Source organism: Megalops cyprinoides, chromosome 1, assembly GCF_013368585.1.
Source record: "Megalops cyprinoides isolate fMegCyp1 chromosome 1, fMegCyp1.pri, whole genome shotgun sequence".
Classification (NCBI taxonomy): domain Eukaryota; kingdom Metazoa; phylum Chordata; class Actinopteri; order Elopiformes; family Megalopidae; genus Megalops; species Megalops cyprinoides.
The window spans coordinates 40230957-40302469 of NC_050583.1; the positions used below are offsets into that span (position 1 = coordinate 40230957).

At 41.7% G+C, this 71513-nt stretch overlaps 4 protein-coding genes across 7 annotated transcripts; 2 read left to right on the forward strand and 2 right to left on the reverse strand.

The window, feature by feature from the left end:
* Positions 1–6411: 6411 nt before the first annotated feature.
* Positions 6412–9551, reverse strand: fzd2 (frizzled class receptor 2). The gene has a single exon (XM_036544283.1). It carries the CDS (start codon positions 9291–9293, stop codon positions 7626–7628), a length of 1668 nt encoding a protein of 555 aa, XP_036400176.1. The 5' UTR covers positions 9294–9551; the 3' UTR covers positions 6412–7625.
* Positions 9552–11014: 1463 nt separating this feature from the next.
* On the forward strand, positions 11015–15135 carry pus3 (pseudouridylate synthase 3). Of its 2 annotated transcripts, none has more exons than XM_036544887.1 (7): positions 11015–11047; positions 11585–12044; positions 12379–12650; positions 12961–13144; positions 13276–13385; positions 13629–13801; positions 14715–15135. In XM_036544887.1, the coding sequence occupies exons 2-7, from the start codon at positions 11643–11645 to the stop codon at positions 15038–15040; spliced, it is 1467 nt and encodes a 488-aa protein (XP_036400780.1). In that variant the 5' UTR covers positions 11015–11047; positions 11585–11642; the 3' UTR covers positions 15041–15135. The 2 variants fall into 2 exon arrangements, with proteins under 2 accessions (XP_036400780.1, XP_036400790.1); XM_036544897.1 differs by having other exon boundaries at positions 11035–11088.
* A 5275-nt stretch (positions 15136–20410) lies between these two features.
* On the reverse strand, positions 20411–23759 carry ccdc43 (coiled-coil domain containing 43). The gene is made up of 5 exons (XM_036533937.1): positions 23577–23759; positions 23047–23140; positions 21624–21759; positions 21297–21352; positions 20411–21097 (listed from the first exon to the last, which is right to left on the reverse strand). Exons 1-5 carry the CDS (start codon positions 23748–23750, stop codon positions 20910–20912), a joined length of 648 nt encoding a protein of 215 aa, XP_036389830.1. The 5' UTR covers positions 23751–23759; the 3' UTR covers positions 20411–20909.
* Positions 23760–23790: 31 nt separating this feature from the next.
* Positions 23791–26407, forward strand: dcakd (dephospho-CoA kinase domain containing). 3 transcript variants are annotated; one of them, XM_036533948.1, is made up of 5 exons: positions 23791–23862; positions 24838–24950; positions 25058–25261; positions 25358–25445; positions 25873–26407. In XM_036533948.1, exons 2-5 carry the CDS (start codon positions 24839–24841, stop codon positions 26156–26158), a joined length of 690 nt encoding a protein of 229 aa, XP_036389841.1. In that variant the 5' UTR covers positions 23791–23862; position 24838; the 3' UTR covers positions 26159–26407. The 3 variants fall into 3 exon arrangements, with proteins under 3 accessions (XP_036389841.1, XP_036389849.1, XP_036389858.1); XM_036533956.1 differs by having other exon boundaries at positions 23832–23874; XM_036533965.1 differs by lacking the exon at positions 23791–23862 and adding an exon at positions 24040–24174.
* The last annotated feature ends 45106 nt before the right edge of the window (positions 26408–71513 follow it).

Sequence of the window (71513 nt, forward strand, 5' to 3'; positions counted from 1 at the left end):
CTGGAAGGCAACAGCACTGCCAGGGGAGGTGTGGCCAGGGCTTCTTTGGCTTTAAGCTTGCCTTATGTGAAGGCTTTTAACTAAATGAAACGCATAGGGCACAAAAAGACAAATATGCAGACATGCACACGCATATGCACAGGCATTTGGTTGCACTCACACATACACAAACACTGACACATACCCACAAAGACACATTCACGCACTGGCACCCATACAGGCACGATCACACGGTGCTATACATGCACACGCCAATCTCCTGCGTGTACCACTCACATGCATGACCCCAAAAATGATTTGAACACTAGTGCTTACACGGAAGTGTCCCAAACAGACATACCCAGCCCCAGCCCTAAACACCCTCAGCATGAACAAGGTATGCTCTGTCTAAACCCCTATTACTGTACCATGTGCTCTGCCAAGACACAGTTCCCTAAGTAAACTGCCACTGTGCTAGGTAAAGCCATGCTTTAACTTACTCCACTGGTGATGTTTTTCCAGTGAATGAGAAGCCCACTGTATGTTATGGGATGAAGATTTGCCTTGTATGTGGCAAGCCATTTTAAATTACAAAGACAAAACAGCATAAATTCACACATTCACACATTGAGGTGATGGCCAGAGTCACTTGTAGCTGCATATCCAAAAAAAGCAAACAGCTCCACACACAGACAGAGGGTCCCCTAATGAGTTTGCAATGTCACGGCTGGCGTGACCCATCATCCAGGCTGCCCGTTACACCACGTGGGTTTATTCCACCACAGAGCTGTGCCCTTGGCATGGTAGAGCCAGCTTTTGCCCTAACGGTGCTGCTATTTGCTCAGAGCATTGAGCTTATGTGTAGAGTATGGGCCCTCGCCAGCTCGCAGCCACCCCCCATCCCAAATCAAGCCCGTCATTATCCTGGACTGGGAGCTTCGGTCTCTGAAAATATTTATTCAGCAGCTGTTGGAGGCTCCAGGCAACAGCTGGAGCAGCTCAGGGGCTCTCATCTCATCATCCACCCAGCACTCAGAGATGGGCTCCACACAGGTCCTCTACAGAGGGAGAAAGAGACGCTGCCTCATTCACTGAAAATACCCCCAAACCTCGCAAAACTCCCCACAAAAACAGGGACCTAAACAGGAAAGGGCTGGTGATATCTAATCAGGAGCCAAAAATAGTGATCAGAATTTGAAAATGCCCCACTGCTCTTGGTACTTCGCTGCAGTTACAACAGACTCTCAGACTCTGGGATCACTAGCACTGCAAAAAAGGACTGAATGCTTTCAACTAATTATTTGAATCAATCAAGGCTGATTAATGATTTAAAGTGAAGGGCACCTCAGGCCCATACTAAAAAAACATTGACTGTAAAAAAATCACGTAGATGTGGAATAAATAACAACAAACATTACAGTAAGAACACGTTGAAAATTTTTGTCTTTCAGATCTTAAGATATCTAAAAAAGATGGAAAAGGTTGGGAGTATCATTGGTGGCTTCTAACGACAGACCTGAGGAGCTTAGAGTTTGAAGAGAATTGCCACTGTAGGTCATCAATGACCGCTGCAAACCCTCCACTTCCATCTGCCATGGAATGTCAACAAGGCCTATGGTGACAATGACTTAATGAGAAGATACAAATTAGACTAGGTAGGAACTCTGTTTGTGACTCATTTAAGTCAATCACACCACTGATGCAAATAGGTAATGCCCTTTCCTCAATAAAAGTCAGAATAAGCATGCATGTAGATCAGCTTCCTAATGTAGGTTCATTTTTATATTGCTCATGGCTAAATATATAGAGATTGCTTTTTGTGAGGAGTAAACAAGTATTTATAGAATCAATTTTACAGGAATGATATCTCAAGTTGTCTCACTTCTATGTTCCTCTGTGTGTGTATACGAATACAGTCCTTGAGAATAATGTGAGAATAATGTGAAAGCCTAAGCCCATTCTCAAGAGCTGTACTTACACTGGTTGTGCATGTCACATGACTTTACAGGCCCCCAGCCTTTCCCTTATGCTTTACTATATACAACATTCACAGGCATACAAAAGACAGCCCAGTAAATATCTGTATTCTTCCTGGAAGACAACCTCAGTCTTTGTCCTGGAAACAAGATGGGGCAAGGGAGCCTAGCCAACAGGCCTCTCCTAACCTCCCACTTGAGTATACACACTTTAGAAAAAAAAAAAACTACTGTTGAATTGTAACAATGAACAAATACAAAAATGACCAAATAAACTGCTGAAGAAAAAGGGGGTAGAGGGGGCAGGAGAGGTCTTATCTTTCCCACGGATCAGCGGAGCGACCAGGCCCTGTGGCCAGGAACTGACAAGTAGATGCTCAGGAAGGGAGACAGCCAAAAATTCTCAGCAACAACAAAAGGGGAAGGGGTGTCCTGTCTAAGGGTAGAAAAGAGGCCTTGAACTTTGAAACTGTTTCTCAAATCCAGCCTCCTGTTATCTTAAACTCATGGGTCTCTTTCCCTCACATTTCCACTCATTTATGGGGTTGCCTCGCAAACCAATACATATAAGTGGTACTCAGTTTTTGTAAGTTGCTCTGAAAAAGAAATATCTGCAGAATGAATAAATGTAAATGAGGTGTAAATGTACACAGAAGTTGAAAGAATACCTTTACTTACCTTGGTCTGAATAAGAAACATACTCCTGGTGATACATACTTCACAACCTTACAGATGGTAACTCTCAAAATTTTGAATACAGATCAGTATGCCATTAAGAGTTCAATCAAACCTAAGAGATTAAGAGCTAGAGAAAAGATCATAAACAATTACACAGAGGAAGAAAGAAGATTGGTGAAGAACCTCGTGGCTAGAGATGATAAGCATACCCAGTAGTAATTTTTTTTCATAGTTTCGAGGTCCTACTACAGACATCCTCCAATGGTGACCATGTGAAACATAACACCACACTGTAAAAGAATATCAGTCATGTTTCTGACACCTGCTTACAAAATTGGAGGTTGAAACAAGGGTGGGACAAAACTCACTGCTATAAACACTCAACAGACTGTAATGAGCACAAAAACACAAATCGGCATAAATACTCAAAGGAAGTGAATGTGTCTGGGACATGTGTCCCCTGAAATGTGGGCTGTCCCTGCAGGTGACTATAATGGTGCCCAATAGATGAGTCTGTTGGCAGCCCACCAGGCCCTGGCATCGCCCACGGCCTGGATCCTTGCCCGACATCCCGGCTTCCCTCAGGAAGCAATTCTTGTCGAGGACAGAAGGGGCCGGAACAGATTGGATTTCCTGTCTGATTCCCTAGCAGATGAAAGTGAGAAAGATTGGTGGTTGGTAGGGGGGGTGGGGGTGGGGCCATTGTTCTAATACACATGGAGAATTTTGCTGGTATTCACAGTGGTGTTTAAAAGTAAATAAACACACCTTTTTTATTTTGTTGTCTTTCAAGAGCAATGTCACACAATGCTGTGGTTAAATTCCATGGCGCCAAAAAGAGAGATATGTTTCTACGGCTCGAAGTATGTTCTTATGGGTGTGCTGAGAAAACTGCAAACATGCAGACCTTGTTTACTCAGATGTGATTCTCCTATGAGCATAGTAAGGGAGTGAGTAATTTTGTCTTGACAGATCCATTGTTGTCAGTGTTGTTTTATCTATTTTTTTTTTAAACCAAAGCTTGAGAACTTAAGCACTTTTGCTTCCCCTCAGTGAAGAAGACCTGCGTCTATCTGGCATGCAGTGCACTCCCGATTAGGACGAGATTATATCAGGTGCATTCTTCCTGGCCCCACTCAGCTTGTCCCATCTTGCCCCAAGGATAAAGAAAGACAGAAGCAGCACCATTTAAGATCTGTAGAAATCAGCCTGTAGGCAACTGAGCAGCTTCAAATCACCCAAGTCCAAAACCTGTAGACACTACTTGGCAGGAAAGGGCAGTACCTATAATGCTAATAATTACCATCTGTGTCTTGTAATTTGACTTTTAAATATGTGTGTCCACTTGTCTCCATCTATTCAAATAAAATGCGTAATTTAGGTACATTCATTTTGAAAACAGCCGCAGTTAGTCTTTGGACATTTTGAGTGGATAATGAGTAGCACAGGGTGCCAGAGACATTCAGGGCTCAGCTTGGCACAGATTGTTTGCAGGCTTTTTAAGGGAGACTTCTGAGCCGCCCATCACTCGTGATTCACTGTGGTTGTGCGAAGCTACTGTGTAGTCACCATACAAGGAGATAAATGAGATTGAGACCTGTAGGTTTCAAGCTCCTAATAAAACAAGCAGAGGATTTTAAAGGGCCTTTAAAGTACTTTAAGCAGGGCCTGTACTGACAAATCATACACACAGAGACACACACGCATGCCCACAAAAACTCAGGAAAACGGAATGTGAGGTCTGTTTCAGTTTAGTTTGATGACTCAAAAGCCAAGGCAAACCTTGCTTCATGTCTTTACAGATTCACAATTTGGCAACCTTTCTCTGCTCTTGTTTTACTTGGAAAAGTATGAAAATTGAACCGTGGCAAAAAAAATTCAAAATGCCTTCCATCTGCTCCCCCCCATCCCCATCCCCACCCAGCAGACCGAGACCCCTTCCTCCCCCAAACCCCCCCCCCACCCCCCCAGAATCCCCTGGCCCACACCGCCCCTCACCTCCTTTCGTCTCTCTTTGCTTCAGTGAAAAACCAAACAAGCCTGCCATTAAGTTGAGTGAAGCACAGGAAGCAGGCCTCCGGGCCAGGCGGCCATGTTTACAAGGAGCTAGTCAGGTTTCACCCGCCTTTGAAGTGTGCGCTCACAGGAGACGGTCTGTCACTGGGCCAGCCCAGCGCCAGTGACTCACTGCACGCCCGACCATTCATCTGGGTAGAGTGGGGGAGAGGAAAGAACCAGAAGTGGGGGGCTAAGGGCAAACAGACTAGATGGGATGGGAAAATGTAATTGAGTGCATTCTCCTACAATGCACCCTATCCCACCACCCAGACAAAACCTGATACATTGTAACTACCAATTCTTTTTCTTGTCCAGTTGTGACAAACCTCAAACATAACACATAAATCACATCCATCAGCCCTTCTCTTATAAGCAACATGAATTGCTCCCCCCTTCCCAAAATGTTCATTTCACTGGTGAAGAATAGGTGAGGCATGATGTCATCTTTTTTGCCCTGGGGGAGGGGCAGTGGGGCTCACTGCATGACCCAATGCAAAGTCTTGTCAGTTATAATCATAGATAGGTTCTCAAGGAAGCTGGAGAGAAATCACAATTCCCTCATCTCCAGCTTTTGAAATTTGATTGTAGGTACATATGTGCCTCAGTGCCTCTTGTAGGAGTCTTGTGAGTAGCTCTTGGGGGGATAACTGCAGGGGAGGGGAGGCGGTATGCCCTGTCAAATTAACCTGTATAAGCTTAAGAGCGGGGAGCTCCTGAGAAGACCAGGCTGCACGAGGCTTGAAATGTACCACTGACAGATCTCAGAGTGACTGAAACCACTCAGGGACCTGGAGAGCTAAAAATCCTAGATGTGGCACCAGACTTCCTGACAGATTTCACTGGTCTGTGTGCAACACCCATGGAAAACACAATTTAGTTTGTTTAAGGAGACATGAAACAGAGTAATGAAAAATAAGTAGTAAAAAATCAGAACTTAAAATCTGTCACTGAGACAGACAGGTGGAACGCACTGATACAGTCCAACCATTACCCTCCTTTTAGTGCATTTTTCATTTTTAATTCTTTCCCCCACAGGCAAACATGTTTAACTGAATAAACCTTTATGTGAGGGTGGAGGGAATCAAGTCTTTGTTCTCCAAACACATTTAGCAAAAGCATTGCATTTTGCGCAAGATGTCAGACAGAGGCACAGAGGGAGGGAGAAAGAAACATACATGCATGGAAAAAAGCACCTAAATGTTGTTAAGAAGAGAAGGGGCCATTGTATCAAGTCAAGGCGGTAAAATTACCAGCCCCAAAGAAGTATGTTAAAGAGGAAATGTGATCCACCTTGAGCACAAATGGAGGAATGCAGAAACAGTTCACAAGGACAGTTTTGCAGATGGTCGGCCTGCATCAAAAAAAAAAAAAAAAAACATCCTTGCACCTAGTGACAGAGCCCCCTTCCAGTCTTTTCACTATAAGCCTTTTCCTTTAGCCCTAAAAAAAAGAGTGGACAGAAACTCCTAGCCACTGATGCCACAGCTTCAAATACGAACACACTATTGTTTAGTTGGGATACTGTTCTTTCCCCCACATTTTAAAAACTAAAATTGGTCCAGTTAAAACTGTACTTAACATTGTCTCAACTATTTTTGTTCAAAATTATTGGGGAGGTGACAAATATGCACAGAATAGTACTGATCATGTGACAAAGCTCAACATTTAATAAATTGCAATATTATTTGACATTAACATTTTGAATAAGCATGAGGCACAGAATACATGCATACACAAGGCATTCTGAAAAAGGGATTTCAGAGGCTAAGAAACTGACATTTTCAGTAGGACCTCATTTAAACAGGAAACAAATTTTAGACTGGTACGGTCAAGACATGGAAGGTACAAAGGCCAAACATAACCAAAAATGGTGAAAATGCAGTCAGAATGACAGAAAGTGATGTGTGCTCAGCCATAATAGTTCCATCTTTTACCCAGCACAGTGGCTGAGAATGAACTAAAAACAGATTCTTTCCAAAATTATCAAATCATGTGCCTTTCATTTCTCTTCCTTTTCCCCTCTGTCATATGAACTGCATTTACTTATTAAAGACTGCCTGATTCACACTGGTATTGAATTCAAAGTAGCAGTTTCCGTATTAAAATGCAGCTGTTTGTTGTGAGGAGAAAATCATCAAATTTTATTGAATTACTCCAACTCTCCTTTTGGTTTTTAGGACTTAAAATGCCACAGAAAATTTAAGCTCACTGGAAACAAAGAATTTGCCATGGAAAAAAATTCATTTTCACTCCAAATACACCCATAAACACAGCAGCAAATCTATGCGCTCTTGCTAGTTGCTTTGATTTGAATCTCTCGCTTCTTCTGGGGAAAGGGCCAAGCATGCAAAGAGTACACGTTAAGATGTCCGTTAATATGCAGCAGCCTCCTTAATCTTGTACATACAGGAAAAATGATCTTGATTCGACAGAGAAAAGTCCAACTGTGCCGCGTCATCAGCTGCCAACAAAAGAGGCATCGACAAAGTCTGCATTAAAAGGATGTGCACTTTTGTCAGGCTTCAAGGCTGTCTGAGGAAAAGCATCTCTCCTTTCTTTAAATACAAATATATAATTATATTCATATATATTTTTACAAATGTTATTTACAGTTCATTTAATTACACCCCCGAAAAAGTTAACGAACCTGCAATAAAGTTCCTTTTAGCCTCCCTCCCTCTTTTTTGACAGAATTCCCTGCTGGTTTCTCACTCAGAGTGCTTTTACTGTTGGTTGATTAAAAACAGGGGGTCATGGGGAGGAGGGAGCAGGGGGCTTTGGTGCACGAGCTGTGCATTCAGTTTAAAAAACTTTACACAAGTCCTGCCAGAGACATGCGCTTTCACCAGTTCTCTTAAAAGGCTGAGCCCACTCTCCCTGCCTGAAGCTCTGACGGTTTTGGGGGGGAAGAAGGGGGACGGCTTATTTGATGGGTTACACCGTGGTCTCACCGTGCTTACTGTTTGTAAGTCTGGTGTAGAACTTGCGCCACGACTGCAAGGTCTTCCCTGACCAGATCCAAAACCCAGAGGTGATGCCCACAATCAGAGTCATGAGGTATTTGATCATGTAGACGGTGAAGTCTGGGGTCATGCGCGGGGCGTACTGCATTGGGCAGGGGATGGCGAGCCCTTTGCAGTTCTGACTTATCCAGCTGCGCTCCCAGTGCTCGCGGAAGGCCTGCTCATAGAAGAAGCAGGCGATGACGATGGTGGCCGGCACGGTGTAGAGCACGCTGAACACGCCGATCCGCACCATCAGCCGCTCCAGCTTCTCCGTCTTGGTGCCGTCGTGCTTCATGATGGTCCGGATGCGGAAAAGGGACACGAAGCCAGCGAGGAGGAAGGAGGTGCCAATGAACAGGTAAACGAAGAGGGGTGCCAGCACGAAGCCCCTCAGCGGGTCGAGGTTGTTCAGGCCGACGAAGCAGACGCCACTCAACGTGTCGCCGTCAATCTGGCCCATGGCGAGGATGCTGATGGTCTTGACTGCGGGCACTGCCCACGCGGCCAGGTGGAAGTACTGCGAGTTGGACTCGATGGCCTCGTGGCCCCACTTCATCCCTGCTGCCAGGAACCAAGTGAGGGAGAGGATGACCCACCAGATGGAGCTGGCCATGCTGAAGAAGTAGAGCATCATGAACAGAATGGTGCAGCCCTCCTTCTTGGTCCCCTGCACCACGGTTTTGTATCCGTCAGGGGTAAAGCTCTCGTTGCAGACTACCTTGTCCCCCAAGAAGAACCCGGCTATATAGGCGATGGAGACCATAGTGTAGCACCCTGAGAGGAAGATGATGGGCCTCTCTGGGTACTTAAAGCGCTGCATATCCACCAAGTACGTCGTCACGGTGAACAGGGTGGAGGCACAGCACAAGGAGGACCATATCAGAATCCAGATCCGTGCAAACCTGATCTCCTTCTGACTGAAAAACATATGACCCCCACTGTTCTTGTGGGGCTCACAGGGGGCCGCACAGTCCTGCTCCCCCAAAAACTTATAGTTCAAGTAAGAGGGCACCTTCAGCACGGAGGGGCAGCGGAATGGTCTGTCCGGGGGGGAGTACGGGTGGATCCCAGGGGTTCCAGCAGGGGCTGGAATGTGCATTGGTGGGGTAGTAACAGTGGGCACGCCGCTCTCAGAGTCGTTCTGACCTACGCAAATGTGCCCGTCTCCGAGGACGGGGAAGTTTTCGCACCTCAGTCTCTCCGGCCACTGGAAGCCGAATTTATTCATGAGGGCCTCACAGCCCTGCTTGGCCCGCTCACAGATGGAACGGCAAGGGGGTATCGCTTTCTCTAGGACAGTACAAACTGGAGCATACATTGAGCACAAGAAGAATTTTAGTTCTGGGGAGCACTGTACCTTCACCAATGGATAAAACTGGTGTACCTCCAAACCTGCGTCCTCTTGATTGTAATGCCCTACCAAATTGGGCATTATGGTTTGATTGTAAGCAATGTCTGTGCATAACGGGATAGAAATCGGTTGGCAAAAACCATGATCCGGGATTGCAATTCCATTATCACCCTGATACTGCGCCGACACCAGCAGCAGACAGGACGGCAGCAGTGCGAGGAAGACACGCATCCCAAGTAAATCCATTTCTTCCAAAAAAACTTTTGTTTCCGACTCCTCGCCTCTGTTAGTCGAAATAAGTATGAACGGCAAACACTGCAAAGTTACTTTTAAAATTCCGTGGCATCAGGAAGAACTTGGACAAATGAAAATCTTGTTAAATCAATCAAAGCTGCAGAGTAGCACTCCACATACAACTGTTGCTTTCCTAAAAGGGACTGCATGACTTTTTCCTTTGTGCGACTTGCATCGTCCAATCAGACAGTTTCAAGTTCCCCTTGCCCCGTCAAAGACTTTCTCTGGCATAAAGGAACGAGAAGCGGGGGGAGTTAAGGGAGTCTTGAAACCGCCTTTCCGCCCCAAAGCCCCTTCCCAAAAGGTACTCCTGGCCAATCGTATCACAGAAACGGTACCAACCCAGGACAGGATCGGTCAACCACAACATAATGAGATCAGTTTCCTAAAACTCCAACTTTTTGTACTTTTAAAGGGACAGGGCGCCGTTACGCTTTGTGCTGGAGGCGACCGCAGACATCCACCCGAACTCCGTGAAAACGATTCACAACTTGGAGCAACTTGACAGAAGCAGTGAAAAGTAATAAACGGCACGAACACGAAATGCCACATCTTAACGACGGGAAACGTGGAGCCAAATTAATTGAATTATACACCGAGTAGATACAGCGGCAGACTAATAAAAAGGTTTCGACCAGCCATTTGTAGAAACTGTTCTACTAGCACTACTATTAACACTGCTAATAACTATTATTATTAATAACATAGTTTAAACATAATCATCATTTTCATGATCATTAACAAAGTTAATACGTTAAACTTAGCCCCTCACCGCCCGAAAGAGCAATATCACCGTGTACTCCCTTCCATTCACTTGAACGGGTCGGGGGAGTACTCATGCAATTTCGAATCACTAGGCTAAACATTTCTGCTCCACAGTTCAGTAAAGCAGGGAATTTCAAAGCACCTCTTCCACGGCATACCTCCTTGATTTAGTCAATTGTGCCAACATGGTTATCCAAACAGCGCATCTGCCAAATTACTCGCCAAACAATCAATCATTTTGACGTTTAACGCAGGCTATTGAGCACAGAAGAAATTAGCTGCTGTTCTTTCCACTTTAAAATAAATGTTTTAATCCTGTGATCAAATTTAGGGTCACAGAAAATACGCCTTTATTACACGAGATGGTAGGTTTTTGACTACCGTGTGTATGTATGGTACTATGCATATATAGTCTAGTATAATATTATCGAGTAAGACATTAAGATTGTGATTGTTAAGTGTTTGTTTTTTGTTTTTGCCCCTGAGAATAACCAATGAAGTTGTCAATTCCATTGAGCATCTGTTTCATACTTCTGAGACTTGGTCCACTTCTTAGTAGCCCTAACCCTTACTTTTCCCTTACTCATAAACCAAGCACCCCACTAGCAGTCCTACTTGAAGCAATACATAGATAGTTGAATTGGCACAAGCGCAGAAAAGCGTCCTAGGGAATATTTTTATTGAAACATTTGATTTTATAACTTGAATTTGCAATAGATTGTCAGATGGTGTGAAAAAACCAATGTTACGGCGCGGCAACGTTGGCTTTTCACAACTATATTTATAATAAACTGCCATCTTGTGGACAAAGGATAGAATTTAAAGTCTTCGCAAAAAAAAAAAAAAAAAAAAAAAAAAACTCCACCTCCCATAATCCATTTTAGGAGATGACGCATGCGGTCACGTCTCAGGAAATTCATGCATCTGAGAAAAGCAGCCGGGTAACGTGTGGCTTTAATTCAAAGTAGTAGGCACTAACTTGGTAATGTTATCCACTTAACAAACAATCAGTGTAAATATAATTTACATACACATATAGGTTAAGGATAGCTTGTTTTTAAGGTAAAAGACGCAGACAGAAAAGGCAGCAAGACTAGCTACTTACAAGAATTACATAGCTAATGATAGCTAGGCTAGTAACGTTAGCTTCATATTACTGGTCGAAGATCTCTAGTCAATAATAACTGGCAGACTACCTAGCTAGCAAATCAGTTGCTGCTGCGAACATTCACGTTGAGCGCTGGTACTTAAAGTTATGCTCAAAGCAAGGGACAATGCAAGTTCAATGTATGACTTCAGCCATGAGTGACAGACATTCAAGTGCATATTGACTGTGCCTAGTGAGCATTTGTAGTAACTGGCTGCGCAGAAATCTGTCAATATAAGGACAGAATATACGATGTTTCAGCTACCATGAGTACAGACAATGTCAAGACTGGTCAGACGCTGCGAGTTTAATCCCTCATGTTGCATTTCAGGTGATCACGGACTGGTTCACTGGTCACGCAGTTCTGTGGTGCAGCCCAGCCCAACACCATGTCAGAGGCCCTGCTGGAGCGAGTGAGGCAGTTGGAAGCAGAGGTGGGGAGGTTGAAGACACAGCTGGGAGAGAGGAAAGGGGCAGAGGCTGGCATGGAGCCATCTGAGCCAGGCGACAGGGAAAAGGACAACCAGGACAACGGAGGGAGGAAGAAGGGGAAGAAAGGGGGCCAGGGGCGTTCGTTTGATTTTGCGGCCCACCCCAGGCGACACGTGGCCTTGCGACTGGCCTATCTGGGCTGGAACTACCAGGGCTTCGCTGTTCAGGAAAACACAGACAACACTGTTGAGGCCAGGCTGTTTGAGTCCCTACTGAAGACCAAGCTGATCCAGGACCGGCAGAGCTCCAACTACCACAGGTGTGGCCGTACAGACAAGGGAGTCAGTGCCTTCTCTCAGGTCAGCCCCATCTCCCTTACACTCGTGTCACATTAACACCACCAGGTGGTGTTAGAGGTCTTGACAGTGGTCACTTGTTTCTACATCACAAAATTTCTGTAGGGTGTGGTTCAGGTAAGATGCCCAAATTCATTGGTGAAAGTGAAAGGAGAACAAAATGTGCATAATCAAAACAACCACAGCAGAGGTGGATCAAGTCTAATAATCATTGCAGTTGATATAAATTTAGCCATGCATGGCCTACCTCTGAATCCCTGAGGTCATTTCTCATCATTAGATCAGGTTCACTGTGTTTTTACCCTGGCTGCCCTGATTTGACTGTGTGTTTTGTCAGGTCATCTCCATCGACTTGCGCTCCACTCAGTCTTGTGGGGGCTTGGGGGTGATCTTCCCAGCTCAGACTGAGGGGAAATGCAAACCAGACATGGCAGAACTGCCATATGCCAAAATGCTAAACCGTGTGCTGCCCCCTGACATAAGGGTCCTAGACTGGGCGGCTACAGAAACAGGCTTCAGTGCACGCTTTGACTGCCAGTCCAGAACTTACCGCTATTACTTCCCTCGTGGAGGCCTGGACGTGGAGCTCATGGGCGAAGCTGCCAAACGGTGAGGGGCCACATTTAACTCATCGTCAGCCATCATCAACCTGTCCCACTTTTTCTACATAGTCTCTCTGTCTGTCCCAACTATATGTGACTCTCTCATGCCTTAGCTGTGGGAAGGTTATGGGCAAGATTGACAGATTAGGCATAAAAGAAGCAGGAATTAATATTGAAATAAACATGGTTTTGTGTTTTAAGATTTGTGGCATTTAAGTGAAAAGTGAAACGTGAAACGTGGACAGATGCCACGCGGAAAGTGACTGGCCAGTCAGGATGCAGTATAATGCAGTGTCGTTTCCTCTGCTGCTCTGCAGCTATGAAGGAACGCACGACTTCAGAAACTTGTGCAAGATGGACGTGGGCAACGGGGTCCTGCAGTTCCAGCGGACCATTCTGTCGGCCTCAATCCGGCCGGCTCAGCCCCACAAAACGCCCTGCGCTGACCCATGTGACATCTTCATTTTTGAGATAAAGGGGCTGGCTTTCCTGTATCACCAGGTTTGAAAACTGACTTTCTGCTGGCAAGATTACCAGTTAGATACCATAGAGCTGTTTGCTATACAGAATCATTGTTTTTTCTATCCAGCAGAGCATCTTAATCAGTAGTTGCCTTGTTCTGTGTCCCACAGGTGCGTTGCATGATGGCTGTTTTGCTCCTGATTGGACAGAAGCTGGAGGCTCCGGAGGTGATTGATCACCTATTGGATGTTGAAAGCAATCCCAGGAAACCCCAATATAGGTGAGTGGAGTACAGAAGACTAGAGATGTCTTCCTCACAGAAAAACATAACCCAGACTAGAGCTTTCAATTACTTTATCACTATAAAATTCATTCTATTTGTTTTCAGTCATGTGAGTTTAATAACTTGCCATAGTCATTCTAAGAGAAGTAATTCATAAGATTAAATCCACCTTGATGATAGCCCACACCTAGTGATGTTTGTACTTCTGTGAGACAGTGAATTGTGCCTTGCATTTGTCAGCATGGCAGTGGACTACCCACTGGTCCTACATGACTGCCATTTTGAGGGGCTGCAGTGGCAGAGTGACCCAGAGGAAGTCAGGCACGTCCTGGCAACACTGCAACAGCACTGGACACAGACAGTGGTCAAGACCCAGGTCCTCCACGGGATGATCGAGGGCGTAAAAAATTCAGGTATGTCCTGAATATGTGCCTACGCCTATAAAAGTCTTAAAGGTGTATCCTTTTTCTTGCTATAAAATGGTTTACCATGCCTTTATTGTGGAACAATAAGAAGTCAGAGTTGTTAGAGGGGATATCAGTTCACTGACAGACAGTATAACTACAGTGTAAATCTTTAATAAATTGGAATGCCCAATGTTTTTCCCCTATTTCTCTACCCATTGATGCAATTCCTTACTTGATAATCAAAACATTTTGTCTGCTCAAACACTCCACTTTTTAACACACCGCAGTCCCCATTGTAAACTTGTGCATACATGCTCAGTTATACAGGCAGACTGTAGGTACCCTGACTGACCAGCGGGAGGTGCTAATTAGCAGTATGATGGAGGAGCCCTTGACCAACCTTCCCGCCCCTGTATGCCCGACTGAATAAAGTCAATTTATTCCACGACTATGGGCTGCCAGTCATCGTCATTAGATGACATGGCTAGAATCAAACCCAGGCTGTTGGGCTCAGCCTGCTCTCAAAACAAGCACTTCTACTGTCTGAGCAATTTAGGAACCTTATAGTGTAAATCTCATTGTAATTTCTACTAGTTATACAACACAGTACTTCATACTGTTGTGGTGAAATGTTTTCTTTAAAACCTATTCACTTCAAAGGTAGTTTATGGGCTAAGCCAAGCTGTGTCACCATGTATATACAATGGCAATACACAAAAACCCTACTATGCAATTCATACTAGCTCTTGTTCCACTGAACTGTTTGTTGTCTTATTTGCATTGGTAATGTAGGAATCTGAGCAGAGATGAAGCATTCAGCTACTCCTGCTTTTCTTTCAGACACAAGGAGATCAGAACATAAGAAAGTGCTCAAAGCATGTCAAATATCATATTTTTGCCTGTCTCCTCTTTTTTCCAGATGAGTCTTCTTCCTCTCCCCTCTGCTGGCTGATGGAAGGGTCCAGACAGCGTAACTACCGTCCGCTGCTGGAGCGCCCTTGCTGCGAGAGTTTGGAGTCCAGGATAGAGCACTTTGTCAAGAGAGGGCGACTTGAGCGTGAGGAGGGAGAGGATGGGGAGGGGCCAGTGCACAGGGGCAAGAGGTCCAAACACCAGCACAACTCCCATCAGCCCAAAGCACTCAGTGCCGCCTCCTCCTCAGACCCAAGACTAAGTGGGGATACCAGTCAGGCCGACCAGGACACTGCATGTCAGCAAACTCAGGATGAAAAGGATTTGATTTGATCTGAAATGACTTGATTCCTGCATAAATGAGTGTTTGTTTCGTTTTATTTGTCTTCAGTTTTTTTTTTAATTCCATAGTTTTGTATTAAACAATGACTGGGCCTAAAATGTCTTTAATATTTCAGTTTTATACCGAACAGTGACTGAACTGAAAGTCTGAATTAATCTTTGAAATTGGAAATGCTCCAGCCTTGATGAAAGCATTTGAATGAACTTTGAGAATTTATTTCTCGGGCAGATAGAATTTACTGTGAGCAAGCTTTGAGAATATTTTTCTTCTTGAAGTGACAACATTTTTGGAATTGCCTGTTATACACTTGGTTCGTCTCACAGCAGCAACCTCTGCACTTGAATGTATTTAAATATGTAATTACATTGTCTCTCTGGTCTGATTGAAAAGTCAGTTCCTTTCAGAAAACCTTTGCCTGCAGAGAGATTGTTTTTTCCAAATGTGTTCAACCAATTTACATTACATTATTGACATTTAGTAGATGCTCTTATCCAGAGCAAGTTACATACGATACACATTTTTACATGCTATCTATTTATACAGCTGGATATTTACTCAGGAAATTCTGGGTTAAGTACCTCGCACAAGGGTACAACAGCAGTGCCCCAGCGGGGAATCAAACTGGCAGCCTTTCGGTTATGAGTCCTGCTCCTTTACACTATACTACACTGTTTCCCCTAAAACTGCATAGACAATTTATGCAACATGTTTTACACATATTTAATACAGTAACCTGCTGAAATATAGTTAACTTTAGAATTTGCAGTACAATGAGGAAGGAACTTTTCATGATGTCAAGTTGTATTAAATGCACAATAGATAATAAATGTAACTCTCTCGGATTCAAGCGCTGATCCACAGTTACCCAAGCCAGGGGAAATCAGAGAAGCTTGGCTGCTATTCAAGCATGGAGGCAGGGTATAGAGTGATTCCCTGGGGTAGCGGAAAATCTTCCCTCTCTGGCTGTCAGGCATACGATTTCAGAAGATTTTCAACTCGGCTCCTGCCCAGTTTGCACACTAATATTGGAAAATATAGAAATATCGCACTTGACAACACACGTTTCCCAGTCTTCCTTGAAACAGAAGTAGAAACGCTGGTTTCCAAACTGCACACCTCCTACTCAGAAATCACAGACGGGAAATTTCCATTGATCGTAATTGTGGTTTCTTATGCAGGTAAGAGGTGACTAAGTCATTTACTGGGCAAGTAATCCATTTAATGGTCAGCACAATGAATGAAGGAAGGTTGTGCTTGAAACGTTTATGGGAGCATCCTGTCTGTGCATGTGTGGTATTGGCACATATGCTTGAGTGAATCGTGTCTGCATTTTATTCTACAATCACAAGGTTCAATTAATTTGCATCATTAATTATGAAACTTGAAAGTTCATTCAGATAAATAGAAGGGTGAGAGAGTAATACAAGGTTGGATGAATTAGAGAAAATACACTACAGTTTACTGTCGTACCCCTGTGTGGTGATGACATAGGCTACTAGACTTCAATCTTCCGGTGAGCATGTCTGCCCGTGCTGTGTGAGGTCATTAACCAACTGCATGTATAAGAGTATATAATGTTAACATCTGTTTTTGGTACAGTAGCAGGCTACTATAAATCACAGTAATTGGCTATAAATCATAGTACTATAAATCATAGTAATCTGTTCACACAGATCAGGTCTGTGCAGACATCAACTTGACAACTAGGGCCTGTGGTTAAGCTAGCAATTGCAGTGAACTTTAGAGAGTAATTCATGTAAGGCCGCTTATTTTTCAACTCTTAATATTAGGAAACCTATATTATCTACTAGGAGAAGTAATATGCCTGGCCAAGAATGATTTTACATGTCAATGGGCAGAAATCTTGACATGCAAAAGAAATTAAAACTGAGAAGGTTTGTTTTGGAAGAGTGCTTTTCCAGTTTGTGTGAGGTCATGTCACCCAAATTGTGTGGTGTATCTAAGCTTCATTTTGCTATCAATTATTTGAATAACTGGCCTGTTTTTGCAATGTGTGTGTAACTTTACAGTTTTGTATACTGAAAGTGTTTTTGCAGACATGCAGACATCCTCAAGTCCATAAGTGGCCGAACATGATTTAACCCTTTATACAAAATGAAATTACCTTTCTGACTAAAAAAATAACCTTATGGACCAACTTTGTCACTCATGAGGTGAAATCTCAGATCAGGCAGAATACAACTTACTCTGTTAGTCTCTTTAAGTGAGAGTCGATAAACAACTTGCTTGACATGAATTAAGCCTTTAAATACATTCAAAATGACTGAGTGACCCTAAAACAATCATATGTGCCAAGTTTGTTGCCATCTACACAGGTACAATCATGTTAGGCTAGCTTACAAGTCACTCAGGTATGTTGTGTGACTTGTGTCAGTCTCTTTGTAAAATACTTTATAAAATACTACCACTGTATGAATTATCCCTTTGGACACACTGACAACACTTGTGTGACTACAAAAGAGCCATGTATGCCAAGCTGGCATTACTTTCTGAAAGATAAAATCATTCCAGGCTGGGCAAAAAGCATCTACATTTGGTAGATAATGGAGCTGTCTCCAAGTGGGAGTTCACAAATGAGTGGTCCAAGATGAAGAACCCCTTTAACACATTGAATACACACATATTTTTTAAGGTGCTGTGCTATCTGTCAGGAGAAAATGTTATGATAAAGTTAACTGTAGTTAATTGTGAGCATTACGGGGCAGAGCAGAGCACAGAACACCTCTCTTCCTGTCCAGTCACAGATCAGAAATATGACAGTTAAACCAGGTACAAAGGCCACCTTAATGAACCTGCTCAAAAAGAAGGCATCTAAAATATGATAGCAAATTTACTGCATATGTGACTGGCAGACACTTTAAAGAGTTTGTCTCTGTTTTCCATGAACGTTATATTTTGAAATCATGTAAATCCTGTAATTAAGCTTTTCTAAATGTAACATTCTATACCTCTCTTACATGGTTACCCAAGTCTCTGCAGTCAGAAACCAGGAATATGACAGTTACTAGGTCAGATAACCATCTTTAACAAAGCTATGTAAAAGGAGGACTATGTAAAATATAGCCTCCAAGTAATTGCATATGTAACTGGCAGTTCCCTCTTTAAAGAGGCTGTCCATGACCATTTTAGAGGAAGAGTGCTGTGGGACTGCTAGACTGTATTGCTTTCCATTTCGAACATCGCTTACCAGGAAAATAGCAATTACTGTGTTGAGCCAAAAGAATATGAAACACAGAGTTCTTCCTTACTGTGAAAGATAAGTGCTTGTACCCATCTTGTTTACATTTGTGCATCTGTTTTGTGCTTCCCAGTCTGCTTTGAGGAACATGTTTCCTGCTGGTTTCAATACTGCAGATCAGTTGTTCCTGTCATGTTGGTGCAGTGCCTGGATTTGAACAGTGTACAGTCGTTATAGGGTACAGTACTGAAGTTTTTCACTTGCACATATCTACCAACACCAGTCTGTCAAAATGAATAAAGTAACTTTTACAAGGGGAACAGAAATAATATCCCAACAGCTGGTACAAATGCAACCAATTGAAAATTATTTACATTTTATTTAAGGAAATACAAAATATCTGAAAATACAGTATCTTTCCTGCAATTTTAAAAGGACCTATGTAACAAAATAAAAGTACCTTGCTGTTTGATTTAATGGCTTGAATTAACACCATACATATTTAAAACCTATAGATTTTAATTTTGCATTTAGGAATATTTAGTGTAAAGCGCTAAATATTGATGTTACATTTTGCTAGAAGTCCCGGACTTTGCATAAGATGGGGAAGAACAATTTAGATGGCAAATGAAATCGTGTGTCCTGCCAACATCAAAACGATGTGTTAACCAAAAATAATTTAATATAAGGGAATATTTTCATCAATAACCAAGGGCAACTAAGCATCAACTAAACTTCATCAATCACAATCAATAAATAATCAATAAACACAGCAACAGACGGACAATGTCAATGACAACTAAACATCATATTTTACAGCTAGGCAGACCCGTCATTGGAACAGACCTCAGTGGAAATTGGACTTTCCATCTTGCCTACAAACCAGCCAAGATAAACATTAGATGTAGTACAAGCACTTCAGCACAGAGGACTACTCCACGGACACCTGGACAACAAACCCTGTGAGAAAAGCAGCTGAACGCATGGATGTATGGATCAATGAGCATCGGGCAATACCAAGGACCTGAGACTTTCATCACGGCAGACTGAAAATCCCTTGCTCATGGAAATCTGAGCAGTGTTCTTTGCAATGATCACTTGGTTTCAGTGTCATACATGTGAACTCTGCATAGATGGAAAAATTTGCCACATTTTTGTGATAAATCATATTTATGAATTTCTCCATTGAAGCAGTCTTGTTTTTCTAATGCTTTCCTGATGTAACCAATAATAGACATGATAAAAAAGACCCTTCACAAATTAAAATTGCAAAGACCTGTTTTATTCTTTGAGACCTTCTTAAAAACCATGAAAAACTGTATGCAGATTGATATAAATGTACCACCATTTTGATCCTTATGAACTTTCAAGACAGAAAATACATAATTTATTAAGCCCCACACCCAATTAAAATAGAAGTATTACAGGTTTCATCTGTATTTATGTTAGGAACATGTAAACATTTAGGAACTCCATCTTTCCAGACTGATACAGGTTGTCATTACAAAACTAAAACCCAACACGAAAGAGGTTCTCTCTACAAGAATGGCACATCATAATATGATCCCCCCCATAAATATTGTGAAAACTGAAAATAAGGTTTTATACAGTGAAATTTCATTGGTGTATTGTCTTGCTCCAGCTGTAGGTAAAATGGTAGTTACACGGCAATGTCATGGTTGCTATTGATGTGTAGCTACACATTTCTTGCGATATTCAGTTTCTCCATGAAATGTAAAAATAAAACACAAAAGAGATGAGTCAAAACAAAACTCTACAGGTCACATACTACATTCACCACAAGCGAACAATATCTCTAGAATAGTCTTCCTTTCTAATGGGTCTTATTTGCTTGTCCATTCAATTTTTATGGATGTTTCCATGCAAACCAGGTAAGACATATGCTTCTTTGGGATGTACTGTATATAGGCAAGACATTTTCCATGGTCTCATCTTGACACTGACAATAAAGGATTTGTAGCAGCATTACATCTCTCAACAAATAATGTAACTATTGTCAGTTACAACCCTTGTCATCTCAGGAAAAAGCAGATGAATGAGAAGGTATGCTAGCTGAGCTCTACAAAGGCAATAAAGACACACCAATGATATAAAGATAGAGTATGTTAACAGGCATTTGGCATATACTTATAAGTCAAACCACCTACACACTCATTCACTGAGAATTCAAAAGCAGTGCCACATAATTTCTTTTTAGTGAACTCAAATATCTGCATAATCATACTTCACCTGTCATATATTATTAAATATGATGTAGCCATAGGTGGAGACAATCATTTTGGGGATTTTTGCCTCAGTTCAGACCTGCAATAAACTGCATGGCTTACTGGCATGATAGGCTACATATTGAGGTATCCAAGGTAACCTCCAACAGCATGTAATGTCAATAAATCTACTGAACTTGGTTACAATACCATGGGTATTTTGAGGGGTTCAAAACGTACGTTGAAATTATGTTTTCAAAATGGTCTGCTCAGCTCTCATCACCAGATTGTGTACTTCAGTATGAAGCTGTTTAGTCCAGTATGAAAACAATGACAACCGGTGATGGAGAAAACTTCAGATGTTCATGTAACAGTGTCTTGTATAAGAAATGGTGAAAAAAGAGAATCTCTCAACATGTCCAGGAGTACGGGTTTTTATCTTTTGCGCTCCCCTTTCTGTGTGCGTTTCTTTTCCTTGTCCTTCCTCTCCTGCTTGGCTAGTTTGTCCTTCTCTCGCTGCATCTTATCCTGCTCTTTCTTCTTCTGAGCACTCTCACGGGCCTGCTCTCTCTGGAGCTTCCTCTTAGCAAGCACGTCTTCCACATTGGTGTTCTTGAACAGGGCTGGGGGTTTTCCGTAAAGGCACATTGCATCAAAGAGGAAGCGATGCCGTCCAGTTAAAACACATAGCAAAATGCAAACGAATGAATTATGACAAGCATTAGGAAAGGACTGCCTCACAGTTTTCATTATTTAGATTTCCTCACATATGGATACTAATACTGTGTAAAATATCTGAGTGCAACATATAAAAAAGGATACATTTTTCGCTGTCAAAAGTGCATGTTGCTCCAGTCTCCTCCTCCTCAGCACCTTCAGTGGGTAAAGTCAAGGAAACTGAAAGGACATATCTTTCATTTAAGGCACAACAATATCCATAAACAGGATCATGTGCCCTTACTGGCGTATTTCAAAATTGTCTTCAAGGTTTCTTTCAGATCCATTTCTTTACATTTAATCTTCACTTCAATCTTTTCAATTTCTCAACATTGGACACTCAGAAACAGTTAAGGTCACACCTTAAAGTAACAACACACTGTAAAAGAATACCGCTGGAGGAGCAACAAAAGCATGAGAGCAAAAGGATATTCCTCTCCATCGCTGACATTGGCATACTGGGCAAGGAGGGCCTCCTTCCTCTTCCTCGCCTCCTCAGACACCTCCTTCTGCTTCACAACAATCTGGGCCTGTTTCTCAATCATGTTGGCAATCGCCTGAACCTCGGCTGCACACACAAACACACAGAGGATCGACCTATTTAAAAGAGCTGAGGCAGGCTGGCTTTTGGGCAAATAAATCCTTCACATATACCCACCACCCCTGACTCAAGATGGGATAAAGATCCTGACCCTGATTTTTTTCCCAAATTGTCAACCTTTTCCCAAATTTTCCTTTCCTGAGATTTTCTAAGATTTCCTTAATTAGCTGTGGGATCCCAGCCTGATATCCATTTAAAACATGCCATCTGCATGTGATGTGTCATTCTATCTTCCACAAGGGTCAAAGGACTGAACCAGCTCAACTAAAGGTGACCAATGATGTTTTAACTAGGAATAATGGAAAGCACAGTCCATGCTACAGCAGGGTTTGACACCAGAGTACAGTAAAATACAGGATTGACATGATGTTTTTGCTTTGTTTGACTTGACACTCATAGATTCCTATCCAATTAACAGGTACTTTTTTGGAATCTCAGAGGGGTTCTCCTCTTGCCCAAACCCACTACGGTCCTTCAAGAGTCTCTCCTTGGCCCACTATTATTTTAAACCATCATGGTACCCTTAGGGCACCTCCTTAAACAGCATGGCCCCAAATTTTATTTTTAGACCGAGGACACTATTTCTCTTTCACTGAGGTTTATATTAGCCCCCAACCTTACTGTCTTTGACTACTGTGTCTAAAATCAGAAACTTAGCAAAATTTTTCATGCGTTTCCTCCCTCTATACTAACCTCTGTATTTTCATGTTTTCACATCTTGAATTGGATAATTCCACCTTGGCTATTGGTACAATATTCAGCACTTTGCCTGCTTTGAGGTCTTGATGTCTTCATATCTCCATAATCCATACCTCCAAACAAACTACACTGGCTCCAAGTTTGCTTAATAAAGTGTTTCCTCCCTTTTTCTTTTAACATATGAAATCATTCATGGCCCAGCCCCATTGTATTTATCTGGTGTAATTCTACATTGGTCTGCCCTGCATGATCTGAATTTGTCTGAAAATCATAACAAATCTTTCAGCCACCAGGCTCCATTCCGGTAGAGCTCTTCACCAAGATTAATCAAAGACTCACATGCCTTCCTCACCAAGGGGTGATATTTTTCTGGTTTTAAGGGGGGGGGGGGGGGGGGGTTGCCACCGCTACTGCTGCCACACAACTCTCTCCCTGCTACACAATTGCCACCATTAGTTTGACTCCTGTTGTACTACTCTGTATCTGCTCTGCTAGTTGTGATATCTGTTCATCACTTAAGGACAAACCTAAATGTGCCATAATGACAATATATACCGTCCGATTGAGTGTTCTTGGCTGATGAAGAAGAGCAGCTCTCTGTCCAGTGTCTGATGATCTCTCTGCACACATCTTCAAGCGTATCGTCCTCCTTCAAATACAGAAAATTCAAACAGTCAAAGGGATAGTTACATTAACACAGTAAAGGCGCTGGCTGCATTTTCTAATAAGACATGTAGGAGATGTGCTCGTTAGTTAGCTTGCTAATCGGTAGCTACAACTGCTAGAAAGAAGTTTCTTTGAGAAAAATGTGTTCGCAACCAGCAAATTAACTGAAGACCATCAGTTACCTTATTACCTTATTGCCAAAAATTAAAGCCTGGCAAAGTGATAGCCAGTTATACTTACGTACTTAAAAATAATTGTAGCTATCTACTTAGTATTTACATTACATTCTGACATTCTTACGTCGTTGTCTGACTTTACAACCAGTTACTGCAAACCGAGCGACTGTGACAGACTGCACTCTTGATACGACGGTGGCGTGTGGCTGGCTAGCAGCTAGCTACCGATATTAAAACACTCACCAGAAATGCAGACATAATACCTTGCAGGGCATCTGTCTTTTCATCATCAGTCTCTTCTTCTTGAAGCACCCCAAGAATGTAAGTTCCATAAACATCTCGATCTACTCCAAGCGACTCAAGCCGAATGTTCAACCAGCTTTCAAACTCATCGGCAACTCTTTCGGGCGCCGCCATGTTGGCTTTCCGGGGTCCTAAGACGGGGGAGGTGTCTGCACGAACTGCCTGTATTATTTCCGGTAAAGACAAACACAAGGACTTCACCGAGCAAGAAGTGGAAGGGGAGAGAGTAAGTAAGACAGTAAGGTCCACTCAGTAAAGTGAGTGCCATATTAATACACGGTGTGGTATAAATAATCCAGAAAACGAGTTCAAATACAGACCCAGACATAGCTAAGAAGAGTGAATAAACGTTTGGGGACGTAGTTACTGTCAAAACTTCAAACTGCTATGTAGCTGACCATATCTAGTCAGCTAACACGATAGCTAAGTTAGCTATTCCCTGAACAGCTTTTGTGAAAAATATGCGAGGAGTAACAGTGGAAGTGCTCGCCTGTCTTGTAAAAACAACCTGATAATCGCATGCCTCCATAGCCTCAAGGTAGGAATCATAACTAACCAGCAAGCTAAACAGCTACATCGTGTCCATTTATTTTGCATTTGACGTTAGTGGTTACATAAAAGAACTCGGCTCATACAGCGAGCTAATTAGTTCAAAACTGCTGTAGCTAGCTGGTGAGCCTGTTAGCTTGCTAGGTCAAGTTAAAAGTAGCACATCACACAATTTCTTATACAGTAAAATAGCAATAGTTAGCTACACTCTCGTTTCCTAAAGTGATCGAGATTTCGTTTCCTAACGAGATAATGTACCTGATGATAAAATAGCTAGTGTAATAACAAATTGATCTGAATAGTAGCCCTCGATCAGATTTTGCATTTAGGGGCCAACTCTATAAAATTTTGAAGTGTGTTTGATAATTCATTGTGACATAAATTAAAATATTGTGTGGGTTACCTTTACACCTCCAGGGTGCGCCAGACACACGTTAAAATATTTAGCTGACTAAACGTTTTCTGTCCTCTTGCTGAACCTTAACGTGTGAAGTCACATTTGGTATTATTCCCTTTTATTTTTTGGAAAATGCCTGTATTCATGAGCCACAAACATTGACACGATCTGCACGTTAGCAGATCTGTCAAAACGAGCACTGGGCTCCTGGCCAGGGCTGAGAGTGTGACAGCATGTGTTTGTTTGTGTGAGCAGGATGTTCCTGGTAGGGCTGACGGGAGGAATAGCCTCAGGAAAAAGTACGGTGTCCTCTGCGCTTCGAGAGCTGGGCTGCCCTGTCATCGATGCTGATGTGGTGGCCAGACAAGGTAGGGGACCCTTTATGAGCACTGACTCATTAGTGTCCCTACACCCCCCACATGCCCCCTGCAGTCTCTGCCTGCCCCCTTATTTTTTGTCATGCTGTGCTTGTCAGTGGTAGAGCCCAATAGCCCAGCCTATTGCCGGATAGTGCAGCATTTTGGCCCGGAGATCCTTTTGGAAAATGGGGAGATCGACCGGCAGAAGCTGGGCCAGATAGTCTTCTCCAGCACAGAGAAGCGCAAGGTGCTCAACTCCATCACTCACCCTGAGATCCACAAGGCAATGCTCAAGCAGATCCTCTTCTACTTTCTCAGAGGTGAGAGCTCTCACAATTACCTTGGATTTGGATCCCTCTTTGTGTTGACAGCACTCCCAGGTGACAGCATTCCCCCTCTATCACACTATCATGCAGGGTACCGCTATGTGGTCCTGGATGTACCTCTCCTTTTTGAGACACGCCGCCTCACGCGGTTCCTCAAGCACACAGTGGTGGTGTACTGGTGAGATTCGCAGTGTTTCTGAGCATGCTGACTGGCTAGGTACTGTCTTTGCTGAATTATGTCAGTGTTCTAACAAGGCACCAAGGCTACTTAGAATGTACAAAATGATCTGGACGAAACAACTATGCTTGATTGCAGTGCTGATCAGAATCTGATATCTGATATCCTGAAAGAATAGAATGCGCTTTTTGAGATTATCAGATGCTGGATTTACTATGTTAAGAGACCAGCCATAATTGCTGAGAACTCATGTCTGGTGAAACTGTTGATTATAGTTAGTCGGTTGGTGACTGCTTCCGACTCACTTTTAATTATAGATTTCCCCCTTCTGTGGTTGTTATTGGTGGAATGCAAGCCCAGTTGATTGGCTTTATCTGATGGACTGCTGGTGTGGGAGGTGAACTCATTCTTCCTGCTGTCATTTCAGTGACCCTGCCACACAGCTGTCACGTCTGATGCAGAGGGATGGACTAAACCAGGAACAGGCTGAGCAACGCATCGCAGCCCAGATGCCCCTCAATGAAAAGCGTGGACTGGCCAATCACGTCATAGAAAATTCAGGCAGCCGTGAGGACACCCAGAGGCAGGTTCTCAGACTGCATACTAAGCTGGAGGACTCCATGGAATTTTTGCTAGTAAGGGCCATTGCAATCGCCACAGTAACTGGTCTAGGAGGCCTTCTTCTCTACACTGTGAAACTTCTGGTCTTGTAGCACTTGTTGTATGATTGTATTGGGCCAGCTGTCATCAAAAGTAACTATATTCCATAGCAATGCTGTCAATGGGTACTCATTGCACATCAGAATGCACCTGCTTGAAAATATTTTCAAGTTATGAATGGATTTATCTTATTTGTTTTTGGTGCAATTCTGTGAACACTTGTGAACACTTTTTAATTAAGGGCCTAACACTGTTTAAATGTGAATGTAATTTGCCTTTTTCTGATATTTGAAAAATATGTACCCACACTGTTAATAGGCAGAAGGGACAGGTTTCACAAGTATTGTATGAACAATAAGAATAAGCAAGCGTCTTAATGCTTGTATGTGACAACTGTAATGCTTTCAGCAGTTGTCTGAAGATGTTTTGTGAGCTGCTTTTTTTAATGTTCATACATTTTTAGATCTGTTTTGCTAGATCTTGTTTTTCAAACAAGAAATGTCAAAGGTCAATGTAAAATCTCATTTTCCTGTTTTATCAAATAAATATATGAACACTTTCATTATAATTTTCATACTTTTTCCACTTATTTCAGCTCCTATCTAACAAATCATATTCTAACAAAGAACACTAGGTGGGGATATAACACATTGGGTCAGACATGTTTTTTAATCTCCCAGTATTAAAGGCCAAAAAAAACTGGAATTTTTGACCGTGGTCAGTCATTTTTACCAGTCTGCTTAAATTTTTCTCCAGTATACATGAGACATCTCTACTATATGAATGATTTCTTTGGAAAGTCTGCTAGGTAAACCATCTTTTGTATTTTGTGCATTACTGTCTCTTTAAAATTTGAGTTCTGTATGTGTGGTATCTTGAGGAAAATTAGTACTTTGCCCTCTGTGTTAAAACACTGCATCTTCCTTGTTGCTGTGGTAGTGAATTATTTCGCAAAATAACTGACAATACACTGATTATCCTTACCAGGACCAATTCAAGTGCAAATGTGCTGTGTGAGTTTTAAGCTGGGAAAATATGTTTCACAGCAGCTTTCAGCAGATTGTGTTGACCTTCACCATTCAGTGGTGAGGAGGGATTTCTGGGTTCAGAACATAATCAACCTGAACAGGACAGTCAAAGTTGGCAGCATGGTTGCAGATGTAATTGCAAGAACAGCTTTATATATTATGAGAGACATCCCTAATTATGCCCAGAAAATAATGACCTCAGAACCTCTCATATTGAGAATATATTATTTTGCCCACTGTCTACTGATACTCAATGCCTTTAGTCAAGCTCTGACCTGACCTGTCTAGAACATGCACTGAACACAGAATGTGGTACAGAAAGCAGGGAATAGCTTAGTGAGCAGGATGGCAATTCACAAACTTTCAAAACTAGATTTACTTCATATCTTACTAAAAACTACTTCGGAGTCCCCCGTCTAGTGGTGGGCCATCTATCCAAAAGACCTTGGGAGTCTTATCTAATCTGTAGAGATCTCTTCTGCTAGAGCAGTGATGGTGTGCTACATGCGTTTCCCACATGGTTAGAAGTAGGGCTGGGTGGTATAGCCATTGCGGTATATCGAATAGCTATTTTTAGCGCAATAACAGCTATCCCTGGTATGCGGCATTAGGTTTCTTCCTGTATTGTTTTCACTTTAGTCATACCTGATGCGGGAGCACACCTCCAAAGTTAAGTGAAATACTTCCGGGGCAGAAAAATGTCACTTGTATCTATATGTTGGTTAACTTACCTATTAGCTTTGAAAAACACATAGTATATGTTTTCACTCTTTATCTTTGTAGCCATGTGTTTCTGTCTACCACATGGAAGCAGCATGGTGCTGTTGCTGTGATATCAACATTGAATAGATACGAGCAGTGGCAGCGGGTGAGCTGGAAACGGGAAGCCTGAACACTACCTTTAAATCTATCATTACTTTCAACCTGTTCCCCTTTATCCTCCTTGATTAACAATAAAACAAATAATTCACCTATTGACTATTTGGAACTATTTTTCTTCCTGTTTACCTTTACCATAAGATAACTATTACACCTAGCCTTCACTTTGATTAGAAGAAGCCCTGCTTAACCTTTTCCATTTGAGACATCAAAACCTTCATTTCATCAGTGGTGCACCTTGCAATTATGAGCATGATTAAATATCCTGAGCTGGCAGACCACAAAACCACTGGCTCAGTGCATCACTACATGCAGCTTGCAAACAAACCAATGAACACAACAACATATGGAGGAAACTGTATGTAAATCAGTCACTTGCCAGTACGACCAAGTTTGTTTGGAGACCACTGAGCTCGTCACTGAGTACACACTGTTGCTGAGCTTTGTTGAAAGTAAGTGTTTTTACAAACTCATTCCCTCTATTCTCCAAATGGTTTTAATGTTTACAGGGCAATACTTTAGTACTCACACTTAGTAACATGCAATTAGAAACACAGACATGTGACTGTCATTTAGGTTTGGTAATATAAGCAATCATGTTATTACAATTCTATGGTTAAAGAATGTGTAATGATGTGTATGCCTATGGGGTGCCCATCGAGGTGCAAAATCACTATCCAGAACTTTCTCTGCCTTTGTCCCCCAATGGTGGAATGAACTTCCTCATGTCATCCGTTCTGCCAAGTCCTTCTCTCTCATCAAGAAACATCTGAAGACACTGCTCTTCCGCTCTCACCTGAGCACCTGAAACACTACCCCCTAAGGGAATTTCTCAGGTCTTGAAAGTGTTTCCTAATAAGCTATATTAAAAATATATATAATCTAATGGTTTAACACACTCATTATCTCTACCAGCTGGCTTGTACCTTGTCTGGCCAACTATTGAAACCTGGTCATGCAACGCTTCTAATATTGTTGACTCCTTATGGTTTTTTGCTTGTGTTGTACTCCACTTGCAAATCGCTTTGGATAAGTGTAAATGATGAGCTAAATGAATAAATGTAAATGTGAATGTAATGTGCCATATGGAAGACCAACCATATCTCAATGAAATGTGTGGTCAAGGATGAAGAAGCAAATGAATACATTGCACCATCACAGAATCTCTTGGCTAACTTATCAGTCTCAGTGTATTTAAATCTAAAATCTCAGGAGTTTTGTTAGGATGTCCTGCAAATGTTCCCGACATCAGCCCATCTGATCATATGGCTGATTTGCCCTGCTGTAGACTAAAAAAATATGTTTTGATTACATATTCACCAAAACCTCAAGCTTGTAAACAATTATAATAAAATAATTATTTCATAAAACATGTTATTGTATAACATCAGAACAACTTCATTTTATCATGAGTAGTTCTTGTCCAATTCTACATGTGCATTCCATTTTGATTGGATTGAGATGATCAGTTAAGGACATTTATTTTGAGCTCAGTTAACCATTCCTCTGTAGTTTTAGTGAATGCATTGTATCATCTTCATGTTGGAATGTCAGTAGTATATTTTCAGCCTAGAATGAGCTTTGTGGAACCTGGTTTTTGTCCAAAATGTTCTGGTACAAGGTAGAGTTCTGAGGTTCATAACCCTCTTTCTTAACAAGGGACTCATACATGCAAAAACAACTCCAAAATATAATAAACACCCTCACTGTATTTCACAGTAGGCATGGGTTTCTTCTTAACATAATCGTCATTTTTTACCAAATAGAAAGCTAATGAGAAAGTCCAAAAGCCCAGTTTTCATTTCATTTCACCATGAGTCATGCTTCCAATTGACATTCAGGTGTATTTTGGCAAATGAAAGTTTCTTCTTTTGTGGCTTGCTTCCAAAAGAGGCTGCTTCAATGCAACCTGGCCATGAATACAACATTCATGTAATTTTGAATGGTTCTTTTCACACTTTTTAACCTGAAGGTGCCAGCTTATTTAAGAGATCTCTGGTTCCTTTGGATTTAGTCATCCATGGTGGCAAAATAGACATTCTTCATCTTCATGTCAGGGTTGCCACTGTACCAGTATCCAAAAATGTCTTAATGATGGACACTGGAAAAGTGGATTCATATTTTTTAGATTAATCTTTTTAGAATTGCTTTATATAGCTGCTTTCCTACTTGTGGATATCAGTGATGATTTACCTGCAGTCTTCAGAGATGTCTCAGACCTTGATATGATATAGTTTAACATACCACCGTGGTGTCCAAAGGAAAGATATAAAACTTCATTTTGGAAATTGATTGTGTTTTTCAGCCACATTGAAAAACAGTAATTGCACAATCTTTTTTTTCTCTTAATGTTCTTTTTGAAACTTTAAATATATAATTTTATGTCACCAATATGTTGTCAATAACATCTATCTACTATTTTTGTGTAACAATGTTATTTTTTCTAAAAAGGTTGTCTTTGTACACTACTTCAAATTGTTGCTGTGTTTGCATCCAGTATTCATCCCAAATTTGTTTTTATTGGCTCATCTGGAAAATCAGTGAACATGACTGGAATACCAATCTGAATTTACATGGGTTTGAGAGAGGTAAAATCACTTAAAAATGAAAATGTAATCTTGCCACATAGTATCCTAATGTGTTGGGGCAACAAAAGATGTACAATAATTTGTAAAATCAGTTTTGAATGTCTTGCCACATATACTTTTCAACATAAATACGATACTGTAAAACATGGGTAAATCTCTCATGAATGTCTTTACTGTTCATTTATTCCAAAGATGAACTACTCAAAGACTCGCCTGGGAAAAACAGATCATTTGACCCATCTCCTGTTTATGGACAGTCCAGGTTTCCATTATTGTGTTACTTATAGATGGATCCAAGAGACAGAATAACAGCGCCAATGTAACCAAACATTATTATTGGTTAACACCCTTGTGTGACTCTAATTGTGTGACTTATCAAATATGTTTACATGCACTCAGTATTTTGGGTTATGGTTGTTACTCTGGTCATAGTTTTATTCTAAATAAGCTGTTTACATGCACTATATAACACAACCAATGCTAATATTCCTTTGACCACGATAATAAGAATCTCAGTAAGCCCTATAAATCACAGGTGTGAAGGTTCTTGCTGTCTTATTTGGCAGAATGGTTGGGAAGATGCTTCATTTTGTATTATTTTATATTGTTTTCTCAGTACTTTTGCAAAGCAGCTTCAAAAATGCTTATTTAACTGGTGAGTTTATTATGATCCAATATTCCTTGCAAAAACTGAACATGCACAAACCTAAACTTATAGGATATTAGCATCCAAATATTACATTACTCTGTATTCTGTTTAATGAAGTAATATACTACATGTCTTATTCAGCTTTCTTAGTAGTTTCTAAGTATAACCAGAGTACTGTCTTATTCTGGTTATACTTAGAATAAGTAGAATAAGATATGATTAATATCTTATGATTAATATGATTAATAATAGAATAAGTGGTTTACATTATGCTTGCTTGAATATGTGGAATAATGTCAGAATATGTAAACCTGGTCACAGGGCAATATAGAAAAGTCTCTGCAGAGGGCTGTACTCTTGCAGCCATACTGGCATAGAGGACTCACTCTGCTTGGGCAGCAGGAGTTAGTCTCCTGTCCTTTACCAGCCACGCACACTGCAGGCCCTTGCAGCGACAAACTCACACAGTTTTAATGTGTAAAGATGCACCCTTGCCTCAGGACCTGGCGTGCAACTCCTGCTGAAGAAGTGATCTGGAGGCACCTGCCTGCTTCTGCCTGAAACCAGAACTAAATCCAGGAGCTGGGAAACAGGGGAACGCCGAGGCGAAAGTGCATCCAGGGCGTGCAGCCTGAAGCGCAAACATGTGGTTAGTGAAGCAGCAGACTCTGGAAAGAAGCAGCTGGAAAAATACGATGCAATATTGCAACAGCGATTGGCTTGGGGAAAATCCTTATGTGCATTTTTGTGCAGTATTTGTGTCTCTTTAATCCTTTTTAGGGGCTTGTGTATATGTGTGTAAGTGGAAAGTATAGGTGTTTCTATACCTGTGTTGTCCTGTCTATGTGTTTACATGTTTCCGTGTATGTTACAGTACTTTTGAATGTCTGTACTGTGTGTGTGTGTGTGTGTGTGTGTGTGTGTGTGTGTGTGTGTATCAGTGAGAGACAGCCAGTCTGGCATGACAACAGGCTGACACAGTCTCACTTCTCTCCTGGGCACAGAGGTCCTGGACCGGCCTGTAATGCCATTCCCCACAGTGCTTTGTAGCTGCGGGTTTGCAAAGCTATTTTTATCAAGAGAATGCAGATTGATGCAATGTGACGAGAGCCAGGAGGCAATGAGTGGGTGGGCATCCACAGTCTTGCTCCCCTCCGTCCCTCCAATCTCTGTCTCCCACCACTCGTGCCCATCCGCCCACCCTGCCAAATAGCCCTCAGGTCTCAATCTTCAGTGTCCTCTTTGACAGTAACCCCTCTGCTGTTCCCTGAAAGGGACAGAGGCTCGACCAGTCCATGGACGAAACTCAATGTCTGTAATGTAACAAGCTATTAGTGTCTTCCAATTTTCCTGTCATCTCTCTTCCTGCAGGATTCATTCCTTATCTTAAATTTTGGGAGTCTAGAAAAACTCGATGTTGTCAACACTGCATTTTCTGCCATCAATCTTATCAGTTCCTTATTTCCCCACTTACCTTACCTCCAGTGTTGTCTTCTCCAGCTTTGTATATGATTCATCATGGATGCTTACTAGCAAGGTCTAAACAACTCTCAAGGCAAAGGCTCTTGAAATTTCCTCCATTCTTTGGTTTGCCTGGGAGCATGAGTTCCAGGAAACTCATAAGACAAAACTGGAACAGAGGGGATGACGCAAGACTGTAACGGCATTGGATGATACAAAAAAAGTAACAGCATAGTCACTTACTATAAGTAAGTGACGTTAGTAAAGTTGGTGAACTTAACTGAAATATATGTAGTGGAATCTATTGTTGTGCTTGTAGTGATGTGATACATTTACATTTACATTTGCATTTATTTATTTAGCAGAGGCTTTTATCCAAAGTGACGTGCAAAAGTGCATACAGTAAGTATAGCGACAGTACAGGGATGTGTACAGTTCCACAATGAGACAGTAGTTCTCAGCTGAGGGCCAGACACACTGGTTGGGCCACTGGATACACTGGTTGGGCCACTGGATTTTCCACTGTTGTGACACTACAGTGGTGTCCTGGAACAAAACGCTGAAATGCAATTGTGCAGGTTGATTTATCACATAAATAGCTGGTGAATGTGATATATATGAGTTTATAGAGGAATCCTGTGTTTAGGCTCAGTTTGGAATTAACAGGAAAATGGATTGAAATAGTTATGTCCCGCAGCCCATGAGTTTTATGTCAGTAGTTTCATCTCCCTTCCCCAAGTCAGGTGAAAGTTTTTTTTCCAGGCTGGTGGCAGACTTGATGATCATGCTATGCCAGTACATACCTGGCCCCTGCTAGATGGCCAGTTCTTAGAGGGAAAATATTTAACTCTGTCACTTCGAGGAGGGTTCATCCCTGCCTCTCCACTGTCCCAGCACCAGATTTACCAGTGGAGATGCTTCTGATCCCAATCCCTGTGCAGTCCTTCCTGATTCGCCTGCACTTTGTATTCAGGGTCACGGATCTCATTTCAGGGACAATATTTCAAGCAGCCAACAGAAGGGAGATTAAATTGAAGACTTGGCTTGATTTCTGGGAGAGGGAGGGAGGCAAGAAGGACTGTACGGGCAATTGCTGGAGGGCAGGTGTTGATGATTTACCTGACATGATAAAGCAAAATGAAATGTTGGCCCATGCATTAATCAGTCCTCCCCATCCTCCCCACCCCACCCCTTCACCTTCTCTAAATGTCGGCCTTATCTGCAGAGTATTTGCATTAACACTCATGACCTCATGATGGTGGATCCACCCAGAATTTTTGTGCTTTTGTTTTTTTCCTCACTTTTTTTCCCCCATGGCCTTCATCTCAATTTATGCGAAACGATTTTGTGGGTGATTCAGTGAACAAGCAGTTTCTTTCACATTTTGCTGAGGAGTCACATGGCATCACCTGGCTTGACCTAGAAAACCCACAGCTGGTACCTGTTGAGGAGACTAACCATGACTCATAAGTTCTGGACCTGTCCATGAGCATCTGACAAGCAGGCCACTGTGCAATTTGAGGGGGGAAATTTTTCTATGTATGCAGAAATACTGTACACAAGGATAGCAGTGTCAGGGCAGAGGTAAGCCTTGGAGTCAGGCTGTTTGCAAAGCACTGGTTCAAATATTTGCAGAGCTCTTGACAGAGGCTGCCGCAAAGGTCAGAGCTTGTCTAAAGCTAGGCATTGTCACCTGGAAAATTTGTCTCCAGTACACCCTAAACAGATACTGCAACACAGCTCCTAAACCGAAATATGCCTGCAGCAATAATTATGAGGTATATGTGTTACTCACAATGTGGCCATGTCAAAATTACATAAAGCAAACAATTTTTGTATCAGTCCATGTGATTAGTACAGGACAGTGGATAATTTCTATTTGGTCAGATAGAAATATCCAAGCAATGCATCAGAAATCAAGCAGAGCTAGAAGACAGTGTAGTAAGGCAGAGTCATATGGCAACAGTGAGGGCACAGTGAAGAAAGGCGATAACTAATGGAATGTGACTTCAGTATGTTAGTGTCAGTTTCTTATATGGTGTTTGTCTTTTACCTGTTAAGGGCAGTTCTACAGAGCAACACTTGACTTCCTCCTGGATTAGATAACCTGAATGAAAACCACTTGTTGCTGGGGGTTTTCAACTAATAATGGCAAAGCAGGTTTAGAAGGATTCATTTCCTTTTCCTTGAATATCAGTTTTGTCACATAGATATAGCCCTTTTTGACTGGTGTTGGCTTTTGTTAGGAGTGATTCAGTGAAACAGCCACCCACTTCTGTGGTAGTTTTTCATGATGAACTGGGGCAGGATAGTTTGGGCTGTGAGGCTGTCAGGCCCTTAAAGTTTCCACAGGGAATACATCAAGTGTTGTGACCCAAATAGAGACACGCAGAGAGCACGGCTGCCTCTCCCACCTGCCCCCATGGCAGTGTGGATGAGTGTCAGACAGAAGCAGTGGCACACTCCACCTCTACTGCTGCACCATGGGGCCCAGCTCATGAGTAGGGAAGGAGGGGGCCAAGGGGGGCAGACTGCCAGAGGGACTGGCCTGCCAGGGCAGGTTAGCATCAACAGCTGTCGCCGTGCCAAGCCGGTCACTTCTGCTGAGCAGATCTATGGCTTAGGGAGCAGGCTGTGGTCAAGGAACTCAGGGAGAAGATACTGGACATGTGGGAAGTCTGATTGAATGGCTTCCCAGATAGCCTCAGTTCGGTCTCCTGTTTGAATCTGCTGTAAGCCTAAGTTAGGAGATGAAAGGATTCTTTTCAAAGGCAGCCTGTCAATTCCTTCCACACCTCACATTACTGGTATTAGTGGACAGATGACTGAGAATAGCCACAATTATTGATCCCCTGTCCCCCCAGTAAACAGGTGGGTGGGCTGAGACACAAGCTAATTACATCTCAGTGCTGGTAACAGAAGCACAGATTCCTTCCGTTTTCTTTTGATTGGAGAGATGGATGAAATTTTGGCCATTAACTGAGCTGATGGCTCCTCACTGCTTTCAATTGTCTCTTGAAGACCCGCCTCTTCAGAATGCACCCAGATTCTTCGGACTCATCCAGAGTCATATACATGACTGCTCATGGCTTTAGCCATGAGATCTTCCCACAACTTGACATTATACAGAGGAGAGTATTCATTAAATTGAGTTGTGTCTGAATGATTTGCAGCAGAGAATTTGACAAACTCAGAAAAACAAAGTGGCCCTGTGTTATTGCAAAGCCATCTGATGTGTCCTGATATGTCAACATGCATGCTAACATTGCATTGCAAATATAGACATTTCATTTTTACATTAAGCAATGCTAACTTCTCTGCACCAAATCATCTGTGAGCCTTAATGGAGACTTAGCTACAATTTGGCTTCTTCAAAGTGTCTTAGGAGAAATTTCAGATTGTGTGTCTCCACGTATTGACATCTCAGCGTTGGAAATCTGTAAATGTCTACATGTAGTAGGCAGGGACTCTGCCCCTCGAACTGCTATTAAGAACTCATTCCATGCCTGCTTCCTTCCAGAATTGATTCCGCTTGAATCCAGATGCTCTCAGCCTAACCTCTGCTTTACGCATGATGAGAGTATTCTCTTGAAAAAAGGAACCAATGCAGATGGTGCATGCAGTCTAGACTGTCACTGATGTGTCTTTCTTTCATTCTTGCGAAGAGAGCCCTCATGGGTGGGGAGCAGTGTTGAAGATCCCAGTGGTCACCTCTGTCCTGCTGTTTTGTTCACCTGAACAATGGCTGCATCACACATAGCAGTTCCTCTATTATGTTCTATGATATTGCTGCCTTTCCCACCTCAGAGCTGGCTTGCCTGTGTGATGAGATTCGGATCTTCTGTCGTGTGTTATCACCCGTCCGCCATACTCTTGCCCTTTCAGTTCTTTCCCTGCCCCCTCCACCTCAAGCGGAGTGGAGATGTGCGCACATGCAGAGAAGGAGATGAAGATTTACACTAAGTATTCACACTCACACTACCTCATCCAAAGGATATATTTATTGCCCTTATAAAAAAGACTCTATCAAGCTTCCCCACATATATATCCCCAAGCGATATCCTCCCATTTTCATCAACAGTGACTTGGCTTTGAGACTGCGACAAAGCAATTTTCTCCAAGTGTTAAAGGCTTAGTTTGCGCCATCCATTCTTTGCAGCTTTTGCTCGCTCCTTCTTTTCCGACATTACACAACTTCCATTTTTTTTCTGATTTCTGCATTGTTCTTTGCTTGAGGCCAATTATTGCGGTCAGCAGATGACATCTGCAAAATTGCCAAAAATCCACAATGGGAAGCAATGAGTGCTTCCATTCGTCTCACCTCCTGCAAGTTTGATTCATAGATTGGGAGTGGATAATGAACAACTTTCATAAAGTGAGGAATTTGCCTGCATCTATCCTGGTGGCCCACCAGCAAAGCAGGGGAATTATGTTGGAAGTACCAATGTATTGTTTTTTTCTCCCTACCTTGTACTGATTTCTGTAACGCACAGCTCATTTTTCTCAGTGAAAGAGAGCTTGTTTGCTCCGCCTGTAAGGTCCTCGGCCTGCATCTCGCTCTCTGCCTGAGATCACCCGCCCTAATTAGTCAGAATTAAGACAAATGCCTGGACCTCACACGATCAATTGGTATTGAGCGAACCTACACTCACCCCTACTGGGAGGGCCTGCATGGCCTGCAGATCATTTATATCAATTTCTTTGTTTCTCTTTTCCTTTCTTCCCCCTCCACAGTCTTAAACAAAAGGGTAAGTGCATCCTGTTTGCAGAAGTTTGGCGTAGGGGAAATGCTGCAGTGCAGTTCAGTATAGCATCATGTCAGTGCACCCCCCTGCAACAACCCACAATGCTTCCTTTGAAATGGTTTTCATTTTCAGTCCTGTGTCATGTTTTCCTGGTCTTTTCAAACTATCACTTTGGTCCATTGTCAACTAACTGCAGAAAAGTGTGCTATTAGGGCTTCTGCCCAGATCACATGATCGGAAAGCATATGCAGTCTGAACTCCTTTAATTTTCCAGGATGTTGTCCATACTATATCTAGCTATGAAGAGGAAATTCCAGAAAATCAAATATTAACATTATTATTGGGCTGGTGCGCCAGTCCACAAGGCAGGGGGTGCTCAGAGTGGTTGGACAGACTGAACGAAGCCCAGAGCCTACTGATATATTGCAGTGATGGAAACCCAAGTATTTCCATCACTGCAACATACAGTATGTGCAATAATGTGAGGGGAAGTGGAGATAGAGGAAATGAATGGACCACAAAAAGGACAGAATATGGGATAACGTAACAGCACAAGATCAGTAAGAGCAAACCAGAGAATCCAGGTTACTGTAGATTCTGCTGGGCTAGGTTCCTTGTCATACAGCTCCCTTTGTGCACATTTACCCTTTATTTTACATGTACCTCCATGAGGTGGATCGGCCTCAGACTTTGGAATTTTCCATCAAAGAAAGCACATACTTTGCTAAATAGGTCTCTGGACACCTCTCAAAGTTCAAATTTGGTGTGTGTTGGGACTGAATGAGAGTATCGGGGTGTTGTGGAACCATGCCCCCTGACAGCAGGAGGAAGCTCAAAATGTGTGTGTGTGTGTGTGTGTGTGTGTGTGTGTGTGTGTGTGTGTGTGTGTGTGTGTGTGGGTGAAAGAGCGTGTGCTTGGTGGTGACCTCCTCAAGGTCTCACTGGCCTCGCATGGTGGTGCGACCTACTATCTAATAAAAGCCCTGACAAGTGTCAGTGGTCTAAAGCTCTGTGCCCTGCAGACTCTGAGCGTGCTCATAGACCCTAAGATCTTCATGAAAGCCTTTGCATGCTTTCATCCCTCACCTCCACTGTTAAAAATTGCAGTTTAAACGGTCCTTAAAGGAAGTTATCTGTGTGCACGCACACCACAGACCACCACCCTCCCAAATACACACACCTCTCCTCCCTGGAGTTTAAAGGGCTGGTGTGTGGGGAGGATTAATCAGCAAGAGACAGTCATATCAGAACCAGCAGGTAAAGAGAGGAGAGTCCTAAACAACTTAATGGTGCCCACATCCTTGCTGTTCTCTAATCACTTAACTGGAGGAAGCTGTTGTGTGCTGGGAAGCCATGTGGTGACAAAGTACCATGTAAATATCAGTTGGTGGCCTATTATTGGATTTTGCTTTGTGCTGATTGTTCTATCTACCCACTCTCTGCTTCTCTTCACTGATGCTCTTTTTAATGAGCCACAGGAGAAAACAACAAATCATTTCCACTCAAGGCGGATGTTCTGTATTTTTTGGGGGGCTGAGGAATCCTAACTTCTAATTTCAAATTTATTCAAGGTGTATTCACACTCCATATGGTGTGGCACATCAAAAGCTTTGACTTTGATAGTACAAGTGTTATAATGTGATTAATATTGTGTGTATCAGAATTTATTTGTAAGATATTTACCACAAAATCACATTAGAAAATGCCCTGGAAACGTTCCTATGAAATAAGCAAAAATCCTGAAAAATTGCTTCATGATGGTAATATGTGTTTGAATGCACATGATAACACAATATACTGAACATACTGAACGTGTACACTATAAGAATTTTTGTACACAAAGTATCATTTGCATGTATATCTAATGTCCGTGAACTGTTACAAAAGCACACACTTTGTAATTTGTACATTCTATATTGTGTGTAAGGATTAATAATATGGAAAATGGCTATGTTGAAGTATTTTTAAAATTGAATGTAAACTTCATATTGTTTGGTTGAGCATATCTGGACATGCACCGCTTAAGGGCTTTTTTTAAGATTTTGTGTTGTAATAACCAATATTCTTGTGTGAGATACCAGCACACTGAATGTTTTTAGAAAACATTCAATATGCTGGTAAAGCACAATTGATAATTAGACAGAGTAAATCCACCATGAAAAAGAATCCAGATGAATTTCCACATCATGTGTTAAGGTGCTGTTGCATTTTCAGTTTATTTTTGCATCCAGTATACATGAAATATGCGCAATTAGAGCCGTCACTCTGCTTTTAGGCTTCTGCCATTGTTTGCCATGACATTTGATGGTTCCTTGTGAAATAATTACAGTCTGACAGTGGGTTGCTGGAGTACTAACCCTCCAGGTGAATGGAAAAGGTCAGAAAGCCTTTGGCTGAGGATTGTTTTTATAAAAAAGGAAGAAAATAAACACACTGCAATGTGACATCTCATGTCATCTTTACAGTTTGCAGGAATTACTGCTCCTTTCTCCATTCCGAATACTTCCTTTTGATCAGTTAAAATCAACAAGACAAGGCTTACTGTGTATTTTTTTTTTTGGAATGTGTGAGACAAAGAAACAGACATTACATGTTTTATGCAGAGCACCATGCTCCAGGAAAGAAAATCGCCTGGGACCCTTGTTTGTGGTAAGTAATGACACAGGGGTCTGAGGATGGGTAATAATTGCTGAATAGTCCTTGTCATGTGCCCTGAAATAATTTGGGTTGTCCTGCCAGCTCCTTCCTTAATCCCGATGGGCCTTAGTAATGTGTGTCTATGTGCGAGGGTTCTGGGTGCGTGTGCTCAGAGTCAGCTGAGCTCACACCAGACATACTGCTCTAACAGTGGTGGGGTAAACACTTATACAAAGGGCTGTCTTCACACTCCACTATTGCCTTGCCCTGCATCCTCTCCCTGTGCCACTATCCTCACCAGCAGCATAGTGTACTGCACAGTGTATGCTGAACGAATGCAGGTGCTGAGAGAATTGGTGCAACTCAACTAACTGGAAGCCGATCAATTAAACCTAAGATGTCACACCTATGAAATGCTTGTGCTGCTGCTCATACAACACCCTTGTGTGGTGCTTTAACACCATGAGACTTCCTGGAAACTGACAGGCTTTTTTGACTTATGAACGTGACTTGCTCTGATATTGGTGGAATTGCTTAGTTTATGAGATTGTGAGATTATCATTGTGGAACTGTACACATCCTGTCCCCGTACTGTCGCTGTACCTACTGTATGCACTTTTGTAAGTCGCTTTGGATAAAAGCGTCTGCTAAATAAATAAATGTAAATGTAAATGTAAATGAGAGCAAACTGAGATCACGTAATGGGTCATTTGGGGTTGTGCATAGTTGCTGCACTCAGTAGAAATTAAAGAGATTAATACAAAACAACCTAGGCTCTACAGAGAAGGTGAACCCAGGCTTAAAAATTTAAAGGACTAGAGATAACTTTAGCATAGTGGGGACATGCCAGACACCAAAGCTGGAAATGGAAGAGATGAGATGGAGAAGTCCATGGTGTTCCTTAAACAAATGTGAAAATTGGAAAAAGAATTCCATTTCATCGGTGTGAGTTGTGGATCAGGTGCAGTGCCTGAACACTCACCTTTGAACCTCCTTTCCATTAGCAAAACCCATTAGAGCTTTAGTGCACTAAATAGACCTGTGGAGAAAGCCTATTTGAGGAGCATAAAGTATGGAGGTCCTTCAGCACATCAAACGCAGCCCTCCTGGTCCTCATTGTGGGCAGGTCTTCAGTCAGTGCTGTCCTCCGCCCCCACATGAACATGAAAGCTCTCTTAAAAAACACTGGATCCCGAGGACACTCCAATCACACTGTCGTCTACAACCAGAAACTCAATTTAAGGAAACCCCCACAGCTGCATATGTGGGCTGGGAATAGTTTAATACGTCAGGCGTCTGCCTACATCCAGGAGGAATGTGTGACCTCCCCTTTTCACTCTTGTGTGGGAGTTGCATTTGAAGCCACATGCTCATCGCTACTTGCCGTGAGGCCTAGTTTGAAGAAGGGTAACATGGGACCCTGTTTGCAGCTATTCATTTTTGCTTCCGACTCAATCAACATCGATGCTGATTTTGGAAGCCGCCATTGATAGCTTCCATCATTGGATGTGAGAGTAAGGTGAACATCCATGCTAGATGGTTTTCTGAGTTTATTTGTAGTCTTTATATTTATCTACTGTACTAATATGCTGTACAAAGAGGTAGAGCAGTGCAGTTCATATTGCTTTGCAACCAGCCCTGCAGTGGTAAAGATAAATGGGTCAGCAAGGTTTGCAATGTCTGAATTAATATTAGGCAACCTATGGCTTGAACTAGTCAGGTTCTGTGAAGAGTCTGCACTGGCTTCCAAGTTATTCGTGATCATACCACAGTAAGTAATTGTGCATGTTCAAATCATACTTTGTAACAAACCTGTAGGCTGCTCATCAGGAAAATGTCCTAGGAATTGATGTGATTGAGTCGACAGCCAGCAACTCTCAACAGGTCGTGGATTGAGGGAGATAATTAAAAAAGGCCAGTCTATGTATGTAATTGTGTCTCACATAGAATTATTTACACATAATGTCTAAGCTATTGGTGACAATCTGTCTTCACTATTTTTAGTCGGTTTGCCTCTTTCCCTGGTGGGCACATCTACTGTGAGGTTGATTGTGGTGGCATTGTAATTGCATTTTTCAGAAAACATTTGATATTGGTCTCTTTCCACAAATGCCAGAGGACCCAGGGGTCTGATTTCAGGTGAGATGGTCATTAGGCCTCAACCATCAGCTGAATAATTCTTTTTTCACAGCAGGCTGGCATTCAGGGAGGCTGCTTCGACACTTTCAGAGCATTTATTGGAATGGCTTGCTTCCCCACTCTGATTCATTATGTTTTTCAGTCTTCCTGACTTACCCTTGTTGCATGTGTTGAGCATGAGGAGGCATGTTTCCTATTTTGGTGTTACGTCTAAAGATATAACCAGTAGCTTTTAAGCGCAAGCACCATAGGGAAAGGCCTCTGAACTATATGGCCACGATGTTTAATAATCAAAGAACTGCTCATATGTCTGTCCATTATAAATACATTTCAAGGCTGTCAAACTGTTCAGATTTTGATATAAAAATATTGTTGCACAACTTTAAGGCCTTTCCAACCAGCAGGCCATGAGAAAATATGTTAAAAGTGTTACAATGCATAAAATAAACTAGTATTTGATAAATGGTTCAAATTCAATAGCTCTACATGGTCATCAACATGAGACTTGGAGACCTGTTCGGATATACTGTATTATAATGTAAGTATTCAACATTTCACATATGTGTCCAATGGTTATTTGTAGGTCATAAATAAACGCCATAAATTGGTTTTTATCTTTAAATAAATTTTATAGAAGCCTATCCAAAGCCAATTAGTGTGAAAGGTATGTATGAATGCATATAGATGGTCAAGGAGGACAGTTTTAAAAACCATATCCAATATGGCAAAAAAATCCAGTATGGTAGACTTCATGATTGGCTAATATTTTTCCAGTATTGAGAGGCACAAAAGTTCCACAAATCTTTGACTTGTGAGTTTGAATTTTTGAAAATCAAAAATATAATTCAATATGCAACTGTACCGTGTGATTTATGGCAGCAAAATAAGCTGTAGTGAGTGGTGTAAATGAGCAATAGACTAACAATATATGCCAGGAAAAATGTTCTGTAACATGAGAATTACAGCATTAACTCAACAACAGAAGTACAGTACTAGAGCCAAATGGCACCAAGCAACATCGGGTTCCATCCTTTAAACATAAGCTCATCACCACCTGTTTAACCGTTTGGTTTGTTAAATTGCAATTTCTGCATACATGAGCAGATGTATCAGCAATAGTTGATACACAAGAACGAAAGTACTGACCTTGTTGTCTCATTATATATCCAATACAACACATTCATGTCTTGATATAGGAAAGGGTCCAAATGACCTAGCTTGGGTTAAATGTGGATTCACTCAGAAGACTCCCTCAGCAGCCTGTGGGAAATGTTGTTAAAGGACACATGTTAATTACTTTGTGCCAATGATGGCTGGTCCTCCAGGATCTTCATATGAGACAGTTTCTCCCTGTGAGCAGAGGCCCCTTCAGCTCCTGGGGTGGTGGTGGGGGTGGCAGTGCGTCATATGGTGCCACCGATGGCAAAGTTGCCAGGATCTGCAGGGTGCCCCAGGTTGAGATGAGCTGTTGTCCCAAGCTTTCATCACTGTCCAGTCACCTGGAAGGACACTGCCCCTGCCGTGACTGGTGGAGCAGGCCGTCCTTTGTTTTTTGAATGATGGAGGGGTTGTCTGAGCAAGTCTGTCTTCCCTTTGAATCATTCTCATACTGAGGGATCTCTACTGATTGTTGCTCAGGAGACACAACTACAAGTGTTTTTACAAGTCATGCATGGAGTGCTCAGATGTCTTACTCAGATGGCCTATGAGGACCCATTTGTTCTTAGCACAAGGGAAATGGTGACATTTTTGTAACATTGGCCAAATGTGAATTAAAATTGCCACAGAAATTGAACCCATCTAAATTCTACTTCAGTTGGTTTATTTTCCCCAAGTGAAATGTAAGGATGGAAATATTTTCGGACTCCAGTGAGGACCAAATGCACACAGTTCATTTGATTGACATTCTGTTTAATTAAATGTGTTAGTGCTATGCATATCATTAGACTTCCATTATGCTGAATCTCATAGCCTGAATTGATTCCCTATAGGATGATGTCAGTACAAATGTGACAAGGTTGCAATTGTTGATAAAATTACACTTTTCTCTAGCCAGTGGTACTAAACCAATAAATGTATCTGTATTAACTCGCTGCTTAACTGATTGGCTGTAGTGGGTGAAATGAGGTGGAAAGGGTGTCAAAATCTGAATTTCTCGTTGGACTACACGTATTTACACCCTGTATTTGCTTCCCATAACTTTATATAACCTGCTTGCTCTCATGACTTTCCAACATCCCCAGGAGCTTGTGGGTACTGAGGACTGGAATTTTTACATTGCCCCAAGTGGTACCATACAGATCAGCCTGCACTATAAGGGTATTTCTATACTCTTCCATGTTATCAGTTGAGACAAGGCGCCTTGCAGCCACCCCTGTCCCTTGGCTATGTGTCTCTTGACACTTAAGTAAAACATTTCTCTGAGTTGCCCTTACCCAACCCCTTCCCTTCTCTCTATGTGTCAGTCTCTCTCAAATCCTTTCTTAGAGATTGTTTTGCTGACACGGAAGTGGTTTGCCGAAAATGTGAAAATATTAAAAATATATAGTAAAATGTGATAAATGTAAACAAAGACCAAAATGGCTGGTCATCACAGCAACCTGGGTCAGGGAGTGATATAAAGTACAAGTCAAAGTTGTACAAACAAAGGGGAAATTGATTATAGTTTGCTTATACATATTGTGGGATTTTGTGAACTTAAATGCTCTGGTGTGTCAGTGATAACTTGTTCATTGGTGTAGAAGGAGTTCAGATAGCAAAGGCAGGTTAAAATTCAGAATGCCAGAGAGAAAGATGGAAATATACAGATTAAGATGACAGATTTAAAGAATCCAGGAACTGTGCAGGGTACATGAAGTAGCCTACTCCCAGCCTGGATCACTGTCCTTACCTGAGGCTTGGAGGTAGAAGTGTGGGTGAAACACCAGTGTCTCCTAAGTTTTCCCTCTCAAAGTTGGGGAGGTCAGTCTCTCTGATTACATGCAAGCCGATGTCCACCCTCTCCAGTTTCTTGCTGCCTTTCTTTGGTGTTAGGGGAGCTGGACAGCCAGATAGAAAGAGATGGATGGCAAAGGGGAGGGTGGGGAGACATGCAGTAATGTGCCAGAGGGGATGATTTCCAACAAGCAAGCTGGGTCCAGGTAAGCCAGCTGACCAGACTTGCTCTTTCAGGTGTCTGCCCTCACCCCTGTTCATCACTTGTCCTGGAGAACAATTAATCACCATTGAGATAAATGCCCCTGCTTCACCTGGATTCATTCATCATCCTGTTAAAAATTACAGCCCTCCACATTCTCATGTGATTTTAAATGCTGTCAGAGGCTAGCAGAGTCTGCTACCTCCCACCTGTCCCCCAGCCCTCACTTTGTCGACATGTTTCATATTTTATTTGATTGCATGGCAAAGGTAAGATCCAAACAAGCTGTTTAACAAACAGTAACACAATATGAGATCTGTGCTGCACGCATTTCACTGAGCAATTATATTTGTGCAGGCACTGATGTGCTATTCACACATATTTATCACATTTCAAAGAAGTGTTTGTCTCCAACATAGAGATCTGTTTCTCACATTTTGACCAAGCATTGTGGTGTAATGCTACAAAATGCTTCAGGCATTTTATTCTTTTAAGGTTTTGGTTCCCTATTTTCAAGGTTTCATGCCTGCCTCTTTAAAAGCATTGAAAGGTTTTTTGAAACACCTGCTTCGGTGCGGGCTACAGCAAGTTTGAAAGCATTCCTTAAATTGTGAGAGAGAGGGAACTTGGAACATTTCAAAACAAGATCAAGAACAGGCACTATTCAAAGGCTATGCCACCATTGTAGATCCCATTATGCAGCATCCTCACCACAGAGCTGCTCATTCCCTCAGCCAGTTGGTGGGTAGGAGAGTGACTGAGGTGTACTGCTTCTACGACCACTTCATCACGTCTAAAAATCACGTTGAAGGCACTGCCTTTTTTATTAGTGTGTTTATGCAATTGCAGGTACACTCTTCACGGCAAGCTGGAGTGATCATGAGGCTTGCCATAATTAAATTCACTCTGTTTGTTTTGACAGGAGAGATATCTGGACAGTGCCAGGTACAGGTTTTTATGGTTTTACATTCAGACCTAAAAAAGGCATTTTAAGCCAGTCTGCCCAGAGGCTGTCTCAGAAGATTGTAGACAGAGCTAATGTCTGACTAGGCCAGGCCTCTCTGGAGGGAAAATGAGAGGGAGTCTTTCAGGTAAGGATGCGCTTCTCACTTAGTGAAGCATTAAGCTAACATCAATGTCAAGGCATCCCAGTGAGACGTTAGCAGAATTAATTTATTTACACCAGTGAGCTTTCGTACTCCACACCTACACTTTCATACTCCACACCTACACTTTCACACTACACACCTACACTTTCATACTCCACACCTACACTTTCATACTCCACGCCTACACTTTCATACTACACGCCTACACTTTCATATGCCACACCTACACTTTCATACTCCACATGTATACTTTCATGCTCCACACCTACACTTTCATACTCCGCACCTAAACTTTCATACTCCACGCCTACACTTTCATACTACACGCCTACACTTTCATATGCCACACCTACACTTTCATACTCCACATGTATACTTTCATGCTCCACACCTACACTTTCATACTCCGCACCTAAACTTTCATAACACATGTAGCTATCTTTGGGGATGCTGACCTCCAAAGTTTGAGCTGTTGATTGAATCTGAATGTTTTAACACTGTACTGTTTCAGGTTAATGTATGCCTTGAATATTACAAAATTATGGAGAAGACAGAGTCCTGATGAACTTCTTTTCTAATTCATTTGACTTTTAGCTGAATTTAGGCCTCTCTTCCATTTCTGCGGGACTTCTCTCCATCTCCCCTGAAAACTATCAGTGTCCCTGGAACTCCACATGGCTCATCCTGAATAGTATGCACCTAACCAACTGGCATGTTCCTTTTCTCTTCTTTTTTCTGCTTCCCTCTTTCCTCTTTCCTTTCTTCTTTCATGCATCAGAGAGCTTGACGACTTGACAGGGACAGGCTTGGAAAGTTCCCATCTCCCCTCAGAACCTCCAATTCTCCACTCTCTCATCAAACTGTTATCTGCCCCATTTTGAGCTTCTCTATGGCAACAGCACTGAGCCCTCACCCCTCTAGTGTCTGGTGGAGGGAGCCATGTCTCAGACAGCTGCTGGTGCGAAAAAGAAAGGGAATGCAAAAGTTTGCTGAGCACGCGGCTGTCTGTCACCTGCTAAAAGTGAAGCGCTATGCACCGAGGCATTTCTTTACACAACACCTGCCTGGTGTTGGGGTGTTGTGTAAGTGTATGTTTTTATTTCATGAAAAGAAGATCAATATTAGCAGCATGGTTCAGTTTAGACTTACATGCAGAAATAGCTATGAAAATGCCTTTCTCCTCCACTTGAAATGCCTCTGTAGCTGTTATTGGATTGTGTTATTATGAGGCTAATTCTGTAGGATCTTTTTTCCTCTGGACTCATATTTCTGATGCTGTAAACACATATTGACAGCAGAAACCCAGCCATCCTCCACCCATCTGACAGAACAGGATCTCAGTGGAGGCAACCCAAATAGATTACAGCCCATGAATAAATTACCGCAGTGTCAGTGTTTACTGAAACATGCCATGCGTCTGCTCTTTTACGTCCATCATGAAACGAAAAACGCAGATAAACAAAAGAAAAATGCCAGCCTTCAAAGGTGCTCCATTTCTTCCTGGTCTCCTTGTGACAGGTTTTTGCAGTTGGCTGCAGATGCAGACATTAAAAGCTTATTCTATTATGGGACTAGAACCTGGTCCCTATGGCTTTTCCAGTTGCAAAAGACAAACAAAGCAAGACTATGAAAAGGGAAATCTACTTTTTGTTAAATAAGCTTTTGAGATGGGGATAACTCTCAGAAAATATTTTACAATAATGCAAAGTAAAAGAAATCCCTGAAAATTCTATGATTTCATAGTAAGTGTGGCATAGTGGTAAGGGGCAGGGCTTGTAACCAAAATGTCTCTGGTTCGATTCACCACTGGGGCACTGTACTCTTGCACAAGGTATTTCACCCACAGTCACCTCAGTATTTATCCAGCTTGTAACCTTTGCACGTTGGTCTAGATGAAAGGGTCTGATAAATGACAATAATGTAATGTAAAGCATCTCCTTCTTATTCTGTGCCTTTCTATTGTAGGTCTTATTTCTAAGGGCTTGGGCCCAACAGAATCTGAGATTCTTCTATAAAGACAAAAGGAATCTGCACAGATTGGATGTGTTTGTGTGCTGGAAACCTGTTCATGGGATTGTGTGAAAATTTTAATTCACACATGGCATCTGTTTGTTGTGATAAACATTGGCTACCAATATTGCCCTCGCATTAGGGCTGAAATCAGGCCATTCCATCCATTCCAAGAAGATGCCCTTGCCCAATGATCATGACCCCAGCTCTCAACTAGTTTTGGAGTCTTAGTTTCCCCATCTGCATCCCTGAGCCCCTGTGAATAACAGCCCACTGTTTGAAGCGTTTTCCAAGCATTCTTTCTGTCCAGCACTCCGGGCGGAAGAGTGCTGCTGCTCCCTGAGCCTCGGACCTGCCGGGAGCAGAGAGGCTGAAATCTGTGATCCCCTAATCTTTCTGTTCCTCCCTTAGGGCAGGCTATGAATTCCAGAGCTGGATGAAGGCACAGGCTACCCCCTGGGCAAGCAGGTCTGCTCAGAGCTCACACTCGAGCTGCTCGAGCTGCGCGTCTACGGTTTCTCTGAAGAGGTGGATTGGGCAAACCTGCGTGTATTGGGTCCAGCACAGCATGCCAGCCTGGCCTCACCCGCTGGCTACATAGATTAAGGAGTGCTATAATGAGTTTTGACAGCCGTTTCGCTCTCTTTCATTGTGGTTGCATATTTCCAGTTCTGTGCAGGGACCTGTGAATTGCCACTTTCGTGAAACACTGCGTTTGAAATAAATCAAGTTGTTGGGCCAAACCTAGTCCTGTTCAGCATTCCCCAGAGTGCCTTGATGGTCTTGAGCTGGCAGAGCGAATGGGAGATTTGTGGAGCCAGTCTAACCTCACAGACTGCTTCCTGTGTACCCTGTGGGCAAGATCTGCACTGGGGGTGATAAAGACTCTGGGCTCAGTCTATACAAAGCCAGCAGGAGTGCTGTGACCAGCATTTGAGGGCACCATAGGCTTCAGTGGGCTTGTAGGAGCACTTCCACACTGGCTATTGAAGAGCCCCGATTGCAAACTGGTGACTTACACCTAGTTTCTAGTAAAATCATACAATATGTCTGTAACTACAAAACATATTATTTGCTCGACATTGTGGAGTGTGACAATGAAATGGAGGTGTTAGACTGAAATGTTCTCACCCTGGTAACACAGCTGCAGTCCAGTCCTGCTGTCCCATGGCTCCCTAAGGCTCAACGGTGTGGTCAGTCGATGGTGATGTTTCACTGTAACAAAGCAAGGGTCCCTCAGAGACTGTGGCTCTGTAAGTGGCAGACATGTCTGTGCAGTGAGAGGGGACTTCTCCTGACAGGAGCAAGCTATGCTTGGCAGGTAGCTGACCGCTCCCCGGGCCCACTGGGTGTAGTAAACTGTCTGAAAGGATGTTGTATTGCATCGTGGTTTTGTGTGTATATTGACTTTTTTCTTTGACTGCTCATTCAGTAAGATAGAGACCCAGGAGGGAAGTGCAGTTGCTTTAGATAGACCAGCAATTTCCCCAGGGAGAGGACCCCTTCTTATATACATCTGCACTTTTGTATGCCACCTGAGCATAACAATCTGCTTGACAGAAACAAACTGTACCGTCAGCATCGTAATGAACCTTATGTCTGTGTACTTGCGCGTAAATGAATGAGAGACAGAATGCAGCTTTGCCCTTAATGAGCTAAATGAGCTAAATCAGTAATGGGAGACGAGTGGCCGATTTCCTGATGTGACGGGGAAAAATGGAAGTTCATGACATCCATACCTCAGACCATGTTGAAATTTAATGCAGTGCTTTAAATCAGGATATTTTATTAATAGGAAACATTAATATTCTGTTGCATTGGGGTGACATATTTCTTTGCAAATGCATACATGAATAACTGAATACCTCTGTAGAACTGCAGCCACATGAATATTCAAGCTGTGCTTAAAAGAGCCCTTTCTGGGATGCACTAAAGACCCCAAACTTTATTTATTTCTATATGTGTATTTCTTTATTTAATAAAAGGATGGTAATCAAGGGTTGAAAAGGCCAAGCAGTTGATCTGGATGAGGCCTTTCATTTGAATTTGGTTCATTATTGAGAGACCTCTTCATCTCACAGATGCAGGAGCACTTTGTCATCAGCTGATCTCCTCACTGCATACATTAACATCAGACAGTACTGCACCTTGTGCCCCTTTTCACATAAGCCAATCTTTGGTCTGCAGGTTGGAATTATTTATATCACATTGTCAGAAAGCAAGAAATAGAGCAAAGAGAAATGTAAGTTCACTTTGTGATTAACTGTTTTGCCAACCGACAGAGGACAATGACAAAACTAAGCTTAAACTATTAATAATATTGATGCAGTAGGTTGCTTGCTAGAGGACATTCATAGCTTGTCAAAGCTGTCCTGTTTGCAAACCTACCTAGCTTATGTATGAAACATCGACAAGAGGTGAGCAACAACATGACCAGTGCCCTCCTACCTACAATGAACCAGCTGTACTAATTTGGCATGCATAAGTAGTTAGCTTGCAAATTATTTGACAGAAAACCTGAAATGAGGTGAAGAAACAAGAATTCAAAATGTTTCTTAATGAATTTTACGCCAATTCTCTAACTTTGTGAAATGGTCTTCAGTAAATGTTGTGCAATACTGGAGAAATGAATCCATTCTGCCAACTATACCCTGGCAGGTAGTATATTCTGTCAACATAGTTGTATAGTACAGGTATTTACTGTACTTGACAAAGACCTAGTACTGTCCATCCTGTGGGGTATGCTTGGTATTGTACAAGCTGGGAGGTCCTCTGTGAGTCTATGTAAGACCTCCTGGCCGGTGGTCCTGGGTGCTGAGAATGACCTCCTTCGGATTGGCGTCGCCTCCTGTGTCAGGGTGCTCAGCCGCGGGTGACACCCACTGCCTTTATTAGAGGAGAAAGTCAGGGATTACTGTCAGGCTCCAGGCTAATGGCTGTCACGGCCGCTGAAAGCGGATTTGTAGTTTGCTGGTTTAAGGCGTGAAGGCAAAATCCTGCACTTAAACTTTTAGGAAAGCTCTTTAATAAACCCGCCATTCTTTGTATCAGCACAGTTTTCTTCCCCATGGAGAAAAGAACCCTTTCATTCTCACATGCTCTCCCCTCTTCTGTTCTCCACAATTTTGCTGCTGGCTTGTCTGTATGTGTAATTGACAAAGTCTCCACAGGGAAGGTGAATGAGATAGGGAGAGCGTGAGAGAGGATAGTACAGGCTAAGTAAGTGCAATAACAGACAGCATGGTTTATGTTGTACAAATATGTAATAAGTCACGTAAACATTACTCACATTCACAGTTTAATCTGTCAGCTTCTTTCTGGATGGTGTCAACAACTGTCAGTTGTGAGGGTGTGGGTGAGTAGCAAACAGTTCCTAGGGATCTTCTACAAGTCTTACCAATGCAGTTTTTTCTGATGGGCAAAAGTGACAGCTAAATAGCTACCCACAGTTTGTTGTCAGCTATATTGCAATTCTGTTGGTATGTTTGTAATGTTTATAATTGATAACAATTTGTGTACATCCAGTGGTGGCTCAACAATGTTGTGTGCAGCCTGCCTTGCCATTGTGGTCTGTTTCTCCTTGGCTTACTAACAGCAGGCTGTTTCCAGTGCTAGTTATCAGACACACGTCTCTTGTGGAGACCAGGCCCCATCATGGTGCTCACAGAGGGAGAAAGAGAGGAAAAAAGGGAAGGAAAGAAAAAAATAACTAATGAATAGACTCTGTGTCTTTGTGAGGAGGGCACAGCACAGTCCAGTGAGATATTTCCCTTTGTATGCCGACGGCAGCGGTTAGAGGCACTTCCGTGCTGTGACATTTTGGAATATCTGATCGTATGAATTTCTTATCTGTCACTACCACTTAGTATCCCCCATGCCTCCCCCATGCCCTCCTTCTTCCCTCCATCCCCACCCCTCCCCTCCCAACTCACTAACTTTGACATTGATCGTGCTCCTCCAAGCACACGGTCTGAGGAAAGCAGTCCTAGAGAAGCTTGTACAATTGATCTCTTGGGACAAGGTGCAGCATAATGTTCCTTTCCTCACCCCTTTGGCAGTATTAGAATTTCACTTTAAAGGAAGGCGAGACTGAAGATGATTTTTTTGTCTAGTAGAGTGTCATCTTGTGTAGGAACCTGAAACGTTTTTTCATCAGGATGTAAGACGATGTATTCAGCTTGAAGAGATATAAATAACACATAAAAAACACATTTCTGCCTTTTTCAGTAAAACAGAACAGGTGAACTAAATACAACAGTCTAAGCTACCTTCACAATCTGATGGCAGGTTTTTCTAGTATAAATGTCCTGGTGACTCAATTCTGTGCAAAAATAAAGGTTATTTTTGCTATTGATGCTAAGGTAACCTTTCACCTGTTGAACAAAACCATGCAGCATAACAGGGTTTTATTTTGACAGAAATGCATTGTTAACATGAACAGTCATGGCCCAGCTGTTGTAACTGTACTGTTAGACTCTCAAAGCAGTTCAGAATGTTGTTGATGAAGGCTGTTGCCACGAGAGAAAGTAACACAACAGATAGGAAAGCGCTCTGGCCTTGAGTGCTCTGAAAATGACACTCTTTGCACTCAATGATATACCCAAATTAAGCTGAGGTGCCTCCTCTTGGAGCCTTACTGGAGACTAGCAAAGTGTTTGAATTGCATTGCTTGTCTGGGTAAAAAAAAATGGAGGAGACTGCAAATGAGGCTTGTTTGGTGTGGATAAATAGACTCTATGAAAAGATGGTGTGTGCGTTTGTAAGGAGGGTCCAGTGCAAACACTGGGAAGAGGGTGCCAGGGGAAGGCTTAATGTTATTAATGTGAAAATGAAGACCAGCTGCTGAGCACAGACCAGGCAGGTGTCAGAAACACGACCCTCTGGGAGTCATCCTGAGCCTGCCCTGCCTCCTTCACTACAGCAGCTCCTGCTGCTTGTTTAACTACCTGGAAAAGAGATTCTTAATTAATGAGAAGGTCAAAAGAGGGAGAGAGAGCTGGCGCCAGTGAAACAAGGATGCCACGAGACTGACAGCTCCGAGCAAAGCGGTGACAGAGATCGGGGCGGAGCTGAGATTTGACTCTTTAAAGCCCAGCATGTGGTGATCTTTCAGTTGCCTTTGTTTTGAACAAGCCACTATGCTGAAAGGATCAGGTCTGACTGACTGGAGAAGACTCATGTGACAGAGGACTGCATGTGGAGAGGACTCCTTTACAGAGACATGTATGGCGAATGAACATGGCCTTTATTCACATGGTCATTACTAAATAATCACTGTCATGTTAAAAGTGTGGGACCTATTCTTCAATCTCCATTACTACCCTTTGGAACAATTTCTCTCATTTTTGTCTGATTTTTGTCTCAATTTCTTTGTCTGATTGTGGGTGGCCTATGCCATTGTGCGGTGCTCTCTCTCTGTCTCTCTCTCCCTTCTCCAAACTCTCGTTTACAACACAGAGATCCAGCATCCTTTGATATTCTTTTTTCAGCCTCAGATGTTCAGTTATGGTAATGACATGTGGTAATGGATAGTGTTTCACCCCAGAGTCTTGCACCATGTCTGGGACGGTATTTATAGCCCCCTGCCCTTTTCATGATGCTCATTCCATCAGCGTCTTGTGTGATATCATGTGACGCACTGGGACGGGATGTAAGGAGTGGTCCCTTTCTGTGTGATTTAGAGTGTCTCTGTCACTGAGAAAGTGTTCCTGCTGTACCCTGTTTTCCTGCTTCCTTCCCACCCCTGAGCTCACAGATCGCCAAGAGTGTAGAAATGAAACATGCCAACAAGGTGAAAATAAAAGAATTTCTGTTCGCTTGAATTTGTGATCAGAGTTATGGAGCAAAATTATTGCCCCCACCTTTAAATCAAAAAAGAAGACAAGCATACAATACAATCCAACAGACAACTATTTCCGACTCACTTTGGCTATCCACTGATACACATACACGGACTGATGTGTATTTTACCCTTTCCTTTTTATACTTAACACTGACAATGAAATAGATTAGTTGCCAAGGAGATGGTGCTAACAGACAGTTACAGTAGATTGATTTGGCCCTTTTATTTTGTACAGAATATAGGACGCAAAGAGAAAGGCCGGACTATCATTTTACCTGTCACAGCACTGTCTCAGGGCTGAAACATGGAACAAAAATGACTACCTTCACTGGTCATTCAAAGTGCAGTCTTTTCTTGTATCATTTTCTTTCACGTAATAACTGGTTCAGGGGTGTATTTTGATTTCCATGCAGACGGTGACTTCATACTGTTACTGCAGGTCTCTGATAATTACAGCAGCCTGTGTGCCCTGTGCAGGTCTACTGTGCCTACCTGTCTGCCTCTTTTCTCTGCATATGAAACTGACAGAGCTGAACCAGAATCAGAGAGAGTATTCCAGGGAAGTAGCAATGAAAAGAGGAACGGCTGCATGCAGTGACACACTTCAACTTGGTCATGCCAAAGCAGGAGAGCTGCTAGCTTGCTAGCACTTCCTGGACATCTTCAAACATATTCTTCCTGCCTCATTAATGTCCCTGGGATGGGTCAGAGCTGTTACGAAGCATCTGTGATTACGAAGTCTTGAGCAGCTTAAATTATCTGAGTCCTGAGCAATAATATAGATCCACTTGGTGGCAGTTTTTAAGCCTTATTTATGTGTAGTGTAATTCCAGTTAGAAAGTCTCTAGTGTGAGACTTTGGATGGTTGACCCCACTCATTTTGGGACAGGGAGGGCTGTTGAATGTTGTACTGTAGTCACTGATTGAATTATATGACAGCCTTTTCAAACCTATGTTCTATTAGCCAATCAAAAGCTGTAATACAATCCCTTTGAGTCAGAAGCTAAGACGTCAACCCAACTTAATCGTTATCACTATCATTTTGTATTTAAGATAAATGGCTCTTCGTTACATTACTAAAAACAACTTGTCCCTTGGGTATTGGAACTGGCCATTTCCAAATAGACAAGAAGAGTCAATTTGAGATTGACAGGGAAAAAAGAAGGGACAGGGCAAGACCCCCAATTCATTTAAGTCCAGGGTAAAAAGAGACAGTAGACAGCTCATGTGTGCTATACTTTTTATAAAAAAAAAGTTATACTCTTTTTTATTTTGTGTTTTTATAATTAGAATGTTAAGAGACTGAAATGTGGACCAACCATGCAACCATGGCTGCCTCTACCATGGATATGCCAGTGGGATTGATATTGATGCGGACAGCAAATAAACACTCTGCTGTCCACTTAATTGTTCCTGCTGCAGCTCTATCTCTTTGAAATGAGCAAGCCATTTCTCAAGCTGTTGTTCCTTGGTACTGCTGGACTGTCAGCCTTTTTCCCACAAGACAGGAGATAAGATGAACAGCGGTGACTCAAATCACAAAGTGAGTGATGGTTAAAGTGCTCACGCCATATTACTTTAATTAAATGGGCAGTTTGCCCACTATCTCTGTGCAGGCCAGAGATGCTCCCGTGGAGCACAGCATGAACAGAAAAGCAGCATTAAACAAATAGATCTGCACCATGCACTATCCTGTGCTGGGACAGCCTTCAGATGTGCTCAGGCAGATCTAAATCTTTACTTTTTTTTTCTCTTTTTGGAAATGGCATGATATCTCCTTTGGAGTTGGTATTGCCTCTGGCCTGAGATGTAAGGTGGGCAGCCAGTGGGAAGGACAGTTATCCTTCCTCAGTCTCTGAGCCTAGTGGGCCATGTGCTGCCTCTTGACAGGCAGGAGATGGAGGCTTCATTGCTCCCTCCCGAGGACTGCAGGAGCACAGGTCTATCCATCTTCCTCTAATCCCCAATTACGCTGTCTCTCCATCTTAATGCAAGCATGGAGAGGGGAGGGGGAAGTGATGGATCTTGTGCAGGTGAGAGGTGCAGTGTTGATAACTGAATGAAGGTCCTCTCTTTTTCCCACAAGGGCATGAAGGGAGGGAGGGAGAGAGAGAGTGAGTGAAGGGGAGAGATTCAGGGAGACAGAGAGAGAGAGAGAGAGAGAGAGAGAGAGAGAGAGAGGGAAGTAGGGAAGGAGAGGGAGAAAAGTGCTGAACCTCTTTTTCCTCTGCAATGGTTTCACCGTACTTCTGCTCCGTGTGCAGTTCTGAGCTGGTTGTTGTTTTCAGACCACTGTTGGATATCAACTGATTTTGATTTTGACTTAAATGGTTTCCATCCTTTTCTGTAGATTCAGATGGACCACAGTGCATAGTGTAAAACATGATCAAGACAATTAAGCAATTGTTGCTTTACATTTTTATCAACACCACATTTTGAGATCTGCAGTCACTGAAAATATGGAAACATGTTATGTCAGCAAAGAAAAATGTTATTTCTGGGGTTAGATTACTCCCTGTTGAGGACAAAAAGCATTGCAGTTTAATGAATCTGAGCCTAGATAAACTTCACTGTTTAGGTGCTCCCTCTTCCATTTGTTGTATTTGGTTACAATTACGATGATTACAGTTACAATTACGATGATCACATTTGTGCAATATTATTAGATTGCTTCCATGCTTTGTAACAAGGCCACGAAGTAGAAGACTAGAAAATCAAAACTTACAAATCCCTTGAAGTGCCAGCAGCAAAACTGCACACATCCATATTGCTACATTCACGTGACCCAATTAACCCACAGGAATGTGTTGTTTTACAGTTTACACTGTAAATCCCCCAGAGGCCTTGGCTTCCCTCAGCCTCCAATTAGACCGGCAGCAGCAGAGCTGGGCACTCAATAAGCATCCCACTGAATCTGGGCAGCTGTGTCCGAGGGGCACTCCACCACAAGAGCCAAAGTCTCTCCTCTTAAATCACCTGCTGCTGGAGAGTACCTGCCTAATCAAGGCCACAGACAGGGTAGTGTTTGGTAAGGGGTCTCACCCACATGTTCTCTGGAGCTGTCATGTCCAAGGCTGCTGCCTGAGCTGTGGATAATGCCTCATTAAACACAATGAGAAGGAGGTGCTCTGACAGAGCCTGGATGTGCAGGGGAGACGGTGTCTGTCTTTTTAATTAGATAATCTCTGGATACCTGGAATGACAGGAGGTGTGTACAGTCAAGCCTGCTCCTTGGAGGGAAATCACAGAAGTACCTGTCACTCTTGGCCCGGATTAAGATTGAATTCTGGTTTTCCTTCCTGTCGAGGTTATGTGCGCTGTATGAAACAATTGTCTCCATCTAATTAGCTGAGCTGGATATTGAACAAGATTTTGCATAATGTGGTATTGTCATATGCTCTGGCTGCACACTGCAGTGGAATGCAAAAGTAACAGACTCTTTATGCACAGCTTTAGCACATTAGGGCAGAGCAGTGCATTAGTACCTTGCCCTGAGCTATGACTGGAGCAAGATAGTTAGCTTTCCACCCGCATTACTGTAGCATATGCTTTGAATATAATCAAAAGAAAATTGGTCGACAAATAGCCATGAGAGATTTACTGTAGAAAGCATGTGTTGATCACATTCTTTTTTTTAAAAAGAACTTTTTTTTGTCCCTGTTGCTATTTATGATATACCAGATATACCTTTGTTACATCTGGTGAAAATGCATTTCATTAAAAACATACCTGAACAGTTTAGGATATGTAAAGGTTAAAAAGTCCCCACATCGTAGGGTCAAAGCTATTGCAATGATGAAACAAAGTTCCTTCTTGCAAACTTCTAGCATGTCCACATTATCCAAGCAGGGAATGAAGGATGACGCCAACAGTCGGGACAAAGGTGATGCACCTCCTGAACTGTGTAATAAATCAGAACTAAGAGCTTGGGAGTGTTGCTTAGAGGCTCCCTATGAGTAAAAAGCAGTTGTTCAGCTTTCACATTATACTGCACAGGGATACTGGTGCAGGGAACGATTACTGCGCTATCTGTTGTCACAGGTCTGAAATAAGTATCTGTCAAGAGAGCATAAGGGAAGTGCAGAAAACTCATAATCATGACCGGCCACCACCGGCAGAGAGGAACATTGTTGTCGTGGTTGTTTATTTCTGCCACCTGCCACTGGTTTGTCAAGGGATCCTCCTGCAAAGACCAAGCTGGGGTATATCTGTCCCATTTGTCTTTCCACAAGCTCAGCGGCCCAGTCTATTGGGAACTGGATTTAATAATGCAGTCCACCCTTTAACGCACTTACACTGCACTTCATCACTAGTCCAATCATGGAGCTGGATATAATGATACACAACATAAGCAGTGCATGACCAACAATTTCCCTCATTCAAAACCATGTAAATAGATGATTTGAGGAAAAACAAAACAAACTAAAATGAAAAAGGCACTTTAAATAGATACTTCATGAAATTAATGATGTGTCTGACATTTATACAAAGTCAATAGGGCTCAGAGTGGCTTCAAAGATTGGGCGATGAGCAGGGAAAGGTGCTGAAGGCAGGCACATAGCCATTGATCTTGTGCATTGATTGTGATCTGCTGGCCCTTTGATGAGTGTGGGGGATGCTAATTGAAATATAAAAGGCAGCTGTTTATATGGCGATGGGTCTCTAAGGTACAGTCTATACAGTGAAGCGTTATCCACCCTCAAGGCACTGAGCTGCACTTTGCTCCATTGTAACACCAGTCTCACTGTACTGTCCTCTAAAAATGTCAATTTGATGCTGTTAAATGGTTTACAGACAATGGAAGTGAAGGAACTTTTCTTTTTGATCCTTTAGGGACACATAAGGAATACACTATATGGACAAAAGTATTCGGACGCCTGACCATTACATTGTAATGACATTGTATTCAAATACGTATACTTTAATATGGAATCGGTCCCCCTTTTGCAGCTATAACAGCTTCCACTTTTCTTGGAAGGCTTTCCACAAGATTTTGGAGTGCTTGTGTGGGAATTTGTGCCCATTCATTCTGTAGAGCATTTATGAGGTCAGGCACTGATGTTGGACGAGAAGGCCTGGCTCGCAATCTCTGTTCCAGTTCATCCCAAAGGTGCTCGATGGGGTTGAGGTCAGGGCTCTGTGCAGGCCAGTCAAGTTCTTCCACACCCAACTCATCAAACCATGTCTTTATAATCATGTAGCCTTGCTTTGTGCACTGGGGCACAGTTGTGTTGGAATAGAAAAGGGCCTTCCCCAAACTGTTGCCACAAAGTTGGAAGCATAGCATTGTCCAAAATGTCTTGGTATGCTGAAGCATTAAGATTGCCCTTCACTGGAGATAAGGGGCCTTGCCAAAACCCTGAAAAAACAGTTGTTACCAAATACTTTTGTCCATATAGTGTATGTATTAAGTTATTGGAAAAAAATTATGTATGATGTATTATATTTTGACACTTATGCTTTATGCTACAACCCAAGACCCAAGAACAGAAAATATACAAGCCTAGATAAGCTGTAGTAACCTGCACTACGTTGGTCTAGGGGATACGGTAATTACCCTTCTTGAGCTTTGGTTGTAATCTAAACTAATGCATGCTTTAACGTGAACGTCAGTATGTACGAAAATATAGTGTTGAGGGTGTAGCACTGAGAGAAAAAGGTGAGCTTACCTCCACCTGGGCAAACACCAGGCCCGCTCCTTGAGGTGACAGCAGAGTCAGCCAACCCTCGCTCTTTGTTCTTTGTTGTGGTTCGTTCCGATTTTTATTATTAATATTATTTATATTATTATTATTTATTATTTTTAATGTTATGTTATGTGATATATATTACTGATTCATAGAGGATGAGCAATAATGGCTAACATGACCTTCAGCTCTGCTACTTTCTTCTGAAAATGAAGTCCCAGATTCATGGATTTCAATCTTTATAAAAATTTTTATAAATTACTTTATAAACAATTTTACAAACATTTTTATGTCAAGCCCAATGAACTGTAAATAAAAATAGAAATAACCAAACAAAAACAAATTTTGCTGAATTTCTTTTTGTTAGTTCTACAAAAGCTTTTAAGTTCAGGCTGTGCCTTTTGTCGGTGGATAATTGGCTAATTGGCATCTGAATCTGTAATTAACATGTTCTTGCTGCCCAATTATCCTACAGCCATTTAACAGTTTTATGCTGCTTTACCAGCATAAACTTCAGGCTGGCATTCCATAAACACAGTGCATTGAGAATGTGAATAATCGCAGTCACAGATCAAATTATATGAGGAAAGATGTAATTATACACACACGTCATTTGGCTGTTAGATGTTGTCCTTTGTCATTACAATTACAATACAGCTACTTTGTAACTAATGGAACTGCACATGTTTAGCTCCTTCATTCCTTTACTCTGTTTAGATTTAGAAAATTCATGCCAAAACCACATAATTTCAGTAAAACTGCTCTGCCCTGCTTTTCTGTCCTCCACTAGCTCCTGCAGGAATTTATGAATGAGAGAAAAACTAGAGCTAAAATTCTGGCTTCTGAACTCAAAAATGAACAAGAAAGTGCAGAATGGTTCAAAGTACCCTTTCAGTCAGTCAGCAATGATTCCCTTCCAGTGTCCTGTCATGCTGCACTGTGGGCCCTGATGACATCATCAGAGGTATTGAGGGGAGTGGCTGGAGTGACATGCTCTGCTTTGCAGAGACAACATGCGTCCCAGCGGACCAGCATCACCAGTCGTCTGGAGGAGAAGCAGCCTGGCTTTCATGGCCGTCTGTGATGTGCCACCAAGTTCCTGCAGGTCTTTCAGGGGAATACAATCCTAATGCCATCATCAGACCCCAGAGCAAAACCTCTAAGATGTCTTGCATATCATTGACACATTGAGGTTGTCTAGGACAAAAATTTCTGCCCAGACAAGAAAGAATTAATCTATGTTTTCAGAATTCTTGATGTGTTTTGGGAGGAATGGCAAAATGCCAATTTTTCTTTTATTTTAAAAGCCGTAAGCAGCGCAAAAGCAGTGTAGCTATTCTGAGTTACAATAGCATGAAATAAAGATAAAATGTATTACAGTCATTGGTCATGTTGGTAACATTGGTTCTTTGAAGTGAGACCAACATCCCACATTGTTTGGAATCTTAAGGTGATTGCCCAGGATAGCACTTCCCAAGTACTCTGGTACTATGTCATCAACACTGTTGCACATCAGCTATGTCCTTTTTCCAAACGATCCCTACATTATGCATCCAAATGACCTCATTCATTCAATTGCCTTAGCAATGCAAAGCAGAAAACTGAGCACAGACCTTCCCCATTTTTTCTTAAATCGGTAGTAAGTAGGACAAGTAGCCAGCTAGTCCAGTCCCACAATAGGCTTATATAAATATAACTCAGAACAGACAGCTCATCTAGCAAACACAAAAGGCCATCATATTTCTGCTATTAAGAATGGCACAGCAGGCCAGGGGTCACTGAAAGGCTGCTAGCGTCAGGTTTGTGATTGATGAACAATGATTTGTGACAGTCACCTGTTTGGAAGAAACAGACCGACAAACATTCTCAAGCTCACCTAAATTAGTATAGGAGGCAAAACTGCACGTGTGCAGCAAAGGGCGAGGGCAGTCACCCCACCCGGCCTTGAACCCAGGTCGACAGGGTACCAACCATGCGACTTTGACCGCGACGCCAAAGAGCCTGGCTTGCTGGTATGGCAGTCAGAGTGCAAAATCCCCGTCACACTGCCCTCCCCTTCGGGAAGCACACCCATGCGCTTCACGCACCACGGCATCCCTCACACATTCCCTTGCCATACTTCTCCCATCTCAGGGTACCCCACTCACCAGTGCTTCACCCATCTCTGGGGTCCCTCACACACCGGGGTCAACTGAAACCGGGGGTCCCTCATACAGCTCACACACCGGGCACGCCTCCGATGGCCTTGCGGCAAACCATCCCATTTCTAACACTATTTGTAGTGAAGGGCGAGAGCAGTCACCCCACCCGGCCTCAAACCTGGGTCTACGGGGTACCAACCATGCAACTTTGACCACGACGCCAAAGAGCCCCGTAGACCGAGGTTCGAGGCCGGATGGGGTGACTGCTCTCGCCCTTCGCTACAACGTGTCTGGTACATGATAGGATTATATATCATTGGTGATGGTGTACCAGACTCCCAGGGATGGATAATGTCATATTGTATCGTAACCACTCCCGCTCACACAGGTAGTTGATGTCATGGATATAGCATGAAAATAGAACAGCCAGAGCTTAGAAGAGTCATAATGGTGGTTTCTGCATCTCTGTGCAGTATTTATGCAAAATTTTGAAGTGACGTTTGTGAGACAAAAAAATCTAATCACGCCTCTACCTATGTGCTAGATGTCCCATCACTGAGATGTTTGGTAGTAGCTCTCTTTTATGTCCTGTCTTTGTTGGCTCAGCTGGCCACCAAACTAAACCATGGAGGAGGAGCAGAGGCCTTGATCTCTCCCTCGATCCTCCAACCTCCCTTCCATGTGCAGCAGCATGTTAATTAAAATGATTCACCAGGCTTTTGCTGCAATTAACAAATTCAATCTGTGCTGTTTCTAAAACAAAAGAAAATGTACATACCAGCACAATTCTACAAGAGACTCTTTCTTAATTGTAAAGACCTAAAAATTAAAAGGCCTTACTTTGATTAGAAGCAACCACCATTCCCCCTACTAATGTGTATTCCTCAAAAGGTGTCATTACAGTGGGTTCCAAATCTCACCCACACATTATTCACAGGGAGATGAACTGCCTATCAACAGAACAGGAAAATTTGCATTCCATATGGTGAGGAACAAGAGGGCTCCAAAGAAGCTGTTTGAGTGTGAGAGAGTCATGATATGTAATTAGCAGAGATCTGTCAGCCACCTCTTTGTCACTTTGCAAGTCCACAGAAGTTTGAGTGGCTTAGAAGTCACTACAGTTCCTCGTGTGGAGCAGAATAAGCCCAGATTTTGATATCTGTTTGATAACAAAATCTGTGAGTTATGGATGTGTTCAGAATGAGTTTTATTTCTGTACCTCTCTCTCTTCTTCATAAGTGACATAATTTAGTAATCATGTACAATGCAATTGTCCGTTACAGCAGCTAAGCTGTGGTAGATTTATGGATTATTTTTATGTTATTAGTGATTTTAATGAATATGATTTATTTTGGAGTGTCAAGATCAAGTGGGCTTAAATGTAATGTCTTTATGGGCCACAGACAATTTTCCTTGAATCTGACTGGTGTCTGTTCACTGGTATCTGTTTTTTAAGTTAAAAAAAATAGACAAAAATCCTAAGATGTGGTATCGTCCATGTATATATATATATATATATATACTGTATATATATATATTCAGGGATAATGTTAAAAAATACCACCTCAGTTTGTTGCTGATTCAATATACACACCATGCACTAATTAACTCTTGTGGCAAAGCATGGCATCTCATACTCTCCTGTGATCAGTGCTGGAATTTCACAAGTGCTTAGTGAATGCCTTCCATGTCATCTGTCACCTGGCAGGTTTACCAGTTCACAAATTGCCACCATTTGACAGATGACTTAGCCCTTCCCACTAGCCTAACGACTGTTAATACTGCAACCTAAAGTAATGAGCAACAATATATGGCTAATGTTGGCTTGTTAGCTGCTATGACCTGTAAAATCTGTATAGGTGTATATCTATCAATTGGACACTGTTGGTAATAAGAAACTACGTCTGACTGCCAAGTGTAAAAGGGGATTCACACTAGAGAGCCTGATTGAACCCACAGAAAACTGGAAATTTAATGTGATAATCATATCCTGTATAGTTTCATTCAATCTTAGTTGGGCTACTGTAACTAAATTCTTTGTCTAACAGAGGTTCAATGATATAAAATGTTATTTTTTGTAATGAGTCAGACCACAGGGACATTGTGGTTATTTCTGTAGGAAACAACATATAGGAACTAACTAGCAGTGCTATGTAAGTATGGGCTCAACCCTACCAATAACTTGGCACATGGCATACTGTACCTCAGACCTGTGGTCCTAATCAGAGGAACTGATTTCTCATCATCTGGTGTTTTAATGTCTTCCTAATTGATCCATACTTTCAGAGATCTCCTGTCCATGCGTACAGTATTGGCCTTTCACTTTGCTATCATATTTACAACTTTCAGGACCACCTACATATCTACTGACTACTGTGCTCTTGCATCACCATGCTTATTGATGTTGTTTGTTTTGAACTCTGCAATATTGTACTGTATGTACTGTGCAACATCTTCACTGTTATTTGTAGGAAGCTAAAGTTTAAATGTAAGCGCCATGTGTTTCCAATGTTTCATTACATTTATGAAAATCAGCTTCTTATTAATTTATATATAGTATATACCAATCTTATCTCTCCTGCTTTCCTGAGTAACTGGATTTTAACGTGTAAAAAAAGTCAACTGTGAGCAGCCAGAAATGCAATTTACCAGAGGCGAATGTGAGATTTTTTTTTTGATTGTGCATTGTGGCAGAGCTACACAGAGTTGAGTTTTACATGTTTTCTTATTACTTCAGGAAGTACAGGAAAGATTTTTAAGGGGAGGACTTCAACTACTGATTTGAATATACATTTGATTCCTACATCCACTCAAGTAACTTAAAACAGCAAAAGGTTTGACCAATGCTATAATCAGTCATGAGTTTTTTCTGCCTTATTTTTGCGCTGTTGTGTTCATACCATGTTCATGTGAACATTCCTGAATTATTATCATTATCCAAAAGTAAAGGACCAATGTCCTTGAAAATAATAACGATCAAAGGTAATGCTACTCTGCACAGTTAAAAAAAAAGGAAACCAGAGGTAATTATGGAGAGTAAAAATGTGTAAAGCAGTTTTATATTCAGTCCTTTAATTGGAATAACCTTTAGTGCTATTGAATTAAAATCTACTATTTTTGTGTTAATTAAAGGTTTTGTTTCACACCACCTGGCTGAGCTTTGAAGGTGTCAATAAAACCTCATTCTTTGAATAGTGATTCTTCATATTTCTGCTCTGCTGGACAATTCACTGACCTTATGTAATGACATGTTTCAGGCTAGAACAGTAGATGAAACTGAGAATTTTATGAAAATAAATACATTTACAAATTTGTACAAATTTACATGGGAGGGACATGGGAGCTCAATGAAAGAACATTAGAAGTATATTACCATTAAAGCAAATCATCACTTATCATAGATTTGTTAAATTATGAGCACAGTCTCTTTGGGAGTCATTGCTATTTGAAGGCTACAAGGAATAAGACTAGAGTCTTTTCTCTAGTGTAGTCATAACAGGGTTTTCTCAAAATCAGCTCATTTTGCCAGGGCAAGAAAATAACACTTGTCCTAGACTATGTGTCAGTGGGTCGATGTGACATAACCTTTGTGCCTGTATTGATTTTAAAGTTTCCCACTGCAGTAAATTATCTTAATTAATAAATAGCTGTTGTTCAAGGTGGCATTTTATCACAACGTCTCATTTGATTTTATAATTGCTCTGCATTTTGCTTCATCTGCTGAATATTGATGCATCATGGTCTCTAGAGAGAAAGCAGTGCCTCTGTTAAAAAGGGGATATTTCCCAGGCTCTTTAAACTGTAATTACAGTTTTATCAATGCCCAGGTATTCAACCACACATTCTTGCCCCTGTAAACATACTTTACACAGTGTGCAGTGTGCTTACAGATACGTGCTTACAGATAATGTATACAGTAGTCCCCCCTTATCCGCGTGGGATATGTTCCATGCAGATAGTACCGAATAATTTAAAACTTAAGAATGGTTTATTTCTGGAATTTTCCATTTATTTTATCCATATTTTCGGAAAGCCCGTAGATAAGGGAGGACCACTATATATATATATATATATATATATATATATATATATATATATATATATATATATATATATATATAATTTTTAATAATAATAATTGTATTAATTGTATTAAAAATAATAATTTATGATAATAATAAATGTCAACCACTTTTACCCATTGAAAAAGATAGTTTCAAACAGCGCCATTGTATACTGTGACCAAGTCTATTTAAAGAGTAATTCCTAAATGAAATATCTCTCCCCTCTCAATTATTTTTCTCCCATAAAAGCAATACATCTTTTTTAATGTTTTTACTTCTTTTTGGCTAGGGCAGTGTAACTGAACAAAGTGTTGAGGCTGCTGGTAATCCAAGCATAGCCTGTCACTTAGAATTGAGGCTATCTGCTAAGATGCTACTTTTCAGCAGGGAAAGCTTATAACAAGTCTTTCACACACCACCATTTCCATTTCTTAGGCCTGCTTTAAAAAATCCCCTAAAAAGCGAGAGAAACAGAGAGAAAAAGACAGATCCTGGCAAACAAGTGGCCTCTCTCAAGTGAGACGACATTCAAATAATCCGACAGGCTGGGTTTAAGAGGGATGTTGACTCTTGCCCAATTAAATAAATTTGATCTAAAGTGCTTGTGTGGCTAATTATACTGTCCTTGTCTCATGCACCACTCAGCGGATGAGGGGAAGGAGTTGATCACCGAGGGTTTCTTACTCAAAAAGATCACAAAGCAGCCATGGCATCCTCCACAGTTACAAACTCTCTGATGCCAGACATCTTACCCCACATTTATGGGAGGGGTGTTTTCTTTTATATCTAAGATGCCTCATACTTACTGGAGAAATGAAGAGAAGTGATGAATGAGCAAAAAGTCAAGGGAAAGAGTAACCAGTGACAAAGCTGCATTTGTTTTTGAATAACAGTGAGTGCATCTTAATCAAGCCTGAGTTAAATGTCAGAGGATGGACTGCAATCGCTGATTAGGCTTGGCACATAGCTGTTGTACTTGAGCACTCATATCCAAACCTGACAAACACAGTGCATTGGAACACTGAGGACACTGACATACTGAGGACATGGATGTCTCCGCCCATGTGAAATACTGGGCATAGCGAGCTTGTCGACCTGTCACTGGGTTCCTTGTTTCATGGACAAGGACAAGGTGGAAGAGCCTCCCTTTTGACACAACAGGTATAAACTGTCCACCGGCAGGGCCAATTAACCTGATGGCAACTTAACCTTGCTTCAACTCTGACATCCCATCAAGAGACAGCTACATCATTGCATGAGAACCTGGTGGAGTTTTTGCCTTTTCTCAGCCACAGGTTTCTGGGTTCTTCTTACCCTCTGACCTTCTAAGCTGAGGAAGAGTGAGAGGGTGTCCAGGTGTTTGTCTCATTCTCATCTTCTTACTTATGAGATGAATGGTCCCTTTGATGTGAGGATTGTGGTAAGGATGGAGCTATGGGATATATCAATGCTGATGAGGCTGCCAGCTTCCCTCTCACCTCTATAAGCTCTGGTGTTTCAGATACAGAGCCTGTGGAGGATATGAAACTTGTACCAGCACATGTCAAGGGATTCATTTGAAGAAAGTCCACATACAACCAGAATATTCCAGATATTTACATTTCCATTTATTTATTTAGCAGACGCTTTTATCCAAAGTGACTTACAACTTACGACTTAATTATAAAGATGTGGATGTTTAAATGAAATTGGTTAATATCGCCTTGTGTTGTATCCTTACCCTTTAATATCACATGGAAACCCTCTTATCAGAGTTTGGATTACCAGTGAAAGATACAAGAAAAAGGTGGACATTTTAAAATCCAGTTCATCCAATAGTTATCTCATATTACCAATAATTATCTCCAGAAAATTATTATCTGGATTAATTGTGTAAATTGGTTTAGATGGTTGGTTTACCTTGGTTGGTTTAGGGAATAATATCAGTATTTTTTTATCAATATCAATTAAAACTCACTCCTGATGCCAACAAAGTAAATACTGATGTTGTCCCTCTGTTCCTCCCTTGTGTAACCAGCAAGCAGGTTGACTAAAAGATAACTACGCGTTGTTCAGAACTATGTGTTGTTTGGTGCTATTTGTTTGATTCTGTGTGTTAGATGAAGAAAACTGATTTCTTTTCTAGTTTGCCAGCTAGTTACAGCGTTTCTTTGAACAACTGTATATGACATACTGTGTAAATGTACTGTATTTAGAGTATTTTAGATGTTTATGCTCATATCAATGGTGATAGTTTCATGCAAAGAGCAATTTACACTTTGACAGCATTTTTTTTACTAGAATTTAGTGATATTGAGTAATTTCACCAGCACCAGCATTCTGGCAAACCATTAAAGTTCAGGGTTCACGGTACTTCAGCTAATTCCTTTTTCAAAAATTGCTTTTCTTACAAAAAATTTCTGCTTTCAGAACATTATGCTCTTTCCTACAGTACAACTTCCCACATGTTATACTAGGTGAAAACAGCAATCTTAGTCCCAACCTATTTAATATCCACTAATTAAGATGCATGAAATTAGGATATTGAGAGCTGTTTTGTTGGTGGAGTAAAATGATGAATATCAGCTTTTACACTTAATCTATTCTTTAGATTAAAATATTTAGATTAAAATATGCTTTAAATATTTAAAATATATTTTATTTTTTATTTTGATTTTGTATAGCCTGAATGAATTTACAGTAAAAGCATATCAATTCATATTGAGTTCAGGAAAGATTTTGACACTTTTTGTGTTCTTCATTATGATGAATTGTGCATCGCCTTGTCTTACCATAATGTGCATGCGACCAACTTTTTTTGCAGACAATAGTAGTAATCCACATTCATTTTTAATAGCAGTTTTGATTTATCTTTTCAAGCACCATCCCCCACCACTCAGGTAGGAAAAGCAATGACAGAGAAGCACCTAGGGAAATCTATATATCCCCACTCTTTAGGTGAACCTGTGTCATTTCCTAGTTGTTAGCATGCTAAAATCTATTCTTTGTCTGCTATTTCTAAACTGTCTGAACATCTGACTGTGTGTGTGTGTGTGTGTGTGTGTGTGCGTGTGGGGGGGAGGGGGGGGGGGGTGCAGTCAACATTCATATCCCTCCCCATCTGTAGCCTAGTTTGTGTTAATAAAAACTGTCAATTCATGAGCTTTCGATCATCAAGGAAAGCTGAAACGTGCTGCTTTGTGCCATCTGTTTCATTTCATCTTAGCTTGGAGTTCATTTTGACCAATTTCAAGAATTGTGTCCTTTGAAAAACCACCTTCCCTCCACTGTTGAGTACTATTTATAAGTGATGCTAAAGACATTCTTCTCTTGTGATCTCACAAGAATAAATCAACAGCAGGTCACTCAGAGCTTTACAGAACCTTTTCTGTTGGTGTCCTACAGACAGGCTCAAATAAAGATAAAAAAATAAATTCCATATAAATTCCACTGGTGTGGTGGTAAGGGTTGCAAATAGAATTTGACAATTATTTTCATTTAGTCATCCACTCCATATAACTGCTGAGGGCAGCTGCTTCTTGTAACTCACTGTTAATTCAGTTTTTTTTATGATCTGTTAAGACATCTTAAAGCACACACACTGGGAGAAAAATGAGAATGCTCCTAATTTCATTTGTGCCACACAACATCACTCAGCAACAAAGTCCACTATTTATTCTTATTTTAGACATTCTAAACTCTGTCTACAGAGCCTTTGGTTTTCTCTGGTGGATCTTTGAAGACTCCCATAGTGGTTATCACTAGCCACTCCCAGAATGCATGCTATGTCTCAGGTGGATTATGGGTATCCTTGCCTTCACAAGCACATGGCCTGTCATGGTGTTTCAGCTACTATGGCAGGCCATTTGATTTTGTAATAGTAGCTGAAACACCATGACAGACCATGTGCTTGTGCTTGCATCCAGCATAAGCACGCTAGTGGAAACATCTAAATATATTATACATATAAATGTATTTCCAAAAAGTTTAGCTTAAATGTGTCTATAAGCTCTCAAAGTTCTTTAAAACAGTGACAGGCCTGGAGAGTAACAAGCAGTGGCCAGTGCCGCCCATGATGAGTGCATCAGATGAAGGTGGCTTCCCTTTTCACCAAAGAGAGCACTTGGGAATGAGACAGATGCCCTGCCACTTCATCACACAACACAGAGCCTTTAAAGTCCTTGCACTGCCTTGTGAAGGTCTCAGTCAAGCTCAACATATCCCTGCCAGTCTTTATAGCCTGTGAGCAATTATTTAGCTTTGCAGGACACATAATCAGTCCCAGGTGTCTAGCTTTAGATTGCACGAAACCGATTGTACAAATCCGTTGCTGAAACCTGTGAAGGAGTTTTCTCCTGTTACAAAACTGTAGTTTCAGAAATTCAGAAAAGAGTACACAGAGCCAATGGAGTGCCAGTTTGAGGACAGGACAGCATGACATTCTGAAGATAACTGATGTGATTTATTTTTATAAAATAAATTCTAAATAAATGTGACCAAGTGGTAATTGTATACAATAATTACCACAGAATATTTAGAATTCATTTATTTTATTTCTGAGGGCAAAGTTTTTGTTGCGTGTTTTGGTCACTAGTGGGCAGGGCAGCACGGTTAGAGATGGGCATGCCTAGCGGAAGTTGTTTTTGTGGCTTGCATCAGCGGGGAAGTAGCATGCAGATTTTCTTTCAATGCGGTGTTTAAGTAAGTGCCATGAAACTTTGTAATAACCACTGTTCCAGTGTATAAAATGTTTGTAAGGTTACGAGTTATACATGTTCCCAAATCTAGACCTAAAGTGTTTACGTTCTACAGAAAGTGTTGATATTAGACGGATGTGTGTGAAGAATGTTTTAAGTTTCTGGAAGTTTCTGTATGCGTTACATATTAGCCGGCTTATGGTGGTTTTCTTTTATTTGTACAGATACAGGCCACTGCCGTATTTTGGGTGTTGCAACTTTTATTTTACTTGTAAAGCCAAAGTTTCGCCATCCAATGCTAACTCGAAGTAAAGAACCCCGAAGAAATTTTTGTGTCCTGTGTCTTCCTGGGATCCGCAGGTTACATAAAGTTTATTCTTTTTATATTCATTGAAGATGAATTCATTAGAGCGGATTAAGCAACCACACTTTTAATTCTTGATAGTAAATCTTTACCCATATGTGGACTGCAGTATAGATGTTCTTTTTGTGGAAATTGGTTCTATTGGTTATCAGGTATTGAAATTATTATTATTATTATTATTATTATTATTATTATTATTAATAATAATAATAATAATAATAATGTGTTACACACTTGTCATTCAGATTAGGAT

What these genes read in the sequence shown, in the direction of transcription:
- pus3 (XM_036544887.1), top strand. Translation starts at nt 11,643, where the DNA reads ATGTCAGAGGCCCTGCTGGAGCGAGTGAGGCAGTTGGAAGCAGAGGTG. An exon ending in TGGCTTTCCTGTATCACCAG is followed by an intron (nt 13,145 to 13,275) that starts GTTTGAAAACTG and finishes TGTGTCCCACAG; the next exon opens with GTGCGTTGCATGATGGCTGT. An exon ending in CGAGGGCGTAAAAAATTCAG is followed by an intron (nt 13,802 to 14,714) that starts GTATGTCCTGAA and finishes TCTTTTTTCCAG; the next exon opens with ATGAGTCTTCTTCCTCTCCC.
- fzd2 (XM_036544283.1), bottom strand. Translation starts at nt 9,293, where the DNA reads ATGGATTTACTTGGGATGCGTGTCTTCCTCGCACTGCTGCCGTCCTGT.
- dcakd (XM_036533948.1), top strand. Translation starts at nt 24,839, where the DNA reads ATGTTCCTGGTAGGGCTGACGGGAGGAATAGCCTCAGGAAAAAGTACG. An exon ending in CCTCTTCTACTTTCTCAGAG is followed by an intron (nt 25,262 to 25,357) that starts GTGAGAGCTCTC and finishes ACTATCATGCAG; the next exon opens with GGTACCGCTATGTGGTCCTG. An exon ending in CACACAGTGGTGGTGTACTG is followed by an intron (nt 25,446 to 25,872) that starts GTGAGATTCGCA and finishes CTGTCATTTCAG; the next exon opens with TGACCCTGCCACACAGCTGT.
- ccdc43 (XM_036533937.1), bottom strand. Translation starts at nt 23,750, where the DNA reads ATGGCGGCGCCCGAAAGAGTTGCCGATGAGTTTGAAAGCTGGTTGAAC. An exon ending in AATGTCAGCGATGGAGAGGA is followed by an intron (nt 21,353 to 21,623) that starts ATATCCTTTTGC and finishes GACTTTACCCAC; the next exon opens with TGAAGGTGCTGAGGAGGAGG. An exon ending in CACTTTTGACAGCGAAAAAT is followed by an intron (nt 21,098 to 21,296) that starts GTATCCTTTTTT and finishes GAAAACCCCCAG; the next exon opens with CCCTGTTCAAGAACACCAAT.